The sequence below is a fragment of the Asterias amurensis genome, chromosome 8, assembly GCF_032118995.1.
Source record: "Asterias amurensis chromosome 8, ASM3211899v1".
Classification (NCBI taxonomy): Eukaryota; Metazoa; Echinodermata; class Asteroidea; order Forcipulatida; family Asteriidae; genus Asterias; species Asterias amurensis.
Window position 1 is genome coordinate 3,094,590 of NC_092655.1, and position 72,089 is coordinate 3,166,678.

A 72,089-nucleotide genomic window follows, 5' to 3' on the forward strand; every position below is an offset into this window, starting at 1 on the left:
CTTAACTGTAGATATTGGTGCAAGTTTTATAGAGAAAAGTTAAGACCTCCTTAATTTTAATTTGAAAGTAGAAAGGCAGTCCTGTAATATGTTGTTCAATATGTTTGTGTTTAACTCAATGAGCAATTTAGTCTCGCGATTGTGAATGAAGAAATACGTTCTTGTCAAATAGTTCGCCTTTAAACTTCAGATAAATCTATTCTGATCTGAAATCCAGAGACGATTTGAGTCAGTTGAGATCGTCTAAAATTGTTTTCGTTTTTATTTTGTGCGTGCTTTTTTGTTGCTCCCCTCTAGCACCTCGGGCAAAAAAACCCGCTCACCTTTACCCAAACTGCTAAACTTTCAGATTAGATAAAAAACAAAGCCATTGAAAAACAAATCTGTCCAGTTGTAAACGGGTAATTATACGAAGGTGTATCCCATACCTTTAATGAAATATGCATGAGACCAGCTAAGTGCAGTGGCATTGGCGATGTGTTTATGCTGTCAAGCTCTGGGCTCGAGTAGAGAAGAGAGAAGAGAGGATAAGACCTGAGAGCAGATGCTTATACGTGAAGGTGTTTACTGTTCCAAGTGTCGTCACCTCAGTATATTAAAGTATTGTTTGACACTGTTAGGTATTCTGAGACACCATTTACCGCCATTGACCCAACTGCCGGCGAGTGGTCCCCCCTCGGTTGGCCCAGATTGCTTGTTGTTTTAGGACTGTAAACTCTACGTGCACACATTGTACATTTTTTATGAAGCCATGTGTCAATGGATGATTTGAAAAATAAAGGGACAAGACAAGTTTGGGTATAAGAGCTGGCTGAGGTTATTTTCCTTAACAGAGTGGTGTCGGTCAGGTTTATTCGCTGGAAACCTGCATTCTTCAAAAACAACAAAATAATGCGCTCATTTAAAAAGAAAACGCTGCTCATTCTTAAAATTGCGCTTATTCAGGGAGAGGAGGCCGGTGAAAGCACGGAAAGGATGCCGTCCTTTCCACCACAAACCCCCGGGCAACATGGCTGTAACTTGCAGGACCATTTTTGTGTGATACTGTGTGAACATATAAAAGGCAGGCAACGAAGGCGATTGCCCCATGCCCTTGGTCATTGTCTCGGTGCCCTTGAAACAGTAGAAATTTGAAATTTCCTTTACAAGGGGAAAATGCCTTGGTGCCATTGCCCTTTCAAAAACGGAGCATACATGCCTGACAGGTGTATATTCACTTATTATGATCTCTTTTGTAAACACAATATGTACGAAACAAATGCCCCCTTTCGTTTGGATTTGACTCGAGATGACGAATACATCGTGCAGTTCAAGTGAACTTTAAATAGCATTAATTTGTCAACACGCCGACCCTACACGTAAATAAAGTGCATAGATAAAATAGTTGCAAGTCGCCAGTGAAATCCAGCCTGGGTCGGGTTGTATTTCGAATCAATCATTTCCATTTGTCCAGCAGCACGGATTAAAAAAAAAAATATGGTTTTTATTTCCGAAGGGAGTCTTTTGGATATACACAAAAATAAATTTGATCTGTAGTGTAAGTTGTCCACCGATGAAATTATCCCAAAATACTATCAATACGTCATAGCTATGAAACTGATCGAAGTCTTTCTACCTGATTTCTTTTTTAAGGTATACATTTTTTTTTTTTTAACATTTTTTTTTACTGAGAACTGTAGGGATAGTTGGAGCACCCTTGGCAGACAAGACAGAGCGAAAATATTGAAAATCGAAAATTTTCCATTTTTTTACCACGGAGAAGGGATCTGTTTCGAGTCCAAGAGTCTTAAAGGTTAAAAGAGAGTTGTGTGTTAATTATGTGAAATCGGAGGGGCCTAGGACGCCCTCTTTCGGCCGTCTTAAAGGAGATTTGAAAAACCTGAATTTGCAAAGCTCCCTCGAGTAATTGTATTCAAGAATAATTATGCAGATTAATTGTTTGTTCTTTGATTGATTAGATGATCTTTCCAACAAGGGTATACTCGGCAAGACTTCTATCATAAACACCAACGTTGGCAACAGCCAATCTCTCTCATCATAAACATTGGTGTAATGTGTATGGTTATGAATTGCATAAATCAAGAATTGGTGAATCAATAACAATAGACTACAGTGAAATCAGTGTTTACCTAGGTAGGATTCGAACCCCCAACCTTGTAATAGCAAGATTGATCGCATTCACCTATGTACCTTTGTACCTTCCGGAAAGGTACTATTCAGTTGCCCTGAAATGATTTTGCGATTTGTTGATTTTCGGCATTCGCACTTGCCAAATACAATGCAGAGCAAATAAATGGAAAAAAAGTTAATCTTATATCTGTTAACTTCGTTTTCTATTCTACTGGCTTATACAAAAACAGTGAGAGTAATTAAAAATATACTATTTTATATACAAGAGATAAATGTGGAATAATTACAGACCTAAATGTTAAATCCAGATCCTGAAATAAAACCGACGGCTGTTCAACCGTGAGTGGATTTCATGAGTCGTACTGTCAAATCACTAACACAGACTCGTTCTGACAATTTAAAGAAACTCAGAATTTCTGGTCAGCTTTACGCATCAGATAAAATTGAGCCTAATTTTCTGACACCACACACACAAAAACGGTGAAAATGCAAATCACCCGGTCGAATAAACTGTTTCCCCACCCACGCCATTCAAGTATAGACATTGGACATTGTGACCTCGCCTAATTGAAATCACCATTCGTCAAAAACGCTTGCAGTGTGATAGGCTCCGTTAAACAATTATCAATAAGCCGGGGAGAACTCCTTCAAAAAAGAGAGTGTTCCTGTGGATTCTGACTAATTTGCCGCAATCATTAAGAAACGGGAGTGAACAAGTGAGAGGGGTAGCTCCACTCCACTGCATCTTGAGTCTTCCGCTGTTCAGCGCTTCGCTTATTTTGCCGAACAAATTGATTAGAAATCACATCTACTACTACTAGCCCTTTGAACTCCACACATTCAAACACGAATCCGGCGGATGTTTCATGTCACTAATTTATTGTTTAATCATATGCAACGAACATGAAAGATGTGCCGAGTTCGGAACATTTTAGGAGTGCAGTTTGTGTCAATGATGATAATACTTACTGTTATAGTGAATGTTATTTTGGATATTATTTAAGTTGTCATGACTTATATAAGCCCTATATATGTAATTGAAAGCGTCCATTTGAGTGCTGTGAGTTGCTTATCAGTAATCAACAGTGACATCGTTTCTCAGTTCTTGTCTCGGGAAAAAAGCTTAGCTTGAGGGGCTATCGGAGCGGGTAGTAATGCCGTACACGTACGGGCTGACGCTGCTGCCCCCAAGCAACAATATCCTTCACCTTGGCCGCCACTTCCAATTAATATATTTAAATTGATGTTATTATGAAATTAGTGAGCCACCTTCACTTATTGCCCCGCCAAACATAATTACCAGCGAATTAGCTGACTTGGGTCCTCGGCTACCCCTGCGAGACCGAGGAGGCAGTGTTGTTAATCAAAGCAAAGAATCGGGCGGTTCGTTCCCCCTGCAACCCGGCGGGCGATATCGTTGCCCACTGCCCGTTCACCCATCCACCGTGTAATAACACGTTTGCTCAATTACATTCTGTAATTCAGTTCCACGTTGACATTTGTGATTTTCTTCTTCTTCTTCTTCCTTCACCCTCTTCTTCATTTCCTCCCCCTCTTCGTCATTACAACTGGACTCCAAGCAAGCGGGGATAACTTCATTGGGCATGCAGCGGCTTTTCAACGGCCCCAATCTAGGCTCTCAAGCATGGTCCCGGGCAGCCACTGTGGCAGAAATGCTGAAAATCATGCCGTCCCAAAACGCTCTTGTACTCCCTCGTTCCTTTATGTGATTCTCATTCGCAAGTCAATCAGCGGAATCAATCAATAACGAGCGGAGAGCCCCGTGTCATTATCAGGTTTCTCAAATCAAAGCCGATACAAACTATAAAAAGCAAAGTTCCTTGATGCCAACCCTATATATATACGTGCCACAAATAAAGCTATGTTTTTTTTCTCGAAAGGTTTCTGTGAAGTGTTTCCCGCCCATTTCTTGACTTAAAGCGATTGTAAAACAAACGCATTGGCTTTTACGTCAGTCTTAGAATCCATAAGCTTTGTGTGTTCAGTGTGCGAGCAGCGTAAACGAAGCGTTGAGCTGCATCGAGAGCACCATGCAGCCTTGCAACCAGCCGGGGCAAACACTCCCCAAGCCCCCCGTGGAAAACCACTCCAAGATTTCCCTGGGTAAACATTTGTACAAGTACAGAGCGCGGAGTCTGTGACACCGCATCACATCCCGCCAAAATCATTGCTCAAGAACAAAAATGTGAGTGTATAAAGACAGAAGTGAAGTATGTGCACTTTCCCCCTGAGGACCTCACTTCGGTGTAGATGCTTATACTCTTCTTCACTTCTCTTCTATCACTGGCTCACTTTCATCTCCCTCGGTCTTGTTTTTCTCTCTCTCATCCAACGAGAGACTAGGGCACTCGGGGTTGCCGGCGGGTAGAACAGCTATCAGTGAACGGGTCGGCTCCAAGAGCGCGGCGCTAATCGCTCGTTTACCCGGCCTAGGCGATGCTAATTGAGCTGCCATTGTACCTTGCTCCCACCTGGGCCAGGTGACGGCCCTATCGAACACCTATTAATACATAAGAACTGTCATCGTATGCGGGTGCAGGGTCGCGCCAATTGGAAATCAAGAGACTCTCCTGACGAAATTGTAGACATGAGCTTGGCAAAATGACGACAAGCCGCGGGTTGGTTTGTCGAAGAAGGCGCCCATAGCCCCCTGGGGATTATAAACTTGCACGGAGAGAGTAGAAATAGAGGAGACACAAGTAGGAATTATAGGGCAGTTAAATATCAACAATGAATGCTTATTCACAGTTGGTGAATTTATTCCAATCCCGGTTTCAATAATGGGTCTTTATCAATCTGTCGTCGCCTTGCTTATTGTTTATATGAATAATGATTGTTACTGAGTACCATTAATTTGGTCACAATGTGGGGTTAGACATTTATCTCCTTCTAGCCTCGGTCTGGTTACAATTGAATGGTCTCTTAGTAGGAGGGTTGACTGTCGACTGTGCAAATGCAATCGCCACATATGACGCAGGCTAGCATAGTTTGTAATCATTCAAATATTCATGGCAATACTAACTTTTGGTTACATCAGCTTTTGATAATATAAAGCATTTTGAGAAACATTTCACTTCGAGTTGTTGTGGTTATGGAAAAAAATATCACTTTTTATCCCTCAAAATTTGAGTGAGTCCAAAGTGTAACTGCCAGTAACCTTTTTCATAAAGTGTACTCCCATGGGATTATTCTTCCTGCGTGAACGTAATATTCGCGCAGGATTTTCGGCGATATCCAAAAAAACGCAACCTCCTTTTGAAATCATGTTATTTATTTATTTATTTATTTATTTATTTATTGTTTACCTGGGAAATCCATTCAGTAAAAAAAACTCAGAGCTAATAACAATCTACAGAATGCACTTAAGATAAAAGATAAAAAATTTACACGGAAAAACATTGCACATTCATTAGTTTTGTTACAGCCTCAAAGTTCGTTATCAATTAACATGAGATTGACATTCACTGTTGGAAAGTAAAAGTACAAATAAAAATTAAAGTATAAGTTGAAATTTTGATAAAAAGATTGAAACTTTTCTTACTATGGATCAAGGCCCCAAGTGCACGGAAGTAGGTCCACTAAACCACAGCCTTATCCTTAACCCTTAATCATAATAAGAGATCAATCGAGAGCGATTTATTCTGTTTCGCCACAATGCTGTACTAGGCCTACCTCTTCACTCATTATGACACTGTAATAATTCCATTTCCCCAACACTTTGTGGCGCCCTGCTCCCAGCTTTTTATCCGAAAAGTTGAATTAGAAAGTCAGATAAACAAGAGTTGAACTTCAGTATCAGAACCTGAATTAATTCTCGTTCTGGGTCTAGCTATAGTTGACCCCAAAATGGGTTAGATAGTATTCGTCTGACCTAAAATTCAAGGGGGGAGGGACTGAAAACATGGATTTAAAACCCCATACAAACTCAGCCGAAAAAAATAAAGAGGGTACGATTTAAAATGAATGTGATGTGGTTGAGATGAAATTATTGTTCAATGTATCTTGCCATTTATGATATTCTATTGTTTTCATTGTTGTATCATAATTTTAAAGTCTACAATCTCAAGATAGGGCCTAATTTCAAAGTAAATAAGCATACAAAAATTACGCTCACCAAAATAAGGTTACCAGCCGAACTACCACTACCACGTCCAAGTACAAGTTGTGACTGGTATCCTGCTCATTTCTAATGAGCAGCAAATTCTAAGCAGTTTTCTGCTTAAGTAGCTCAATAAAATCTGGCCGTGTTCAGTTACATTAGCAGTATTAGTCTTTAACTTTGCACCAAGACTGTTTAATAACCACGTCGGCCTTTCCTATCGATATCGCGAAAGTTTCAATAACTTAATTTTCCAATGGGGAATACAAAATGATTACAGGGGTGAACCTACCACAAAGTATTACGATTTTTTAAATTATTTCTAAGCCCGGTCTTACTTCTTTTGGTCTTTCTTTCTTTATTTTGTTTACCAATAATCTAACACCCAATTGGTGAGTGGATTTAGCAGAGGCCAAGCTAGCAGGCTGTAGCCTGGAGGCACTATCCTAGACTAATGGACAGACAGGCAAGCCAATCTCGATGAGCGAGGAGCAGAAAATGTATCCTGAACCAGGAGTCTAGATTCAGTAGCGAGTCCAGTCGACTAGACGAAGCAGCCGTAGCGGCCTTGTATTACACGCCAAGCGTCGTGCCGTATAAGTATCGCTGTGACTATCGTTATCGACAAGCCGTCCACGGCGAGCGCTGCACCTTGTTTCTACTGTAACTGAAGCCGGCAGGAGGAGACCGGCATATCGGATTTTTCGAGGGCAATTTCCATTCCCCACAACTTTTGACGGACGTGAGTCGATACGGAAAGCTGTGTCTGTGGTTTTGTCTTGTCGCTGATTTTTTCCCTCTCTCCTCTCCCCCACTTCTCCAAGTGTCTTTCTGGCGCACGAGTTGTGGTAATTATTTATCGGTGGTTTTGACCGGGGTCCCGTGGTATATGACAGACACCTGGGTTTTTTATCTTCCTACTTTACAAATTTAATCAGTCGGCAATTAATCCTTTCTTCCATTCAACCCCCCTCGTATCTATTTGCAGATTCAGTGGAAGAGCCCACACATATTAAACGCCTGCAAATCAATTAGAACTGCCCCCGTAACCCTCTCATACTTTCTTGAAAAATGCTCAGATTTAATGACAAGAACCCAGCTAAACCCTGAGCACGTAAGCAAATGTAGAAAGTTTAGTTGTTAAACTGGAAACCCAAAATCTAAAAAAAATTCAAGGGAGTAACGAGTAAATTGATTGGTATGCATTTTACCTTCTCTATCATATTGACCATTTTGTCACCCCTTCGCTGCTACGCCCCTCATGGATCATACAATGAAACTGCTGGCATTTTCGAAACCTCGGCTTTGACTCCGGCTCTGGCTTGGGCTCCGTTATCATTTTGGAGCAGTGTACTTTTTGCACGGTGTTTTTACCATCATTCGAAGCCCGTAGTACGTTCAAGGCGCAACTCAAAATCAAAATTTCATTCGAAAAGGAGAGCTAACTCTCTTATGACCAAACGAAAAATAAGAAAGAGATGTCAAAACAAAATCGAGCTTGCAGCACCATGCTGTAGATCTACTGCAAAAGTTGCCATTTTGAACAGCATTTGAACTAGGCCCAATCACTTTATAACTAAGGACGCTGAAATCACATTGACGTTTGACTTGTTATCAAGATTTTCTTTTGGTACAAAATTCATTTTCAATGGAAGATTGATACCATTATCAACTAACCCAATAAATTGTTTCATTCAAATTTTGACAATATTCATATTTCCCCTAAACCCTTATCTTAAAAAAATTGTTACCACAATGTTTCAAAAATTCAAAAGCTCTCGGTTTGAACCGGGGGAAAATGTCGGGCACCTTGATTGAAAACCGTTCAGTTTCAAAAGAAAAACATCGACTTAATCTTTTGTGAAAAAAAAAATACCACCGAAATGGCTGGCGTTTTTCTAAGGCAATGTATGCGTAATGTGATGCTGAGTGTAAATGAATGATCACTAAACCCGGTCCACCCTTCCATTGAGCTTGGAAAACCGCTGAGCCTGTTATTTTCTCTCCCAGTCTCTTTCAACCCATAGCTCCCAGCGCCAAATCAATCTTTTAATTGCAGCAAAAGGGATCGCCCAACAGTCCATTTGACTTCAATAATAATTGAGGCATACTTTGATTAATATTGTAGTCGTGGGGGCCGGGGTTGGTCTTTATTGTACAGCTAAACGTGTAGATAAGCCTGGCGCTGCAGGGAGATGACAACTTTTATTTGCGTGTCACGGACTGATATGGAGAGCCGCTGGCCGGATGGTTGCCGTCACCAAAGCCCACAAGCCCGCTATGGTGTGTTGGTTGTGTGGTGTGGTGCAGCAACGGAACTCATATTCTACGGCCAGCCTCACCACATTGTGCAAGTGAAATATAATATCAAGAAATTCAATTTATCTTTCCGGCCTCTTCCTCTTTTCCCTTTTTTTAATTTCAAATCTATTCTTGCTTTTGAAAAAAAAAACGAACGCTCATAGTGTCGGCTTCCTTTTTCCTTTTATTGATGAATATAATACTTGGCGATATCAGTATATCTAGTAGGGATGGACTAATAATGTTATTGTATACTAATTTTCATCCGTCCATTTACATAAATCAACGTTGTGAAGAACGGCCCTATAAGGCATTTTGGGTATACGATAACAAATATCGTATGTGTTTGAAAGTGAGACGGGCAGGGGTGGTCTGGAGTCCTGTCCATGTACACTGAGTATAGCACCATAAACATTGGTTTGCGATAAGGGATGCTGATCATTATGGTGTGTAAGCATTGTTTTGTTTTGATTGTACCACAAGCCATCCCAATCAAGAGTCTATATCTTTTATAAGAATCGGTTCTTTGTTGTGGTTGTTGTTGTTGTTGTTGTTGTTGTTGTTGTTGTTGTTGTTGTTGTTGTTGTTGTTGTTGTTGTTGTTGTTGTTGTTGTTGTTGTTTTCGTCGTCGTTGTTGTTGTATGCTGCTTCTGTTGTTTTACTGTCATACTTTTACTGTCGATGATAGTGCTGTTACTGCTGTTGCTGTTGTTGTTGTTATTGCTGCGGTTGTTGGTTGTCATTTGTTGAGCTGTATGTCTCTTGTTGTTTAACACTTAAGATTTTCATAATCTATACTGGTCACACTAAAAGACAAATGAGAAAGTTGTGGTGAGATTTCGACTACATAAAACAGCCGTCCAAATGAGTCATCTTTTTTACTTCACGGATGGGCAAATCACGAACTATCCAATGGTGCATTATCAGCAGCAGCAGCAGCAGACAGAGAGGGAGAGAAAGAGGGAAGGGAAAAAGGGGCAAGAAAAAACCCTCAGTGACGTGTCATAATTGGAGTTGTTTAGAAGGCAGTTTTATCATTATGATGACAATAATTGCAGGTTTTGTGTCAACACGGGCCACTATGCAGAGGCAGGGTGCGTAACAGATTTGACTTGTACCAGAGGAATGGCTGACTGCAAACTCTATACATGTATACGTGATGGTCGGCCCAACCATGCAGATATTCATTTTAATTTAAGTTGATTGAATGATTATTAAAGAAAGGGCCAGGTGCATTGCAATTTCACATTTTTTTCTGTGTGAAGTTAACGGTTATTGATGAATTATTATATAGAGGGAGGGTCTGTACCTGACCCCCTTACCCCCGCTCCGGAATTATCATACAAATAATTCACGAGTTTAGGGGTGCCTATCTTCCATATTGAAATGATTACCGTAATCACTTTTACTCATGCCCCCAGCGTAGTTTAAGGACAGATCTCATACTTTTATAGTGCATGGTGATTTCTCAGCTGCTTGCGGCACAATGCGTTATGTGCTCGGCAAGTGAAATCGACCCCAGATACATTTTGGTATAATTGTCTTTGTGATGATGAACGGAGATTGGGGCGAAAATACTATTGAACCCTTGCAAATTATTTTTAAACAGTAATTTGTGTGAACTTTAAAAACTGTATTCTTTAATTTGTGTATCCCAAAACAGAAGAGATCAGACTTGATCTTTGTTTCATAAACCCTATTTCTCCAGATACAGTTTTCAATCAAACACGTGGGTGATGTCTATATCCCATCTCGTGTTGGCACCAACATGGAATCCAACACCTTATACTAACTGGCACAAATAGCTATTAAGTGGACACCCACTTAAGAGAAATCTCATCCGAATAATCAGTTTCTCTCCTAAACCCGTTGTTCCCCAAACCGAAACTTATTTAGAAGATAATTTACAAATCATTGTGACATTGGTTGTAAACATGACGGTTTAGAAGTGCGTATTCCATAACAATCACCAGGGACTTCTGTGTTATTGTCTCGCTATCCATGAGTGCTTCCCACTCCTTTCTTCCACCATCGAGATGGGAGATATTGGTCAAATTTATCGCTCGTCAAGATGCATAAAGACGGCCATTTGTACTTCCTTTTGTCGACATGTTACAAACAGATTACCTCGTAATTTTGTAGAGTAAATTGAAACTGTCAGTGAAATGTTTCGGTTTGGAGAGGGGGGGGGGGGGTGCTGGGGAATGTTTTGGATGGGTAGATGATTGTTAATGGATTGCAGGGTGAAACGTGCTCCCGATGGCCCGGGCAAACAGATATCAACATATCATGAATTGATATTTCTAGAATTAGTGACTTAATGGGTGTTTAATCCCTTGGGTGTGGATTCACGTAGAGATCCTTAAGGACGGTGGCTCTACTCGGGACGAACTCATAACTTATGTAATTTATAGGCAAAACATTTTCATTGGTGTTAAAAGAGAAACAAGTATAACTTCGAAGCAACATCCTTAGAGAACTTGTTCTTATAGGCACTGGACTCCTTTAGTAAGTTGTCAAAGATCAGTCTTCTCACTTGGTGTATCCCAACATATGCATAAAATAACAAACCTGTGAAAATTTGATTCAATTTGTCGTCGAAGATGCGAGAGAACAATGGAGAAAAAAAAAACACCCCTGTCGCACAAGTTGTGTGCTTGGTTTCGTGACCTCAGCTGAGGTCTCTTTTTTAATTAAAATATTGTTTATTGAGAAATTACATTTTTCTCAAAAAACTACGTTATTTCAAAACACATTCAACAGCTCTCCATTGCTCGTTACCAAGTAAGTGTTTATGCTAACACTTATATTTAATAATATCCAAAAGTGTCCAGTGGGCGCTTTAAGTTTTTTTCTTCTCTTTCACCTACTCCTTCATATACATTCGAAATTCCCTTTTACGAAAATGAACCCACCAAATGAACCAGGAAAAATTGATAAGAGCAGATTGCGGTCAGTTTCCCTTGTGGTTTATTATTTTGATATCTAAAATAAAGTTGGTCACAAACTTGATTAAGCTTGAACGTGAAACAATGACGATTGTGCAACAAGGTTAACATAAAAACATTATTGTCAACCATCTAGTTGAATACACCTTTTTGAACTCCTTCAAAGAACAACATAAATTGACAGTCTTATAGTTTAAAAACTGTTACCCTCGGACTGCCTCGGACTTTGAATCATTCAGGCTGAAGTAAAAGATGACCCACGAACTTCTAGACCATTTGAGATTTTGAAAACATAACTCACTCCTAAATCCCACCATTGCTACTAGTCCGTTTTATTTTATAGGCTTTCACAAAATGTTCTACTACTCTCTCCTTGCCTTCTAAACATTTTCCTTTTACATTAACCCGTTTGACAATCTGTATCCATCTAGTTCACGTGACAGATTAAAAGATAACAGCTAATCCAAAAGCGTCCCCTGATTTTTTTGACAACTTAATGCAAAGAGAAATGGGACATTGATGCATGGATTCATTATTAGACATCAAAAAAACATAGCTGCAATAAAGCATATCACCATCCATAACCACTCTACCCATTGGCATAGACGCTTCTTATATGCAAATTTGTTGCCTGAACACACACGACCTTATGCCAAGGCAATTACAGTTACTGCAGATTAGAGGCTTCAACTGTAACAATGTTTCCTTTCAGCCTTTGCTGAAAAAGTCGAACTCTTTTAGGTGTATAAACCCCAACTTTCCAGCGTTTTGAACCCATGTTGAATGGATGGGGTAAAGGTTAGTAAATCTATTAGGAAAACAGCCCGGGGTGTGCCTTGTTGTTAGGGAATGTAGAAATCTTTTGATCAAACTAATAGGTTACAAACTCGTGTTAAATGCTGCAGGAACAAGCTTTTTGTATGTAAATCTTTAATTTGTATACTAAAACCTTCCATTGATACAAACAGATGAAAGTAGAACTCAAGAATTTTATTTTTGCAATTTTCAAGACTGTGACTCAGATTGACATCTTGTGTTAAAGGATAAGATTGGAAAGTAGTAATATTTTGCTAATTTTAAGTCCATTAAATCTGTGTTTATCCACAAAAGCTTTCATCGAAGAATTGACGATAATTTTCAGAGTGCTGAACTCGTAATAAAAAGTAATGTTTTTCCGAAATGTCAGTCCTGTTTACACTTGTCAGTAAAATTGATTAAAAAACGATTGCCAAGTGCCCAAAATAAAGCACTGCATAATCGCTAGACCTTTACGCCTTTTGTCATCATAAATTGTCGAGTTTTAAATGCGATTACGACAACAATTGAAGACACAGTTTAAATTACAAAACTATATATGGTCAATTTCAAATCAAATGCCGAGGAAAAGTTCTTACCGCACTAATCTTGCCTTGAGCCTAGCCGTTGACTGCGCGATGTAATTCGATTTGTGGTATAGTCATTGTGTCCTGACCATTGTCTGATTTTCTATACGCGTGCGCACGATTAGACTGCGAAAACCAAAAACGCATTACTGGGACCCAAAAATGCAACAATTTTGTCCTGAAATGGAGCTTATTAAGCCACAAGTATGCCCATTGTTTGATGCAACCCGCTAATACCGACCCAATTTATAGCCCATGCTTTCGTCTGGCTGTTGTTGCTAGCTAGAAATACTAGGTCGGCTAATGTTTTATCTCGCCATTTGCTGGAGACAGGAATATTATTGCTATTATTTTATCTTGCTGCAGTTTTATAACTTGTCATATACATTCTAACTGAAAGGTAATTATGTCTGTATATACATCTACATCTATTCAGCTACTTGTCATAGCCTGCTCAGCATCTACCAAGGGCAAGGCCTTTTCAGCATAATACGACCCGTGTGTACACCAATCAACGAGTCTTGTTGACAACACAAAGTATTCACTTTGGAAGATTTTAATTTTTGATGGCGTATTCATCTTGTCCTCCTGGTTCTGATTGGCTGCATATTGCTCAACAGCACCTCGTAGACCATTACTTGGTGATATGTAAAAGAATTGGTCTCATACTTCAGAACGTAGCTCCACAATAACTTGGCAAGTACTTGAAGTTGAAGCGCTTTGAGTGCCACCGAGTGGCGGATAAGAGCGCTATAGAAGCAACTATTGATTTTAACTGCTTGTATAAAGAATTTGTATCTTTAAGATTTTAAAGTAAGATTGGGTCTTAGAGAATTAGATATCTTGAAAGTTTGGGAGTTCGCTCGGGTGAAATAAACGCTGTCATCTCTTACAGGCAGAGTACACACGTTTGGTAATTGGCAACCAGCATTCTCACTTGGTGTATCACAACATGCATAGAATAGCAAACCTGTGAAATTTGGACTTAAGATTAAAGAAAGAAAAACATCATTGTTGCGTAAATTTATGCGCTTTCAGATGCCGAAAAAAGGCTTCAGGTCCTATGTAGTTAATATTTGAGTGAGAAATTAAAGAAGATGTTTGTTTTTTGAACGTAGATCATTAGCCGCTTGATATTGCTGAAATAGATCATGTATTTGACATATAGAAGGTGTGTTGTTGTTTGTCATTCCTTTTGTTTTGGCTCAGAGGATGTTGAGTTTAGAATTAAACCATGCTGGAAAAAAACCTGTACAAAATAATCTGACGGTATTTTGGCGCGTATTGTTATCACATCATGATGGATGAAGTTCTCCACCATCAATATGCATTTACACACGCAATCGCCATGTTGAGCAAAGTCGACGGGCATTCGGTATTTCCTATCTAAATATAATCAAGTATAATTTACATTCTGAGGCAGGGACCTCTGCCACACTAGTCTACCCTCTCAACCAGGTTTGTCATTTAAATCAACGGTTTGTTATGGGTACTTTGCAGGGCGGGTTAGGACCTTTGGATTCGCACTTAAATCACCCATCGGTGTTGTTTATTTCTGCGGGTTCTCTCGAAGAGCACCGTCCCTTTAGCCCAGATCTTACAACCAGGGACAGGGCCACATTGGTGGTGATATATTACCGATTATTCGGAGACTTTTTTAATGATAAAAGTTCAGAATACTCCAAATGTGAACAACCGCTATTTAACTGGTTGTCTCGCGTTGCTCGACCCTTGTTGAGACGCTGCGGCTATAGTGCTGAATGTTTTATTAGGTAGGAAAGCCAGTTAGAAAAGTTGCTGGAAAAACTTCTAAAATTGAAATAACAAACAAATACCGCTGTGTGTTTATTCCGAGGAGGGTATATTAGCTCGACTGGATGAGATTTAGTGCTGAGGTGCTGGAGCTTTGACGAGGGACTAACTGGTGAATTATGTAAATTTGATTTATTTTAGTGCTTCGGGAACTTCAGGAGAAAGCGGGTTAAAGTAATGAAAGATGGATCCGTGTAGGTATGCAGCAATGCGACTCTCGTGCAAAAAGACAAACCAATTAGTGGAGCAAATCTGATTTGAAAAAAGATCCAACCGTTTCTTCTCAGACCAATTATTTAGCACAAAAACATTTGCTAAGAGTAAAACATTAATGCAGCAGTAGAGAAATCAGCCGAATTCCTAAACACTACTCCGCAAGACAAGTTCTCTAAAGAACATCATTTACCCAAAAGTAGATATACACATGGTGTTACCGCAAACCAAATATATTGATACCTCACCAATGCCTTAAATCCCATAAAACAATCGAGCTGAACGGTTTTACAGCCAAAATACCGAAACATGCGCATTGTTTATGAGGTGTCTCCAACTTGTTTTCCCCATCCACGACAGAAATTTGCAAAACACCTTAGCTGTGAAACTTAGCCCCGATGTAACACCGTTTAAACACAACGCACACGTGTATTTGTTGTTTTAAATTTGCAGCCAAGCCAAAATAAACTGAGACTCAGGATTCAGGGTTTTCTTACATTCCTCGCCGTTGCAGAGAGAAAACACCTTCTTAAGCGCTATTCGCATGACAGAAATAAACAGTGGTCCCATGCTTAACTTTAGCATGTTTTTAAAACGAAGCAATTTTTTGACAAGATTTTACAAGAGACCTTGGACAGTACACAAATTGTCACACGGGGTACATTTTGTAAAATGTTATAACCATGCTAAAATCTCGCAAGGGACCCTTGTTTATTGGCTCTCGTGTGAAAGGGTCTAAAGACAACTAAACTATCATTTCACTTCTTGTGCCAACGCGTATGTCTGTAAGACACAACAATTGAATTTGATGCAGGTTGTATTTTCAACCATTGAGTTGCATGGCACACGATACTGCGACATTGTGGAATTTTCCCTCTCCATGCTGCGACCAACACCCCAAAAGAAAAAAAAACACACACATAAAACCACACGCTACATTCGAAGCCATTTCCAGTCCATGATGTGTTTCTTTCCCTTCAATTCTCTTTGCCGTCTCACAGATTGCGGCTCTAATAAATTGATTGCAGAGTTTGTGATTGCTAAAAAAGAGATAGATAGAAACGAAAAAAAGGACTTAAGAGGTGCTCTCATCGGCCTACACTCTGGCGAATCTCAGCGACAATAAACAAAGCTGCAGATATAACATCAAACAGAAAAGAGCTCGTGGGCCCACGAAGCGTGGCTTGAGTTCGTGTCTATACATGCACATTAGCTTAACCTACAGGGACTGGCAGTGCAGAGTGGATAATGGGTGTGAGTAACACGGGTCTAAATGACCGTGATTGCCCGAGAGTACTGGCCGGTGATGAGCCATAATAGCCGAATTCATCGCTGTTTATTACAAACCAATTCATCCAAATTTATGAAAAGTGGTGACGGATGAATGGCTGAGACATCAGGGCCGCTGGTGGCGAAGAAGGGTGGCGCTTCAAATGATAGAAAGAAAAGAAAGAAAAAAATGGTTTGTATTTCCATTATAGAAGCTGGAAAGGAGATGGATAGAAAAAGAGCATTAAGGTAGCTTCATAAATTCTCATCATTGAAGACGAGGCTGCCGGCGTAGATAGCAAGATTCTAAGAGGTCGGTCTCGGATGGCTCTTTATCTCCAATACCCCCAAGACGTTTGGTCTTTGATACATGGTCGGAAATTAATTGTCGAGAAAGAGTGTGGCGCACCATCTTTGATAACTCACTTCAAAGTTGGTTATGTCTTTCCAAAAACCATTTACCCTATCGGTTGCTTTTGACAGATCAGTGAAGAAGAGTGAAGATGTAAAACATCGCGGTCCCGATGATGTAGTCTCCAATACCAGTCAATTTGCCAATATTTAGCACATCGCAAAAGGCTTTCAGGTCGTAGGTGATGATGTATGGGTAATACTTGCCCACCCATGTAGCCATCCATACAAGCAAGAATGTCGCACCACCACCACACTCTCACTGAGTGTGTGCCATCATCCGTGGTCCCATCATGTTATTTTTCCACACACACATGCAGCATGTGAACGGGTGCAGCAAAATGTTTCTCCCTAAATCGGCAACTTGACTTCTTTTTTTTTTTTCTGAAGAAGAAGAAAACTGGAGCAAGATGAGTGAGAAGTTGTCAACAATTTGTCATCTTTAAATTGTTTGAATTGGTCTTGATGGGGAGGGTGGTTCATTCCTTCTGAATAACTAGATTAGAATGTGTGTTCTGTAGTAGGCCTGCCCAGGTTTTTATCGTGTAAGACAACAAGAATTAAAAGGACAACTTTCAAGATTCTACCATAATTAGAAGTAACTATAAATAGAAACAGTTTTGGGAGGAGTGTTGGCTGTGAGAAGAGCCGGTTTGGTCTCGACGTTTCGAACAGTTATTACTCTACTTGTTTTTATCGTTTATCAAGAACTCGTTTGTTTTTGTATTAGTTTGACTTTGACAACTAAAGGCTGGTCAAGGACGAAGGCTGCGAGATATTGAGTACAATACCGAAATATCATGCATTCATTTAGGTCTAGGCCTATATCCATGATTTACTGTAAAGAACCCCAATATATATCTGATAATGTAGTCTGAGCTAACACGTTGTTGTCAAAAAGAAAATACTAAGTTGACAAAAAGCTGTACTTTCGCTCGCTCTGAGGCAGTTATAGTGTTTTGGATAGGCCCTGTTTCTCTGTACATTACACTTAAACATATTACGGCTATGGGCGTGAACTGCAACCATAATGTTTTCGAATAAAACTTTATCGCGGTGCGGCCGCAGCTACTACCGAACCATTCGAACGACACAGACAGGGGCTCATCAAACCTCGTTCCCAGGGACTAGGTGTAATCGATCTCGCCGCGCCATTTTTACCCAGCATGCATTGTAAGTGATGAGATGTATTAATACGCTGCCCCTGGTAGCGAGGCTTGGGGTCACGATGTTCAAGCGTGCGTTTTGTTGGTCGTTACCTATGCCTGTCTCAGTCAAAAGTAAGTTATTAACCAACGGTTAATTTAACTGAAACAGTCATTAGTTACAACCGCCAAAACGCACCCAAGATAGTCTGTGACACGTCTAGGTATAATCATCGTCTGGGACCCCGTAGTACCAACGTGAAATGGGTACTGACTTTCACACACAGACAACAGGTAAACAGACCATTTTGTCTGTTCCATCGGCGTCACGGTCACCCATGCCCCATCTCCGCTGCTACGGTTGACCCATATCAAAATGAGTATGGTTAAATGTGACGTAATATGAAGCGCCACCACGTGGTTTGTTTGTGTTTGATGAAACAAACAATCAGACACAAGTAGTTATCCCAACTTCTTAAACACAAAATAAAGCTTCATTTTGTGGCGATATTTTTGCTATTTCGAATAGGCCTAATTTAGACATGTTCGGCGTTCACTGGCATGCATGCAAGCCGGTGCACTATTTTTCTGCGGGGCCATTTTCACCAATAGAACCATGCCATTATGGTGTAGTTAATCTTTACAACACTCTCATTCAAACCAATGTGTACTAAACTGAGGCTAGCAGGGGAAATAGTCTGGTACCTGATTGGCATTTTAAAAAAAAAACATTCATTATACTCACCAAAGCATACAGGGAGCACGGCCAAAAATAGCCAATTCTAAAGATTCTTCGAAAAATATCTTCATTTATAAGTCAAATTGTGTTTATTGAAAATACTTTTGACAAACTTATTTTCATCACAATGCAATTTCAGACATGGTTTCCCTCCAATATGAATTCTGTGGATTGATACATCGAAAATGCATTAATCCGAAACTGCCCCATTAAAAATCAACTTTAAAAAGGCAACAATGGTTCCTTTAACACAGTAGGGCAGACTGCCTTCAAATTTAAGTGCTAGTTACCGGTGCAAAACGAACCAACTTTTATAATGAGTAATTTTTGTATTTTCTACTGGTACTGAGCTCTCTCTGTGCACCCCCCCCTGCGATATGACTGAGCCTATCAAGCTTCAACATTTCAAAATGAGCAATCGCTGGCAGGAAAAAGTGCAGCTTAATTGTGTGTTTCTTTCGTGGGGGCGATAGTCAATCAGTTTATAGAAGTGACGTGCATTCTTCATTAGTGCCATAATCATGGGCAATTTAATCGCAGAGATCTTATCACCAGCCTCCCAAAAGCAGCCATTAATTGCTGACCTCGGAGTTGTACACGGACGGCGTGCGCTCTTACGCGTAGTACTGATTGCGATCCCTTAAAGAGGGTCTATCAATGCGTTTTAAAGTTGATGCGAACTGAAAGTTGCTTTCGGTTGTGACGAGACGGACTTGGAAGTTGGTTTTTCAATGTTTGTGTCACACGGTGTTAATGTGTGAGCAGTTTAACCTTGTAAAGTACCGGAGTTCAAAACAGAGGCCTGCAGTAAATAACCTGGTACAATAGCATTTTTTTCTCGTTTGGGTCCCAATGTCAAACCGCCGCTACTCAAAAGTGGGTGGGGGCAAAACAGAATGGCTTAAACGATGAGTATTTTGCTTAAGGGATACAGTCTACCAGCTGAAATGTCATGCGTTGTGGATTGGTTTGGCGGCTGGTACCCTTAATTGCTGCTTACCATAATGGTTGATTGCTGCTTACCATAATGACCTGCTTAACAGATTCTCCTTCGAAACTGAGCTCATGTATTTTACAAATTATTCATTTATACGCTACTTCATCGTACAGAGGCAGAAACCAGACTCTGAAGAATGTCAAGTCAGTTTGTTGCATAGCAAAGTCTGATGAATATTCAGTCAGTAAATTGAATAACCACATTCGATGAATATTTAGTAAGGGAATTGCATAACCCAATTCGATGAATATCTAGTCAACAAATTGAGAAACCAAATTTGATGAATATTCAGTCAGTAAACTGAAAAACCAAATTCGATCATTCAGTCAGTAAATATTCAATCAGGGGAATGAATACCTGATAAATATCCAATGAGGGAGGGGGGAACACACTAACAATAATCAACAAACTTAGTCTATATCAATACTTCTTATATATAAAACTGTAACGTTCTTTAATCAACACAAGTACTGCATCATGGTTTAATTTCATTTACAAATAATCTACTTAGTATTTATTTAACGTTTATATAAATGTGACTTTCATGTCTATGTTTTGTAATACAGGGCTTTTAGAACATCTTATCATTTTATTTGGACCATTAAGCAAACAATTTACTTGGTACAAATATTACAGCCACACGATATAGTGTTCGTAAAATTCACAGTTAAACTGCAATTACACTGGGTTTTTTCGGTTAGCTGCCTCTTGAAATGTTCAAATTCAAGTTTACATTCCCTTTATAAGGCTGTTTTTTTATCAAGAAAATTCCGTTAACCCTTACACGAGAGCCGTATCAGAACCCAAATTCACAGGGCCGCTTAGACACAACATGTAGCTAAGCACAACATAATTATTCTTACCACAATAAGGTTACCAACCAAACTTTCATGTCACATGTACAACTTGTGACAGGTATCCTGCTCATAACAGATAATTGTTGAGCAATATTTTCTGCCACTCTTAGTGAAATTGGGTCCAGGACTGCGCAAGCTAAAAATATTTCAAGAAGTCTAAGAGAATTTTCCGAACCGCATGTCTGAACCCGAAGGAGGGATACTTTTTTTCAATTACGACGACTTTAAGAAAAGTACTATGACTCCCGTCATCGGACGCACTGTTATGATCTAGGTCATTGTTTACCAAAAGCCCCTTTCACACGGGTGCAATTTAGCAAGGCTCCCTTGCTAAATTGTTAAAGATGTACAATGTGTACGTCGAGTAAAAAGATTTTGTTGTGTGTGTCCAAGGTCCCTTGTAAAATCTTGTCCACATTGCTAGTATGTGTCGGAGATCCTGACCTAAGTCTCGACCAAGGATGAGTGCGAAACTTTTGTGTGAAGAGAGCTCAAGAGCTCACCTAACACGCCTGCCGCCGATTTCACAAAACTCTTCCTAACTTAAGATTAATCTTAGGACTTTGGACGAGTCCCAACCCTGCACTGTATCATGCAAACCTTAAGATTAATCCTAAGTTAGGAAGAGTTACTCGTCCTAACTCGAGATAAGACGAGTCCTAACTCTTTGTGAAATCGGCTGCTGGAATTACACGGTCTGGAATTGCCACTGTATATGTTGACTTGGCCCTGGTGCCCTTCAGATTCTCGTAAAGGTTCCCATTATATAGACTTTTCCCAATGGAAGCTTGCCCTTTAAAAAATTAAAAAGACCTTGCCCTCTCAAAGATGAAATTCAACAGATCAAAGCACTCACATACGGTTAGTACAGTAGAGTAGTTTCGCCGAGTGTTATCATACAGCCAGCCAAATTAGCATGCCCGTGGATTAAACCCATTGTAATTTATGCTCAACAAATAATTGTATACAAACAATATGTTTAAACGTCTCCATGACATTGTACCCAGATGTCAGCAGGAACATAATGTAAAATCAAGAATCAATTAAATGGCTTCAACCTTCAGCACTGTGTTACATTAACGTACAGCTAGCATATCGTTAACTGTTATTCATAGTCTATTTTAATACGTTGGACCGATGCGCCTCTTTGGCTAAAATGCTACATTTTACAAATCTATAACAGCCAGCGCTAATATGTGTAAAGTAAGAAAGTTTTCAACTATTGGGGGGGTTGAGTTATTTCAACTTGGCCCCGCTTCAATTTAGGGCCAGTTGTAAAGAGCTCAAATAAATATTTGCCGATAAAACGCGAGGAATTCGAGATTACCAGAAGCAATCTCATATCAGAGGGTGCGATATAGAAAGGTTTCAAGTTGTTGCATTGTGCGTGGAAAACAAAACAAATTTGTCAAATTGTTTGATCGTATAGCTCTCTTAACCTGGACCCGTGTGCTTGCTGACAAATAAGTTTGAAGATGCAGTTTTAAACAAAATAAAGGATACAGCATGAAAGTAAAGTAACTTCCTTAATATTTATCTTATATTTTAGCAGTGGCTAATATGGTAATTTTTTTCAGTTTCCTGACAGAAATTCCTGACAGAAAAAGGGTCAAATGACGAAATGTCAGGTGCTTATTTTACCCTGTTTTATACTCTTGTGAATTGGTTTTCCTTTATCATGCCCCTTACCCTCCCAAAACATTGTGGACAAGTTGACGACAAATGTTTGTGCACCACTTAAACCTAAAAAACTTTACTCATTTTCTCTAAAACTGGCAGCATGAACGTAAAGTGGAGCAGCTGCTCGCAACCCCAATTGTTTATGTTTAATATTAAGTAAAATGTTTAGATGTGAATTGATGTGGGCCAATATTCCGAGTGATGCATTTAAGTAAACGAAATTTATAAAGAATGGTGTCCGATGAAGTACATACATGAAAAATAAAATGTTTACCAGTGTTTGATACAGACCCTCTTGACATCACAGTGTTTCGGATAAAAAACATTACCCTTATATATATCCTTGTAAACAACTACTTTCCAATTAAGACAATTTTAAATCGGCAAGTGACATTTAACTAAAATGTCTCTTATTTGTTCCATAGAAAATATTGACACATGACATTTAAAAATATATAATCACATTGTTTGACTAAATAGTTGTGCACAAAATGACAAATATTATTATCACCCCACACTTCATATTATTTTACTTTTCACGGATTAAGGTTTCAGGAAACTGGCCGGCCCATTTCCGAAGTCAAACACAAATAAATAAATAAATATACTTTTGGTTTGCGCTTATAACAAGAACAGTACGATGTGAATATCTGGTAGAAAATGTCAAAGGGTCAGTGAATCTTTTATCCTATCCTTCCGAGAACTTAAACGTTTAATTCAAAAGTCTTTTTTCGTACCAATTTATTTATCAATTTGTTTACGGTTTAATAATAGTCTTTATACATTAACATTATACACGTATATTTCCCAAAATCGAAGGAGATTTTAGAGTTCATATATAAATATAAATCACAAATTTCTTAACTCGGCAATTTCTTCCCTCCAAAATGTTTGAATCATCCAACAAAAACCAATGCTGGTGGACTTATAGGTCCATAGGCACACGGCGATCATCGCCTGCACGGGAGCATCGTTTATTAGCGGTCCATTGCACTTCAGCCTGCCCGTGTAAAGAGACTAACAGCCCCGTTCCCACTGGCTGCTATTTACGGCACAACTGCTAAATGAATGAGTCATTTACGGTTCAGGGTAGGGGGGGGGGCCTTCGAAATTATAATAAACAAGAGCCCATGTTAAAGTTAAGATTCTCCATGGTTTCCCCCATCAGAAAGCTTTACAATAAGCTCAATGAATAGCCTCTTTGCAATCGACGATGGTGCCAAGACGAACTTCGGGCCATGCCGTAGGAGTTTTTGTTGTTGTCTTTCTTGCACATTTCTCAACCTCTGACAAAAACTGTCCCCGAAATTGTTGCAAACTCGGTCTCGTGATGCGAGTCGCTTTAGTTTCTGATCATGTATGCCTGGTGGCTGCTTGATGGTGGTAGAGTTCAACTGCTAGAGTTCAGTCAGGTTCCACTTTCCATTGGCTCACAAAATCCTCCCGCCAAAAATGTGTCACAATCAGAGTTTTAGTGTCAGACTATCATAACGAGTTTTGCTGGGTCTCCATTCGCCACCTACTCACGTGGTGAGACCCTTTCTTCTTGGAGTCTTGTTCCCCTTCTTCTTCCGTCTTGATTCGCTTGTATTTCGTTCTCCGATTTTGGAACCAGACTTTGACCTATTGAAAGAAAAAATAATATCAAAGAAATTGAATTAAGTTTAATTATCAATCAAACTGGATTCTATGGTCTGGGACCAACAAAAGAAAACGAACTATTTCTTTCAAATTTTCCATTACTTTTGACACAATATGGGGTATTCGTATGATGGTCTTATTTTCTGCACAAATCATTTCAAAGTCGGCATAGATTAATCAAAGTCCTTAGAGTATTTTGACACAATGTCGTGGAAATGACTTTTTTGTGCAAACACATAAAAAAAGGGAAAGGTTTTGTAATGGAACGGTGTTGCCATTGCCTCGGTGCCGTAAGTGGGGTGAGTAATTACCGCAGAATCGTGCCTGATTTTCTATACTCTCGACAAGTACCTTTATAGTAGTGCCATTTAACTCAGACTTCCCTTTTAAAAAGCATTGCAATTAAAGTCATTTTAAAACGACAATAGATTTGGATTTTATAGGCGAGTAGCAGGGACAGAATTAGTGGTGGATTGCGCGAGGGGAGTTTTCAGTCTAATCGCCCTCGGGCCATCCTGTCTTCCCCAGCGCTGTGGCACGCGGGGAACCGTGCTGGAATCACGGCGTAGGGAACGGCTAAATTGCGCTGGCCGACCATCCATCACGGGGGCCTGTTGGCGGCATATACCGGGCTCTACAGGTATACAGGCTTCTCGATCTCTCAATCCCAGGCAACGTTATGAGACATGCTTTTCTTCTGTACCGCTCTACTGACAACGGAAGTCACAGCTTCCTCCTAAATTTAAAAGCACTTCACTTCATCGTCGCTTGATTACCATTGAGCTTGCTCCAAAGTCTTCTTTCTTAACTCATAGTCCGGAACGTCTGCGTGTGAGACGGGACTGTAATAATAATACTACAACAGGACTCTTGCCAGGCGTGTGGCGCGAAAACTAAAATAATGACATTGACTGTGGGACTGTCTGATTCTCTTGCTCATTTCCTTATATGGACCCGAGAATATTATCAACATTTCTGAGGTGATAAAGAGAGTGCTCCAACACTTTCAAAATTATCTTCTTTTTAAAAGGAATGCTGAACTGTAGAATTTAGTCCAAGTTGACATTATCGACAACATTATCACAACCCACTCAAAACACATTCGGTTGCTGTCCACGTATAAGATACACTCAATTTGGTGTCATTTTTTTTTTGTTATACTGTTTTTATACGCGACTGCATTGCACACATTTTGTATTTAACTGTTTTTCGTATGACTGGGACTAAATTCAATCTTGTACCTTGATCTCATTAAATAAAAAGAGGGTAAATCAATTGAAACAAAATTATGGACAATCGTGATTTGAATTCGATTGCTTCTTGTAGTTGGCACAATAAACATTTATTTTGTGTAACTTTCCCCAAAAGATAATTGGTGCAGGTTCAGTTTTTTTTTTTGCCGATAAGGGATTAAAGGTTGCCGCACAGCTCGTTCCCATTATGATTTCTCCACGTCGAGGAATTGTTGAAGAAGAAACAACCCAGTTAAAGCGAGGCCAGCCTTACAACTTATCATCGTACCTGTTAAGTCAAGAAAAATCATCGTCTGACTCAGGGCCAATGAATCGATAAACTCAGATTGAATGTAACGTGCCGTAAAGAAGAGGGGGAAAACACAAATCATTGGGAGCGACGCTCCTGAAAAGTCACGCCGACAATAGTCGCGGCAGCCCCCGTGACATTCTAGGAGTCTGTGGGAAAACATTTCTCAACGAGGTAATAGCCATTCAATTGAGTAGTATCGCACCCTACCACAAGGCCCTTGAACACATTGTCAAAAATAATATCAGATACAATGCCAAATTGACACGTTGGTTCCAACCATGTAATTCTGCTTATCTTCATCGCAGAGTTGTGTAAATAGTATTTCTTTGGCGATGAATCACACCTAGGGACGAATCTCTTTATTTTCTTAGGTCTTCCCAAGTTGTAATGAGTGTCACTACCCAAAGTTAAAAACAACATTACGGCACAACTGTATTATGTCAATAGCTAGCTCCATGTTATTCACCCATTCAATGTTAGTGAAGTCGAGTGTGAGAAAATAGGCCTGAGAAAATACATGAAACCAACTAGTCCCCTTTTTTTCTTCAGAAAAGCCTGACACAATTGGGTGTCGTGCGTTTCTGAATTTCACGCGTGGTTTGTGCCTGGACCAACTTTCCGCCCAAGCAGCTTTGTTGGTTTGATGATCATTTTTTGAAATCATATTGTTCTCATCAAAAGAGTGACTGTCCCTTTTAACACCTTCATGTTCAGATAGTTTTTTTTAACTGCATCAGTACACGTAGATGATTGACAAGGAACCGCCCACGATTTCACCGAATGAACTTTTACAAAATGGATAATGTTTTTCCAATTTCTTGAATGAGAACCAGAGGGTGTTTCCCAGAAGTGTTTTCGAGCAGTATCATCCCTCGACACTCCCCTGTCACCAGGTCCTAGTCTTTGTTCACCATTGTTTCCCTCGTGTGAGCCTGCCACACCCGAGTGGGTTCACATCCCCACAAGGTCGCCAATCTAGGGCTCCCCACCCCTGATGTATTATTTTTGTAAAAATATGTTTCATACCAGATAACGCTTATTGAAAACAAATATTTTGTTATAATAATGCAAACATTTTTATGATACAGACTTTCTATGGTGGGTGTGTGGTTCTGATGAGTAACAGTTATTGAAAAACAACAAAAACATTATTGTTTGTTGTTGTTTCTAAAAAGTTGTTTGCAACCTCGTTTTCCCTACAACAAACTGTGGTGCACAAAACCTTAGTCGCGAGGCTCACACCTCCATCGGGTAGCACCATTGATTTATGGCGGGAATACTTATCACTAGTTTAGTAAGCAGTATCTATTTTTATTTTCTACTAGTTTGTATTTTTGTAAAGGTTTTAGCAACTTTTTTGTTTCTTAACAAGGGCAGTTTAAGATAAAAACCATCATTTTACAATTTTAGTCAGAAAATCTTACTGATTATACTAAAACCAATAAATCTTTTTTTCTGTAAAATATTTCCCACTGAAATGATTTCGAGAAGACTGTTATTGAAAACCTTTTTAAAAAGGCAACACGTGACTTTGGTTGTTGCAACCAAAATTTAGGACAAATTGTGTTATATGGATATTCGGAAATTGTGCATGTTTTTTCACTTTCTTTCGAATTAAACAATGGATAGGGCCCACATGTTTACATGAATGTTATTTCATGTATATGGTTGATCACATAAAACATGATCAACGTCTGCGACTATTTTTGTCAGCTCTACATTAATAATAATAATAATGAATCTTATAAAGTGCTGGTATCTAGAAAAACTATTCACTGCGCTAAAATATGACCTAGGGAAAAATTAATGGTAGGCTTGACTGAAGAGGTAAGTTTTGAGATTGGATTTGAATGAAGAAATGTCAGGTTGTGATCTAAGGGTGAGAGGCAAGTCGTTCCACACAAGGCGGGGAACCGTTCACAGTGTCAAGCTCCAAAACCCCACCCCAGCTCTGAACACCTGGAGACCGGGCTTGTCGTTAGCTTATCAAACGCCATATCGTATCACCCAATGGTACCCATCAAATCATAGCTCTTTGATACAAAAAGAAAAACAAAAACCAGTAATGGAAACTCATAGAATGTTGAGACTTGCTCACTATCGACAAATACCCTGATTAATATAACGTAACTGACTCCAGTCTTATCATTTCTACATCAAGTAACGATTAAATGAACGAAGACCTGAATTAAATCTCTACATGATATGGCGAACGAGAATGTAAAATATTTCATTACGTAAATAAACTTTTTTACAAAAAGAAATTATCTTACAAAAATAATTTGTTTCGTTTTACCCCGTTGAAATGTTTTCAAACATTAATGAGACGTTTCATAGGCAAGTTCCCCATTTTCAGGATGGCTAACGCATAATATTGTGTGACAGTTGTCTCGAACTGGTGAGTTAATACAAATAAAAAAATCCGACGTGTAGCCTTTATTTTCATGCACCCAAACAGAAACTTGAGCATGGGGAGTCTGGTGCCCTTATTCCGATGAGCGTTGGCATTTATTACTGTCAGTTGTACACAGGGAACAAGGCAGAATGGCCGCATTGTGACAAATTTGCAACAAAAACAAGTTTTTAATATCGCTCCATCTGACTGGAAAACGATAGTTTTTAGCACTAAGAAATAAGACAAACTTTATCCAACAAACGCAAGTTGTGGTTTCGTTCGAAGTGACGTCATGTGACATTTTGCACTTTGTCTGAGTGGATATGATTATGCAATGCCTCAAATGCATGAAGCAAAATCAGGTTTATAGCCTTACAGTGAGAACGATGTTCTGTATAATAGCAAACGAATTTAGTCTTGTTTAAATTCGGAACTTAATCATTTTGTCATTGACCATCAAACGCAGCTCGAACCATGCTCGGACCAATCAGAAACAAACGCTGTTGAATTCTGAAATATAGCGCCCTCTTCGGAGATACTGAGTTGGACTCCCATTGTGGGTCACAAGGGGACACCGAAGTGTTTCAGCGAGGTGGTGTGTAGCGTAAATCAATGGCAATGAAATGTTTATAGGACCTTTCGATCCCAGCATTTTGACATCCTGACTTCAAACCACACGCACCCCATTGGGTCACTCTGCACTATTTTCTTTCGAAGGGAGGGAGAGAAGGGGGGGGGGGGCATATCTGATCAGACGTTCACCAGAATGTGTAAAGATGGCTCAGCAATTGCCTTGTTAAGATAAAATAAAACAAAATCATACCCAACCGCGTTCTTTTACGAGAACGCCCGTTGCGAAGATATATTCTCGAGTTTTCTCGTCATTTTTTTTAACCCAAACACGAAGGATAATCAAATACAATCACCCCCGCCATCTACCTGTAACACACTAAAAAATATGCTGCACATCAAAAGCGAACTTTGTGTACACTAAAAAAAGCTACACACTTTAGTATTTATTTTACAACCAATCCTCAACGATACGAAACTGTGATTGATGTTTCACATTGTGACCGATTAAGAAAAATGGTCCACACAAAAAACAGCAAACCACTTCAAATCGAAAGGACAAGTTACTCATTAGCTTTTCTATCTCTGCCAAAATCAAATCGTTGCTTTCACTTTTCTGTTATTTCAACGCGGGCCGCGATTTTGAAAGTTGACACATCTGTTTCTTTGAGCTTGAAGCATCCATTAGGACTGCATTTGGTTAATAGTCGGTTTAATAGTTTACGGGAATAGTACTTTGTTTATTATTTCCATTGTTGTGAACCTTTTATTTTGTATTAAAAGGAAAGTAAAACATTAGCTTGATTTGGTTTTCTTTTCACCGTATACTGCTCTGAAGATCCGTGTTATATCGAAACAAGTTGATCATGAAATCAAAACATTTGAATGTTTCGAAACTTGACGCGGTTTTAATTTGAACCTTTGACCAGTATTCTCCATACACTGCAAAACCCTGGGTTTTATAAATTGCCACTAATACAGAAGAGAGAAAGGAGTATTATTTTGATTTTATTTTGGTAAATACATGTAACAAATTATACCCCTTTCCACACACCCAGGTTTATGCAGGGTTCCGTGCTTTGAACGACAACAAAAATAAGAAGTTAAATGTCAAATTTTCTCAACAAACACATCCTTACTAATATTAATTCCAGGCTTCAGCTCCCCTTAATTATTTTCATCAATAAATGTTATCTTTTTGTATAGCCCTTAATAGCAAGAGTAGCTTTAAGACTTGTTTGTGGCAACCTGCACATCCTATAAACGTATCCATTAAATTTGATCTCAAAATAGTGCAATGGCCATGAACTGGTTGTCATTGCCCGTAATATTCACCGTTTTGTCATTTCGCACTGTCGTGTGTGTGCATTCATTAATAGGACTGCATCCATTTTAGTGAAAATAAATGGCACAACAATAATTATGCTTTTGTGTATGCGCACTCCACCACGAAGCGTTTAGGCATTGAATTACAGCGTTGTTTAATTTGTGTAGCCCCCCCATATCTTAAATAATCCATCGCAAATGCCACATTAAAAGCCTTTGAATTCGATAAAAAAAGCGACAATTTGTCTTTACAGCAATGACTTATAAGTATTCCCAATTGTGTTTATTTTAATTATGCAGAAACCAGCATATGCACATAGACCTATAAGAACAAATCATCACAGCATGATCGTTATAATTAGTATTTTTGTGTGAAAAGTTTGTTTATCAGCCGCCAGCCTGATCGGTCGAGCCCCAGCCTCCCCTGCTTGTTCATAAACACATGATGAATGATCATATACATAGGTACATATCAAAAAACAGTTTATACTTATTTGCGACTTCCAACAAAACAACACATTGCTCTGATCGCTTCTCAAAACCCAGAAAACACTCGCACTTTCTGCTCACTGGATGTTCCGTGAAAAGATTTCATATACGACCGATTCGTTGCACACAATAAAATGTCCGAACCGCCATAAACGCATCTGAATGAAGGTGAAAAGTAAATGGAGAATTTTACAACAGGAAATGAATTGTTTGGCGTACAAATTTGCTTTTATAGTTAACCCGTGGTGCGATATATCATTTTCCACTTGAGGGACGCGCTGGGAAAACATGGGGCTGAAATGAAAGTGCTGTTTTTTTTCCTAAAAGCATTTCATGATTCCTGTTGGACTCTTCCGGAAGGGCAGGATATGAGCGTGCTGACACTGCAAAGTGGCCGTGTATTGTGCCATTTAGACCCACTAAGAGTGTTAACTCTTTCACGGTGAGTTATACAAGGAAGCACCGGGCATTATATCTAGCACAGATGACGCGCCGAAAAGTCAAGAAAAACAGAGCAGAGCACATGAAATAAAAGATTCAACAATCCAGATGAACTTGTTCAGTTATGAGAGCAGAGCAAAGTTTATGCAACAACAAAAAACACGAAAAAACCAGAACTTGTGTGAAATTTAGAAGGAAATATTATCAGTTGACATAGTGAATTGTTCATGATTTATTTATAATGTAGCACCCTAAAATTACCAGAGGGTAAGCCAAATCAGTTAACAGATGTGCCACTCGTTAAATTGAAACAGTATCCAGAATTCTCCTTACCCAATGAAGATACTGGGCGAAATATCTTCGAAGGACTTTGACTTCGAATTAAAAACCATGATTGTCTGATTTGTTTATGATAAAGTTAGATCAAAGAGAGATTTCCTTTAGACTTCATTATATAGTCTGTGCCCATTTGAGGAGAAGAGGGGGGTAGTAAACTCCAAAGAACTGTCTTACGGGGCTGCATACTCCTCAGGAGGTTTCAGAATACCTCTGGCTAATGAACGGGGCTTAGTAATGGTGTAAAGGCGCCTTGCTACTTATAGCTATAAAACAAAAAATGTAAGCCATTAAAATTTGGTTACAAACATGTATAATAAAGGCCATATCCAGGTGTATACGAAACCAAGGTATAACAACAAAATAGAGTTGATCAATGTCACCGTGGGAAAATGTTTGCAATGTTCCGTTTTAAAAAGAGATCGGATGCCAAACTAAATACCATCGTTTTCCGTTTGAAAGCATTCATGTTTCCTTTGTGACAATCAGCAAATCATTCACCGCAAACCTTTATAATAAGAATCAGCTAAATTTCATTTAGTTTGTGTAAAGTACAAACACTAAGAGGGAACATGGACAATGTAGTGTTGGGTATATTTAAATTCAGAAGTATGCATTATACCCAGCAGATGGCTGAGAGTCACGACATTTTGTTCAGTATTTATCATGAAAATAATCATGTGTTCTTGTTAAGGGGTTTGAGCTAGCATTGATCAGGCGTAGCACTTGCATGATAACATAGTCGGGACGATTTTTATACGAGTAAACTACCAGCAAAAATGTTCTTTCTAATGTGATTTAGTTTAGTCAAATTTGTGCAAATTTTATGCAAAATTTTTCCAACGATTGGCTGAGTGAAAGAGAACGAAGAAGCTATTCCCACCTGAAAAAATATCGCTCTGAGAAACCGCTGAGATTGTTTTCTTGAAATGATGTTCTTACTGCTTTGTTTTATATAACCCATAAATGCGCTGACTCACTTGGATTCAAACACGCTACCGTTTCCTTTTGCTAACAATGTTTTCTCTTGCTGTGTTAGGCTATTTATTTCAGCGTGTGTGCGCTGCCTTCACACATAAAGGAAAAAAACAACAAAATCTTAAGAAAAAGCCATCGGAATCTTCTCTTAATGCTCAAATCAAAACCACATTACACAAGACGTATCGCTTTAAATAAAGCTTAATGTACCCCGGCGGGTTCTGGGCTGGCTGACGGTTCTGCGGCCCAGCTCTAATAGAATAATCGAGAGCAAATCTGGGCCCCAAATTAAGTTTTGTCGGCACGAAGCGAGGATCTGAGGGGAGTTGTTGTTATTACACGTTGCACTCAATACTGGAAATGGTGCGAGATGGGGCTACATGACAAACAAAATGCATAGCGAATGTACACAATGCCCGAAGCGATAAGGTGTTTTATGTGGGGAAATTACAATGCAACTGTATATTTTCAGTGTGTAGATTGTCTAGTTTTACTTGGCATGGGGAGGGCCCGTGCCAGGGCTCTCAATCAAGGATGGGATCTAACTTGTGTATTGACGATGCCAGGCCGTTGTTTCAGTTGTCATAATATTTTCATCCCGCGATCCAATTCGCCCACACCTCCTGAACATTTATTTTTTTCCAAAACTCGGCAATTGAAAGTGTGCATTACCCAAACCGATGCATAATTGCTTAACTATACAAACAGAGACCTATACAGTCAGATGTGGCGGGGAAAATACAACAAACGCTAACAGAGTACAAATATGTTTGATACAAAACATATTACTGAAATTGCTATTAGTTCCCGTCACGCAAACATAACCGTGAAAATATTGAATTCATTTCAGAACCTTTTTCCACCCAACCATTAAACCATGCACTCAAGGTCAACGCTAAATTAGAATCACGTTCAACGTGGTTTCCCCTCTAAATAATGTTAGTTAATAAATAAACAAACAAAGAAACAAACAAGGAGCCTTGTTCAAACCAGAGAGTTTCGGTTCTACGGAGAACTACTTTTCCCCACGGCCGTTTGTGTTACAAAGCAAAGTTTTTTACTCAGGCCCCAAAGACGTGTGTTTAACGTGCATGCTCTCATTTCATTAGCGAAGCCATTTTTAACATTGATCGCCATTTTACACACTATCGTAAATACTCGGTGCGCATGCGTTAACCTTGGAATGAGGTGCATGCTGGTCTAGTTAGCGACCAAACTTTGTAGCTAACTAGTAACTATAAGGCCCAGAATGCACTTCGTTCTGCGGCAAACGCTCGCGTGCACAGTAGTTAGGAAATGTGGTGTTAGAATGTCGAGCCTTTTCTATCGCGTAATAGCAAGTCCGTGGCTTCATGCGTTGCTACGACTAAAGTCATTATAAGAACAAAAGAAAAGAAAGGCAAAACCGGCCTGTAAAGTTTCTTTGAGCAATGATTAAAGTGGGCGTGTTTTACATTATGCCCATCATACCACCGTCCGATAAGAATCTATATATTTTTGGTTTGCGGTAACACCATGTGTGTATCTACTTGCCAGGTACATTTTGTTCTTTATAGGGAACTGTCTTGCATAACATTGTACATTTCCTTTAAGAAAGTGTTGTTCTTTAAGAAAAGTGACTGACCTGAGTTTCAGTGAGGTTAAGATTGGCAGCTAGTTGTTTTCTCTCGGCTCCTACGACGTAATGGTTCTTCTCGAAGGCTTGCTCAAGACGCAGAAGCTGGGTCGGCGAGAAGGCCGTTCGGATTCTCTTCGGTTTGCGGAAAGGATGTTGGAGGAAAAAACCGCCGTTCGCGAGATCTCCACCTGTGATAAAAAAATATGAAAAAATGAAATGTAATGCTTGAAATTACATCAAAAAAGGGTGGGCCTCGGCAACCTCGATCTCAAACCTCTATCCCCATCCACAATCTCACTTTCAATGACCAACATAAATGGAAAAGGACACAAATTGTGCCTCGTGTTGAATACCCTTCAGGTCGTTTTTGAAGTGATCCTAAAACATTTTGATATTGTGGCATCCTCTGACTATCTCTTGAGTTTAGTCCGCTCGTCAGCTCGATCGACCAGCCATGAGATATGATACGGTGGTCATTGCATATCAACCATTGAATAAAAGCCCGGGAAATCGTTGCTGTAAAGGGCCACTTAACGGCCAATTTGACGGTCGATGGACGCCCCCGGGTCCTACACGGTTAATCTATAAAAAACGCGCATTTTTGTAGGGATCATTTTGTCGTCTGCACACTGGATAAGAATGGCCGTGCATTCACGGATAAAGCCAGCTGCCGCGCCGTATGAAATCTGATTTTGGCCCGGGAAATTCGACCAGATTCTTGGCAGATAATGGTCGAAGATTTTCAGGGATGAATAGAGATGTCTAAAATTTAAGAGGAGTTGCTTTACAAAGACACGGATGGAACTCATTGGCCTCTTGGTTTGCGTGTAGAGATAATATAATTACATACTTGAGAAAACAGATTTTTCTTAAAGGTTTGAAGTGATAATTATAGATAAATTTCCAACACTGGAAATGCAGTGAACCGAGTTTAAGGAACTACATTATAACACGTCATTGACGAAGGTAATCAGTCATTTTGAGATAACGGTTCGTACTGGGATTGCACTTTTGTGTATTAAGACAAAATTACTCAAACCATATAGCAGTGTCATAAGTATGAAAACCATATCTCAGAATGTCTACTTGAGGTGTAGAACTGTCCAAAACATGAAACCTCGCAACCTCATCACTCGTGTATACAGTTTGTGACACTGCGCTATGTTCTTCTGCAATGACTTGAAGTGAACAAATTAATTTGAACACTCTACTACAGTTTCAATTCTCACAAATTCCAATGCCTCCACGATTCCAAACATTACCCGTGGGCATATTTCAATAAATGGCATACCGAAATCACAACTTCGCCCCCAGCCCGCAATCGCGAAACGGTTCATCTTGAGAGCCGAACGAAAGAGACAACTTGGATATTATGATTATAACAGCTTGCCTGGTTTGTGTTATTTTGTTTTAGTCCGGCCAGGCTTGGTGGTATTAACACTCTATCTATACGAGGTTTACATATTGTAATAAGAGATCTTTGACTGTCTTACCGCTGTCTGTTTGGGGGTAGTTTAGGCCTTCAAAGTGGGCCGCGGGTAGCCCCCAGCCAGCCCACACCGGCGATGTATAAAGCCATGCAATCGTCGCTTAACAAGGACAAACAGATCGGTTTTGTTTTTAATTGCTTTGCCATTCTTATCAGGGTAAGTGATGTTAGATAGGGAGCGGTTCCTCTATAGTCTTTTATCGAAAGGGAAGATGTGCGACAAGTGTAACGCGACCAAGAGTCAATTTGTTTATAAGATCAGATCTGGAATTATTAATTAATAAACACCTCAAATAAACACTGTTATAGAGACCAAGCCTGTGTTTTTAAACTCACCGAAGATGTTTTGCAGTGTTGTTAACATCACTAGATACAAAGTAGTTTGCAGTTGTTGGCGTGCTCGAGTTTTAAAAGGCGCTGGACATGTTTTCTCCAGTTTATATGAATAAAAAAAAACTGTGAAAATTTGGGCTCAATTGGTCATCGAATTTGCAAGAGAATAATGACAGAAAAAACACCCTTGTTGTATTACTTTGTGTGCTTACAGATACCTAATAAAAGGCTTCAGCTGAAGTCTTTCAATATTTCTCAAAAACTACGTTCTTCCGAGGTAGCCGTTTCTCACAATATTTATACTAACAGCAGCTCCAACTCTCAATTGCTCGTTACTAAGTAATTTTTTGTATGCAAACAATTATTTTGAGTAATTACCACTAGTGTCTAGTACTTGTAATGTAAGTTTTTGTACGGATGGCAAAGCTCTTGGGCGTAGGCCTACTGCGAATAACAGCCCTCATTAAAGAACAACTTATAACTTTTAAAACCCTTTTCTCACCCTCAAGATCAGTGACTCATTATCAAAGTTTACATCTGCCTTGAACCTCAATGGCTCAGACGATGCCATAACCACGCCCTCTAAATTCCGTATTATGAAATAACAGCTCTACTCAGGTTTCACTTTAATTTGCTAACATTAAAGGAGTATCTTTTGCTTTATCATGAAGCATTCCTTAGGCAGAACCCGATGAGGGGAAAAATACCCCTCCCACCCCCCCCCCCCCCCAAAAAAAAAAAAAAAAAAACAGATAACATGTTGGTTCTTATAACCATTAGAAAATCGTCTACGAACTTTTTGGTATGTAACAAAAGATAATGTCACAACATCATTAACCACCCAGAAATGTATTCCGGGTTTCAAAAAGCCAATATAGATAAAGCTTGAAAGAGTATTTGAGAAACTTTAGTAATAATGATTTTTTTCAATGAATCTCAGTTACAAGTATTTAGATAAAATATTACATACTTTGCGAGTTTGTTTTTGATCAAATGGAACTAAGACACATACGAAGGTATCGTGCCGTAAAATGAGGTGACTTTTGCAGATTTGTGTATAAATGGTGCAGCAATATTTTGTCCGTGGTCGAAGCTGAACATATATTTAATCTTCCTTGTGACATTTGGGTAACCCTTTACCTTGACAGATCATGAAAACGAATAACTTTTACCCAGGGATTTGGCAGCTTGGGCCAGCCCTATATCTTTTTATTTTATTACTGAAAAACAAAAGGCTCAATAACTATTTTATTTCTATACATTGATGCCAAAAACACTGATAACAAATAAGCCAGCATCGTTCAAAATGATTTGTTAACACCGAACTTGGGTTGTGTTCACGTGTATTGATTCTCCGACAAAAAATACAGTGATTATTGCACTATATAACTGGATATAAGTTATAACTACATATGTATATCTCTGCCTGGATATGAATGCTGAACTAGTGGATTATTGATTGCACTTAAAAACATAAACTTTAAAATACAGAGATCTATACTCTAAAGAGCCCGTCAGATAGCAATCAAATGAGCAACACTGTGACCCTTTTCGAATCCACGGTTTTGGCTTTGGATTCGGCTTCAGGTTCCATCCTCTCTCGTCTAGAGCCCCGAGCGCGTACACGCAAACACGCCATTTGTCAAAACAACCGCGGGGCCAAGCTTTAGCCTGAGCCGAATCTGAAGCCGAAGCCGTGGTTTCGAAAAGGATCTAAATTACCGGGAGTTGACTGAAGTCTAGTTACCGACTCGTTGTGACAACTAACAACGGCCTCGGCATTATGATTCAAAATGGCTAATTAATTCATGCACAGGTCCCGTACACGAAACAAACGTTTGTACGAGTAATTACGGTAGAGCGTATACCGTTTACAAAGCTATAAAAACTAATCAGGTACTTACTAATAATTGGATTGCCAACTGCCAGGAAAAACTTGAAGCAAAGGGTCGTTTGGATTAATTGGCAATCCATTGCCATATTATTGGGTTTTGGCCTGTTAGGATAATTGGTTGGCATTATACCTGTTGCTTTGAAATTGATTATTATTTGTTCATAGTATTAATTTAGATTGACGTTTGTTTTATCATCTGTGATTCCTGTTGGGCACATCGATTTGGGTGGTTTTTGATGATGATTGTAACAATACAATGGTTTCCTATAATGACTTTATTTGGAAAAACAATATATATATAACTCGAGTAGGACCTTTTTTTTTATAGTTTAGAGGCATACAAATATTTATCTGTATTGGCGACCTGACTTTTTTATCAAACCTTTGACAATAAGGGGCGACATTAGTGTCAATACTTGAAGACCCTCATCCTAAAAAAATGATTTTCAATTGAAAACAAAAGTTATCTAAAAACAGTTTAAGTTGTGTGAGCCAAATAAGGACAAAATAATGTCAGACAAGAAGCCTGGACACCAGACATGAAAAGCCCCAGCCTCTGTAACTGTGTTACCTGTAACCTCTAAGCTTGCATAAAACCCCTCAGCTTATATACTTAGAGAAATGCGAGAGAACTACTGTTTAGGATTCAGGTTTGCGATTTCAACCATTGAGGAGTTTAAAATCATACAATGGAACTATTAACATTATATTCGTTCATAAGTTTATTGCGGGGAAGACGGTAAGTGTTGCACACAATATTTAGACTAAAGCCAATGTCTTTGAATTATGATAACATCAATAACACCGCTTCTCAAAACTGTTTCAATGTTACACTTTAGTTAAACACAAAATCAATGAAAACGGTTTTCATATAATCATTTGTTATGATATAATTTGTAATTAGAATAACATTATATAGTTCGATGGATGTCCTATCGATCACTACTTTATGACTAGTTTTTCCCGATATTTGAGAGGGAAAACGTTCCTTTCACTTTAGAGTAATTTCATATAACTGTATATACGTTTAATTTAAAGGGATTAAAAACGGCAATTTGCCACTGGGTGTGTGTAGGGGATATTTCTACCCGCAGTGGCTGAACGATACGATCGATGGTGTATAAAAACCCATGTCAATACCGCACTGAGCAGTCCGCTAAACCCCTTACTATTTTTGTGAATGGCGTAAAGTCAAGCCGTTAACATGTGCAAACTCTATTGTGCTTTGTAATGCTTAGTGTTTAGAGGCCTCCGTCCCCTATGGGGTTATCGGGAGGATTTGGCCCCCGTAATAACACTGCTTGCTTCCCCTGCATAAATCAACGCCATGGTCTCGGAGTCTTAAGGCCGGCCATGAACGGCCCTCGCGTGGCGCGCAATTCGTGAAGCGATCGTCAAAACTGACGGTACCGTACACAATGCCCGGCTGAAAAGCAACTTAAACTTGAGCATTCATGGGATCGATTTTGAGCAAAAGCTATATTTGGAAATCGTAATCATGCTCTTCTTGATGCAACTTATTATTCGGTATTATTAAAGAAGTGTATTGCAATTTTGTGAACGTATCACAGGAGAAACTGTAAATCAAAGGGTTAAATACATTCACCATTTGTTGGATAACACCGAAAATGGTTAAACATTTTAACTAGATCGAGAATAAAATCATCGCCCAATAAGTGGGTAATTGATAATTATTAAATACCCAGAAAATGGGTAAACAAAAAATTACCCATCTGTTGGTTACCAAAATATACCCAACTATTGATGATGAAATATTACCCAATTATTTGGCAATCAGAGCGCCCAACTTTGATGGGTAATACTTTGCCCAAAAGTTGGAGGAGTTCACTATTCGCCCTTAAATGGGTAAAAAGTTGGGCATTTCTTTACCCAATTTTTTTACAGTGCATAGAGCTTATTTCGCATTGTAGACGGTGATGAAGTCTGAAATTAAATTTAGTTTTGTAGAATAACAATACATAGTGGATAATTCAATGGACAACAGTTTATAGTGGTACTGTGGAGCTGATCTCAAGAGCTAAAGGGTGTACAACATCATCATTACAAAGCAAAGTGTGATGGAACAAAACAAATCAATATGGTGCTAAGATGATGATGAATCTTAATGCTTTTTAAATTCGAGCCCAGCGTACACTTCAAGTACAACTTGAACTGAGGGACCAGTCTTTGGAGAATGATAGATCTGTAATCAATGTTAAGTTCTGTGTTAACTAAATTTCCTTTGAGGCAGAAATGCAAGAATAACAAACTCTCTTCCTCTAAGAGGTTGATTATTTCAATCAAATCCAATCAATCAGGTGATCGTGTGAAGTTGCAAATAGTTGAAAATGAACTTTCATTTTGGCTGGTTAAAGCTTTCCAAGGACTTCTTCACCATGAGATGAAGGGTGATCAAGTTTTTAGGACAAACAACTTTATGATGTTATTTTGTTTACATGATCTGACATTGTAATTTACACCACAAACACGCTGTATTTTTTGCTTGATTTTAAAGAGCTTGGTACACAAACGTGTGATCAAAGCAGTAGGGTTGCCGTGAACTATTTCGTGGATGTTACATTGAACAACTGTTTTGAATTGACACGAAGAGATAGCTGTCAAAAAGAGAACGAAAAGCAAAGCTGTCTGAAACAATCCTATTTATGGTGTACTTTCGTGCTTTTTAAATTAAAATTGTGGTGAGTTTCCGTCATTGCTTGCTAGTTGTTTCTTTGCTCTATTCTACAAAGTGAATTAGAGTAAATTTAATGGACGCTTATGAGTGACTTAAAAAAAGATAATTTAGTGAAACCTATTTAATTATAAGTACACAACATGATTCGATACTCGGTTTCAGCCCACACAACAAGCGGTTAATCTGTTGTTATGAACCTTGAACTTCAACTTCGTTACGGTAATAACACAAATACTGTCAAATCAACACTTCGAAAACAGTAAAACTAATATGTTTTTGTTTGCGCTTTTATTTTCATGAGAGGCAGCTATGTAACCGGATGAGAGACCAAGTGTTATGTGGGATTAGACAATACTCTATGACGAGACCCTGTAAGGGGCTCTTTACTATTTTTTTAAACACAAATGTTGACACTTTGCTTGTTCGTACTACACACCCCCAGTTACTGGGTCTAATGTTGGATACAGGTCGTGATGGGTCTGTATAAAGAGAAAACTTACCTGGAAAACCTCTGTGCCCGAATAACCTATTCCGTGCCAGAAACCAAGGGTACAGTCCGAACGGCTCTCGCCGTGGCGGTGAGCCGAATACCCCGGCCAGGGCTGACGGGTGATGCGGTGATGGGAAGCCGTGTGGCGGCGGCATGCCGAACGGCTGCGGTACGGGAAAGCCAGGGTGGGCTGCCGGGGCGCTTTCTGACGGGTAGCCCAGCTCAGACGGGTACAGTCCTTTAATCGAATGCGGGAAAGAGCTGATGAAGGGTGACTCTGATGCCGATGTCGGGCTTGGCTTGTGAAGTCTGCTGATGACGATAGGGGTAAAGGGCGTCGGTGAGCCCACCGACTCGGGCGACGATGTGGTGGGGGCAGGGGGAGGATTTGGGGGACTTGACGGCTTCGAGACAAGGGACTCGATGCTGAAGCAACTGGGCTTGGAAGGCGGGGGTGGTTGATAGAGATCTACAGCAGACATGGTGTCAACAGTCAGTGAGTTAATTGTCATGAGAACTCAGTTCAATTTCACGATTTGATCACGATCCTTTATTGCACTCCTTTCGTGAATACACACGAAGTAACTGCTTCACGAACTGTTCTGTTTTGAAGTGAACACAAAATATCACTCTGTAGAAACCAATTACAGCGCGAAATATCAAACCTTATGGATGGTTTCTGACATCATTTTCCGTTAAATACAACCATTGTCAAGAAGTAGGGTCAAGAAAAGATTGCTGTATGGAAATTCCAAAAGAGTGATCAGCTGGACTTTCTGGCCCAAATTGGCTTCAGGCATAGAAGAGTGTTTCCCTGTCCAATGTCCAATGATGACTGCAAAGTACTGTAGCAAGTAGACGCAACAAAATTACGGTCTCACCAATGTGTGGGTGTGCGTAAAAGTAGATTGATAGAAACGCATCTAAACCTGAAGATGACTCTAGTTGGCCTAAAGTGAGAGGCACAATCAGCTGGAGGAGCCCACGGGATTCACTGCACCGTTTAGTCGCGGCGTGACTCTCTGGACTCAGACCCTGTTCCTCGCTGGTTTGTTACCTGTCAACGCCGTGCCATTTGTATCACACTGATGAAACTCCCCCACTTTAGTCAGCTCTTTGCGCAAGATAGCTAGCTACCATACAACGCTACACACAAAACCTATCCAGCGAGCGGCAGTCTAGCCCTAAAATCTGCTAATCGTTCCATTTGCATAGTTACTACTAATTGGGCCATGACAGAGTACGCGGTCTGACACGGCTTGAGAGAGCGTGAAAATGATTGGCTGGCCAGTCACCGTGAGTGGGTGACGTAGTTATTAGGCAGTCCATACACAACACATGCACTGGACCACTTCCAGTGTAGTTTTTCTGCGTGTGTGTGGAATTGGTCCTCTCAGTGATGGGAGTATACGCGTACTGAAGAGTGAATAAATTCAACGGGGCCCAGCGCTGACTTGGACCCCTACAATTGGCACAGCGCCACCGGTGGGATTTCCTGACATCATTGATTGTAGAGAGAGGATACAACTCGGTGTTTCGGTGTAGTGTTGTCACAAACACAAAGCAGCAAGATACTCTTTATTGTCAAACCAAGGGCACAACACATAGGGAGAATAATAGTTTTGAACAATGTTATTTTTGACGCGTTATTCCCCAAAATGTAAATAATGTTTTCCTTTGTTGGCTTTTGTATCCTTTTTACTGGTGGTTGATTATGTTTTCATTTTGCGGAAGAGGGGAAAATATCCGATGAGCGAGAGGGTAGAAGACAAACGGTGTTAAATCGGTTGTAGTATAGCTATAAGGTCTAGTACCAACCATTTTTTAATCACAGAATTATTTATTAAAACAATTAATAATAAACAGTAGCAATCTGCTTTGCGAACCAAAAACTACCTAATTTATCAATGCAAATAGGGTTACGGAAATGACGCCATTTTAAATTTGTCTACTTAAAAAAACGAAAAACACTTGCATAAGAAACTTAGATCCAATGAGCATATCAAAAGAAAAAAGAAACAAACCAAAGAAGAAAAAAAAACAACTAAACAAAACTAAACCGCAAACACACATTTGTTGTATTTAAAAACTAAAAACACCATACCCCAAGCTACGTCATAAAAACCACACTTTTCTTTTCTTTTTTTCTCGTGAATTATCCCCAAAGCGGTAAAAGTGGTTTGACTTGAGTTATTATTGCACAATAGAGATACTTTGATTATTTCGTCCTTACCAATGTTTTGACTTGTCACTAAAGCACGCCGGCCAACATTGGTAATTGTCGAAGAAAAGAATCACTCAACATTGTTCATGAAATTAAACAAACTTGTAAAAGGCAATCAGTCATGAAGAGCGAAATAAGTGAAACGTTACTTTATTCTCATTCAAGCATCGAATGTTGAACTCGCCTTTTCAAAATTTATTGTTTTCCTCATTTTGGAAAAAAAAATATTAATAGCATTTCTGTGAAAACTTTCAGTCAGGTATGTTAGATTGTAATAACTTGGAAGTACAATTAATGTTCACCTGGAAACTATATGATAAATTCTAGAATGACAGTCATTAATAATCTAGTGTATTTAAATTTCCCACACATCATCTTTTGATCATGACCTTTGACCCACACGAATCTTCGCTGCTCACTCATCCCGATTCTCATTTTACCATTGGGTGTATACACTTCATAAATAAATCCATAGCTTATGCACCCCTCTCGGAATACAACATGAATAACCCTCTCGACCAAAATAATTAAATACAGCGACATGCAACTGTAAATATACACAGAGAATTGGTCTCTTCTGACGGCATGCCGAAGCGCGGACCTGAGCTCCCCTCTCGCAAAACTGTCAAGTCGGTACAAACACTCGCCGGTCTCAAAAAGACACAACAAATTACATCGCCATGGTAACACGTCCGTGTAAACGCTGAATACATGAGGGGAAATTAGCACTTTTGGTTAAACATCTCACTTCGGTTTTGTATACAAATGGGGACTTTAATTTTCCTGATTAAAATGCTGTGACAGTGTTTAATGGCAAGGTTTGTGTTACATGGGGAGTGTTGTGCCGGGGGATCGAGGAGCTGTGATTTCGGCACAGGCCATGTACGCTGGTTTGTGATTGATAGCCATGGTGGCCTATTGATAGACATAGTATGAGATTGTGAGTAAGGCATGTCACACTGACAGGCTTAATTACATATAGGCCTAGCTTAGATTAGTATTATGGTTTAAAAATCACTTTTTGACTGCCGAAGGAGAGTGCGTTTCGTAATTTTTTTTTTACTATAGCCGTGCTCTGTGAAGTAACCCACAACACTTATTTGCTCTTCAAATTTTACTTTCTTATTGTGGTTTCAATTACAATAGTGTGTTAGTCCTTGATATTCCTCACTGTGATTGTTTGTTTTGACTCTATGGTCATGATGCAGTCGCCACCTTTTCGCTAACAACACTGGGTCAGCCATTCGTTAAATTGGGATTTGGGGGCAAAACGGACGCGGTTTTGTTCCCCATCTAATCCCTTTTCCTCTTTTTTATCGGGGTATTGAAAAGGAGGGTTGCCCTGTATCCGGTGGATGATATTGAGCTTAATAGTAACACGAAACCTACGGAGCCCGAGAAGTGCCATCCACCTTGTAAAGATCATGCAGGATGACGATATTAGCATCATCGACCGCCATTTTTGATATGAACAAAGGTAAAGTACACCCTTGTCCGCGCAGCGCACAACTCTCAGCCGATGATAGCCTTGCATGTGTGCACGTTTGATCAAAGATGGTGGTCAATGACTTCATGTGTGCGATCTGTCTATTGAGCTTACACGAACCTTACGGAGCCCTAGAACTGCCATCCCCCTTGGTGCGATCCTGAGCTAACTTCAACTGTCGGATGTCGACGTCATGAAATAAAGGTGCCGTCTTCAAGATGTATTTTATCTTGAGTTGTCAACATCATGAAAGTAGGATATTGTCTTCCTTGAGGATGCGTTTCTCTCGGGCTCTCAACAGGTTGGGGATGTTATCAAATCACGAAGAGTTATCTCGGGAAATCGACATCCTAAACGTTCAGGGTTTCGACTTCCTAAGATAAATTAGCTTGGAAAGTCGAGATCTTACTCTTATGATGTCGACATCCTAAGATGACGTATCTGGAAGTCGACATCATGCGTCTAGGGTGACGTCATATCAAGTTATCTCGGGACGTCGTTATCTTTGGATGTCGACATCCTAAGATAAAGTGTATCTGAAAGTCGACATTCTACTTTCAGGATGTCGCCATTCTGAGCTCAGTGAAACATCTTGAGGACAAAATACGTGAAGATGTCGTCACCCCGATATAATTTATATCGGGATGTCGACATCTTAAGTTTATGTTTTTATCATCCCCCAGTGAGTAGCTCAAGATCTCAACAAGTAGGATGGCACTTCCCGAGCTCCGTACAGACCGGTTTGGTTAATGTTTGTTCTGATTTGGCAAAAACCCAGATGGCTCTTTACTGTTTTGCATTATACGAAAAAGGCGATAGCGTAAATTAATGTCTCATCACAGTCGGTATGCGAGGACTCCTGTATAGTTACTTTTTGATTGAACAGTGCGGGTAGATTGCTAAAGACCTACTCCTGAAGAGTGATTCACGAAGACAAACTGTTTGAAGTTTATCCCTGTACAGTTTCAGGCGGTTAGATTGAAATTTAACAAGGCTTGTAAGGTCGGTGGAAATGAAGGAAGTCTAATAGTGTCAGCACTTATTGCATAAACAGACACGGGCCGTATACAATAGCTGACAGTTAGTGGTCACTCGACAATTTTGTGGTCCGGTCAAAGTGCTTCTTTGACCAGGGGACGTTGCGCCATCAGTACGCTACGCTGCCTACCGGACACTGACAAGAGAGGACACCATAATTAACGCTAAAGAAACAGACGGGAGAAAAGACGGGGGGTTTATTTAATCCGGGAACAATTCGAGTAACTTACAATTAGCGAGCTAATCTACCCCTTGTCAATGATCCTATGACACGGCATCCGACTGGCTTGATCTTCCCCTTGTTGCTATTCTATAAAAGGTCCGCTCGCAATCAATCGGGTACCGGGTAATCAATACTCCAGCTACCCTGGGTTTGGACGCGATCTCCCCGGGGAGATCTCTCTCTTAACTCCCCTCCCCGCTCCTGCTTATTTTTCTTCTTTTGAGAGGATGGGGATGGAAGTCAATCCTAACAAACTTAATCCACTCTACCCCCGGTCAATAGACGGGTATCATGCGCTTCATAAACACCGGATCCATTTCTTGTCGGAAACCGTGAAAATGCGATGGACATGTCACCCGCACGTGTGTTGGTAAAAAAAAGCAACCATCAGTCATCAGGACTAACGAAGCTAAAATCTATCGCTCCTGCAGCCGATTTCACAAAGATAGTCCTCACTTTTAGGACTTTTCCAGGCTAGTCCTACGATAAGTCTTGTCCTAACACTTTGTGAAACCCACCCCTGGTCTGTCAAATATTAGTTCTCTGAACTGCCCATTATTTCTTTTCGGAAAAAAGGTCATTAGTATTTATTGCAAAATAAGTTTAATTCATGGGTTCATCTTTGGGTAGTATGACATAATTTTTAGTAAAACTGGAGAAGAGATATCGGTTATTACAAAACATTCAAACTGAATCTGTACGCATTTAAATCAAGGCGCATTATTTCCTGTAGCTATCAGATTTGGTTGTCTAAAGTGAACAATGGATTGTTCTGTTTTACATCTCTAAGATTTTGTCAATAACCATGGCAGATAGAGAAGTTGTTTACAAAGTTGAGGGGAAAACCATAATGTGAAAAACAAGCAAGAGTTGCACTCTTTACATAATATAGCGTAAAGGTTTAGCCATGTCTAACTATTGATTGGCCTGTCTGTCTCACTGGATTGCTGTATTTTACTATGGGTTTTAAGCTATTTCTTTATTAGATACCTTAATTCAGACATGATAACTCATTCTGATCCTTTTATACCATAAAACTTTAAAAACCTTTCTGAATTATAACTTTGTTGGCATCATTTATCCTTAATATGTATAATCCGTTAGTATCTGGATAATCCTAAAGCTGTAAGTCTGGATCAGACTAAGCAGGGATAGGATGGCGTCAGCAAGTTGACTGTAGGGATCTGCATACTGGTGAAAACCAAATTTCAGTTGGGAATATAAACTAGCAATCGGTTCAAGCAAATTCAGATCTGAATCGAGAATTAGCGTTTTATTACGCAGTCACTCATCTTGTCAGAAAAACTCGGTTTTACAAAGTTAAATCTGAGTTGAGTTTGTGGTTTGATGATGCGAAAATGAACGTTGGTTTTAGGCATACATACAAAAAGATCATGAACATTATTTGATTTACAAACCATTGTAATATAAGTCAATTGTTTTTGCTACGGTCGGCTGTATAGGCTAAACTCCTTTTCGTAAACTTTCCATACACGGGCAGTGTCCATTAGACGTAGTCCTTTCGGACGCGGTCATAAATCGGCTGGGAGTGAGCAAAAAAAGTCTGACCCTTCTGGACATTCAGTCTTCACAAATTGTATCACAAAATGGAAACATGACAAACACGATGACAGGCGAGTTTGTTGTACCTTGCGAGTGTGGCGGATCTGGGTTACCACCATCCATAACCACGCCCCATCACAACCATAAAAGAGGGGGAGGGGAGGAGGCAGGAGTGAGAACAAGAATGAGAAAAAGCATAGACAAAAAAGCAACATGATAGGTCTGAACTCTAAAAGAAGATTGAACAAATTGACAGATGTGATTTGACTTAAGGGGAAACCTAAATATTAGGCAACTGTGGAAATGCGACGGGGGCAAAATGGTGATGTGTGAAGTGATCTTTTTACTTCTCTCCAACAGAAACCTATTTTTTTCTTCTTCGCGTAAAATAAAAGTGAAGGAGAGAAATCAAAGATATGTCGATTATTGCGATGGTTACAGGTAGAGCAAATTGAGCGCACATAATGGAATGATTTCAACCAAAGGGTTTTCCCTTTTCCACGATTGAAAACTAAAATGATGGGCGAGAAGGGAGGAGGGGGGCGCAGCCTGTAAACGAAAAGAAAAAATTAGCACGTTAATTTGTTGGCTGTTTCATAAAGTGCATCGTAGCAAATTTCTGACGATAAAGGTTCAAGGTGTTTGAGACATGCACCCATTCAGGCGTTGTATTGTTCCACCCTAGGACAAACAATCAAGGGTTAGGTCGCAGGCATTTAATGTAATTGTTTCGTAATAGTAATGCAAATTCGAATTGATTTGCAGGAAGTATGGAACGCCTGTGGTCTCAACCCGCCCGAGGGGCATGGCCAAGGCGAGAGAAACAGTCCCGCAAATTTCGTTACATTGAAGTAACTTGTGGCCCGCCGCGGGAGTTAATTCCTTCGGCCTGGTTGGAGTTTTTTCCCCTCTCCCTTTTCCCGTCATTTTCCTCAGCGATCACGGTGTATGAATCGCTGGTCCCATGGAGTAATATGCACTGCATGGCTCTGCTGTGTTACGTGAAGCCATTCTAAACTGATTTGGAGGCACCTAGGAAAGAAGGAGGGGGGGGGACACACGGCACACACTTGACGGGGAAAGAGCAAGGCTCGTTACCCAATATGATCAGTGCTCGAGCCTTTCTCAGCGAATCAGTTATACAGGTTGGAAGATTTCATTTGTGACAATCAGTGGTGCGTTCAGTGGCCTTTAAAAAACCTAATCGATTTTATCTGTTCACATTTTGAAGCTGTGAAGCATCCCATCCAGTTTATATACTACTCAAAAATATAGACTTGATTTCTCAGGGTCTCCCCTCTCCTCAGGTTTTTATTTTAATCTATTCTGGTATAAAGTAATCAATAGTTCAGAACTGGAGCGATAAATGCTATTACAGGAAGATGACAGAACACTCAAATTTACCGCAAGCTGTGGTTTAAAAGTAAACTGCTTTTTAAAGTGACTTTGTTGTGTGTGTATGTGTTTGTGTGTGTGTCGTGTATTTGGAAATTGCCAATAATTGAGTGCTCTGATGTTGTCTTGAAGATACAATCTCACTCAACCTAAACTTTTGGTATTGATGTTGTCTTAACCCCTTTTTGAAATTTCAATGTTGGAAAATTTTGATATCCTGCTCTGGAGTTTGATCAGTTTTAGACGTATGCAGATTTCCTTTCTGTATCTGGTTATAGAGTGCACATAAATTAATTAATTGAATTGAATTAAGCTTTTAAACCAAATGATGATCAAGCTTAGTTTGAAACAATTAAGCGCACTAAGTCAGTTTACAAACGGCGAATCGGTTATACACATTTAACTTAGTAAACCTTGTAGTTTTAATTGATGTATATTTAGCCCAATTGACGTCAATAAACACAGTTGACGTAATGTGACCTTATCAAATACTAATTGACAGTTTCAAATTATGTTTGTTTTGCCGGTTCTTCTAAAAAACTAAATTCTTTCGAAGCACAGTTTAAAAATGAAAAGAAATAAAAGAACCAGTCAGTTTATAAATAGTCTGAAACTCTTTAAAAGGGTATCGGTGCCTAAGATCAAAAGATTCGCCACAATCAAAAATGGTCCATGGCCACTGCCTGGCGACGACTAAAACATCGCCAATAAAAAGCCCAAAACCTCACCGTGGGACCGCAGACAACCTCCGAGCGAACAACGTTTGCCAAACGCAGTAATTGTATCGACAACATAATAATGAGACCGTATAACGTTAATAAGACAAGAAAAACCCCATAGACCAGAGGTTAAAGTCGCTATTTTTTGCTATATGACATAATTATTTTAATTTTGCCTTGGACAATGTCGCATTTAACCGTTGCTGTACAGACGCTGACAATGAAATTCAGTTGTAAGGACACCTTTAATGAAATTGTTTTGCGTCATACACAATTTTTTTTTCTTGCTCTTGCAGCGTCTTTTTTCGGAATTGGCCCAAAATAACGAAATCGAACAATAGGTGGAGAATTCTTAAAATTCACACCGGAGTCATTTTTATCTAATTTGCAAAAATTACTGCTATTTTGTCAGCGAAAAATATTTTGCCCAAACACTGAAAAAAGAAAAAACCCAGCGAGAACAAAATAATAAAACACGGCAACTTTTGTTCAGTTTTGCCCACAGTTTCTGATTCTGACCCAATTTCAAGTAAATCATAAAGCAGGAAACATTGCTTAACAAAGTAATCAAGTTGCTAAGTAAAAAACAGTGTCTTTTTTTATTGCTGCATTAATACCGGATACTTAAAAGAAAAACCAAATCTCTAGATCCCGGGAAATTGACAATATTAAGTTGATTGCCGTTTGATTAAATACTTCCCCAAGGGCACTAAATAAATATATAACATTTCTCACGCGTTATGATCTTAAAATCTCACACCATAAGCTTTTCCTGATGAATATGTTTACATAGAATCCATCGCAACGAGCGGATCTCACGTACACCTTTAAAAAAAGACACACTCATAGACGACGCCACTTCTCCTAATATGCTTGTGGTATAAACCAACATTACAAATAGTCCCGAACTATTGAAGCAAGGAGACAAATTATGATATGCCTTTCGCCCCAGTAAGCAACAATCTGTGTATTGTTTGAAGAGTAAATACACTAAACAGTGATTTTAAGCATCATGCCCGGTACATTAACGCACAATAATACCGCAGTAGACACAACTGAATGTAAACACTCCGTAGTCTCAATTCCAGTACGCCCTGGCCTTCGCCTGTAAATGAAGCTCTTACGTCTTTTCACATGGCTAGCCCTCTTTTGTCAGAAACCTGTCAATAGTGTTGAATCGTGTATGAGCTTTGTTTTTTGTTGTCGATTTCCCCTTACGTGGTTTACTTTTGTCCGTCCAAGTCTGGGTTTGATTTCGGTCGAGTAACCCGGCTCGAAGGGCTGATATAGTAACAATGTTGACAGGTGTATTCAGTTTGTCCCGTAGACCAGACGGAAAACATTGAATAATAAAATCACCCCCGCATTTGTGTTTATGGCGATACAATCTCTATTATACACTGATTTAACTAGTTAAACAACAACTCTCACTTTGACAGTATCAGATGTTAATGCAAAGAAGGTCAGGGAGTCTGCGCAGTACAAGGTCAAGGGTAATCGATTGACGTCCCGTCTCCCCCAAAGATCTGTCATCAGTCCCAAAAGCTGGACAAACAAGCCTCATGGTGTGAATAGTAAGTGGTAGATAAATATGTAGAGAAGAAAGCAGCCATGCGCGACTCACGATGACTGTGAATAACTTGATTATTAAAAAAACTCGCGCCAATATGACTTGATAAATCTATGCGCATCTTCTGTATTGACTTTGCGTTGATTACTTGCGTGATGCTTGGACTTCGAGAACAGAAGCACATTAGCATAGGTTTTATTGGCCGAGCCGAAGAAGTCATTGAAGATGAATTCGTATTGGCCACTTGTATCAAACGGATTATGGCTTAATCCTCATATTTGTCTGAAAATCAACTGGCAATTTTGAAAACCACCCAACAATTTTGTGTTATTGGCGCTGCCGAAAAAGTCTTCGAGATGATTATTCGTCTTGGACTACCCGTAAGGAACAACATATGGCTCAATCCCCAGAACTTCAAGTACATGTTCTTAGAAGAGTTTATTTTATCCAATCTCACAACAAAAAATCTTCATAAAAAACAAACATTTTAGGTAAAATAGTCAGCACATAAACTAAATTCAGAGAATTGCGGATAAATGCATTTCTGCTGGCTTATTTACATGTGTAAATCAGTGTATCAATTGGTTTTCAAACACTCCGTATGTGCAAAAACATTTACTTGCAAAAAAGACTAGCATATTAAAGTTCCCGGATGTTCCATCCATGTGACCTCGTTCATGTACATCAAGAACGAGATCATGGGTGATATATTATGTGTAGAATGACATGCATGGCGAAATATAACTCCATTATCAATTACATAATTCCTACAATTACTCAATGTGAAATATGATTTACTGGGCGTAAAAATAATTTCACCCTTTTTAAAACACTCCTCAAGAAATCCCATTTGCAAACTGCATTTTCTTAAAAGGTTTCGTCAACTCCAAGGATGGTGTACCCACATCGCGGAATATGTGATTAAAAAATTAGCGGGGAAAAAACAGAAGGCTTCAATTTGTCCAGATCAAGTTATACATACACCGTTGCTGCTGGGCATGTACTTAGTAACTGTATGACTGCAGTACGTTAGTGATGATCGGGCAAGCGGACCGTCAGAGGAATAGACTGGCAAATGTCACTTCAGAACCTTGTTAACTGCGGCCCGTACATCAAATTTAATTTGTTAATTTGTGCGCCGATAACGAATCCGTGAGTGTCTAAATCATAGCACAGCCATCTGAGATCTCTCTCCCCCTTCTCGTTTCAAGGTCAAACCTCCCTCATGAATATTCAGGAGCATGCTAATTGAATTGCGCAGGAGTTAATTGAAAGTTACGGGACTGCTACTCTGGGGGCCAGCGGGTCGAACCATTTTGGGATTGTTTGAAACGGTTACATGATTACAAGCCAATTGTGGGAAAAGTACAGAACAATTAAATGCAATAGACTGTACTGATGAAGAAAGAAAAACATGACAACAGCGCCCTTGAACCTGATCCATACTCAAGGTGCGAAAATAATGGCCAGTTGGTTGGTACTCTGTACTGGGCCCAATGTCTTAGAACTGCTTTAGCAGAAAAAATAGCTAAGCACAACACAATTATGCTTACCAGAATAAGGATACCAGCCAAACTACCAATCCACATGTACAATATAAGGCTGAACTGGTCTGGTGTTCTGCTCATTTCTGCTTAGCAGCAGTGTTAAGCACTATTCTACTTAAGCAACGCTATGAAGTTGGACCCTGGTCACACAGTGCTTCGTGTTGGGGCAATGTACATGTACATAAAAGTATACATGCAATGCAGCTTGAAAGCCGAATTCAGTTTTTTTTAATAGATCAAGCTGCCAAGATGGCCGTAAGCAGAAGTTCAACATGTATATCTGAAACTATACCAGTCTTTATTGCAGTGCTTACTCCATTGCTTCAAAATCAGCGCACCATGATGATTGCTGCTGTTCTCTGGACTCAGATTTCACCCAGAATCCTTTGCGCACCGAGCATGCGTATTGAGACATGTGTATGTCTCATTTTTCATGTTTGGGCCGCTATATCCTTTCTTACGAAGTAATAGTTTTAACGAATTCAGAAAATGCATTTTTCATGTGCATCTTTTTGATTTGAATTTGTTCGTTTGCGTTTTGTACAAGTAGTTCGGTTTGAAAGGTTCTTTGGGAAGCGCTTGAACTTTTAGGATAAAACTGGACTTCACAAAACCTTTAATGAACCGTCTCCTTTGCCGGTAGTTCACTTTGATGATTGTAAAGATAATTATTATTTACAAGGGCTGTCATGGCATGTTTTATGCAAAAATTAGTTAATCTAATATCCACTGTGTTGCTTTGTATGCAGTTCAAATGACGCTAATTCCCTTCCCATATATGAGATGTTTAGAAAGAAAAATACATAAATTTTACCATGAATTTCAAAATCGACGTCTTTTGCGGCTCGTGGATCAGTGATTTAATTGTATTAATAGTAAAGTCCAGCAGGTAAAGCTAGTTGCATGGATCCCCTGCTGTTTATACAAGATTGGTTGTAAAATCATACAAATAGCGAAAATTAAAAATGGAAATTGATCAAACGCATAAATATTTAAAGGGCTTCATCGAGTCCCGTGGATGATGAATATTGACGAGTCGTCGCTGTTTGATTTCCCCCTTAAATACACAATTGACATTCATTTGGAATTTCGTATTAGTATTTCTAGTAATATGAATCAGTATACACAACGCTATCACCATCAACCGCATGCAATAAAAAACGGGGGAACAATTTGTGTGCGCTGTATCTATACTCCAAACAATTACATTTGCCCCGTGCTTAAATCAACAACGAAATGAGTAGCGGAGGATCCAGCCGACGATCCTGGACCACGATCCCGCGCGGATCCCGGACAAATTGCTGAGCATGATTTGATTAGTTGGGTCCCCTGTTACCGAAGCAAATTAACGAATTTAGCAAGTCCTGATGATGCATTAATTGGTGGTTATACACCAGGGACTCGGGACCCGACCGAGTATCATAAACGCATAAACAAAATATATGATTGTGATTAAAGATGAGGATCGCATGAACACAAAAAAAAAAACGTAAGTGAAAACTCGGTTGTTATTGGGTTGGAACACGTATTCAATATCGGCAGTCTGTGGGCCAATGTTACGTTGTGGATTTCACTAAGTGGGACAAATTACTTAGCCCAAACTTAGTATTCTTTACTTAGTTCCTTTCATAATGACGTTTAATTAACATGAAGTTCATAGTTAAAGAGAGAAACACATTTTGAAACAATTTGTCAAAGATACATGAACTTTTACCGGTATGACTGTGCAGTTGATCGTAGTGGCTTAATAAAAGAAATCTTCATACAGTATTTCAGACTGCATTTGGGCATTTTGCTATAGGGCGGGAAAAAAACACACAACCGCAAAAACATAAAAACTATACCCACGATGAATTGTACTTTCATTTTATTATCATGTCATGAACAATGAAGAGTAAAACCGTTCTTGAATAACTTGAAGAATTCTTCATAAAGCGTGTTGTTCATGTTACTTTCAAATGAGAAGAAGTTACGCCCAAATGAACGAAGATTGCAGGGGGGGTAGGCTCTTCCATTTATCTTTCTCACAGAAATCGCGGCCAGAGTATAATTTGAAGTTAATAGGAAAGTTTCCCACTTTAGAGTGACAACTTGTGGGCTGTACGTAACACCTTGTAAAGAGCGCCGTTTCATCGGCGCCTTCTCGGAGCTGAACTAATTTAATCAAATCTGCAAGTTTGTCACCTCGAAGCGCCCACTTATAAGGTTTGTATACGATTGGCTGGTGCAATTAATTGGGACAAGCCTAGCCAATCTTAACACCTTGCCAGTCAGTTTAAACCACACGCAATTTAAACCGTAAAGGAATTCCCCTCAAACCACATCTCAAGCTCGGGAAGCTCGCCATTGTCGAACATGCAAAAATTACGTATAAAGAGTTTTTTAATTTGAAAAGGCAATTTTTTCTTCTTCTGAGGAGGGCAAGGTTAGCCTTGCTGCTCGCCGAAGGCAAGTTTGCGGAGTGGTTGGATGCTGTGCGCACGTGCGGGGTACAGACCCAGGCAGTATAGCTCGCCACACTACACAAATGGCGCATATGTCAGATGGCCCCGTCCCTCCGTAGATAATAAGCAGTATGATCACTGCGTGAAGTCCTCTGTCCAAATATTGCGCTATCGACATCTACATTAGGAAAATAGTCTTTAATTTGGAGTAATTGCAAAACACTCATCTCCAATATCAGTTTATTTGGAGCCGGTGGCAGATATTACACAGAACCATCATCCACACCTATTATTACGTTGGCGGCTCCATACTCAGCTGTTCCTACAAGGTGAAGCAGATATTTCTCCCGTACGGGGGTCGTTAGTTTGGGTTCGCTATGCTTGTAACAACACCGAGCCAACCGCTGTCTAATCGATGCTTTAATAATCACACAGGGAGAAAAAAAACCTTAAAGTGCCTGTCTCTTCTTCGGAACTGTGCTGCTGGGAGAAAAGAAGCAAACGACCTCGGTCGTATAAAGGCCTGTCTGATTTGAATCTTGAATAGTGAGCTGTGCGTCCTTATCTAGCAAGCATCTCGGCAGCTAGTGCTCACCCACTACATGATTTTGCAATGAAACAGTTGCATGTAGTCAAACGAATCATGTCAGATTAATGAGGCCAGGCCCACCAATTAAGCCACAATTTTGTGTGTTATTTGGTGAGAGCAGAAGGAGTGGGTGGGCTCAAACAGTGTCTGTTGGTTTACAATGGTCCAATCGAAGGTTTATAGCGTCTTTTTCGGTGATTTTGAAGCATTCTTTTAGAATCTGTGTTTTCTTGTGATTCAGTGCTTGAATTTTTCTTAGTGTAGCTAGCTGTCCTTAATTTTCAATGTGCGTTTTAAACATATTCTAGGTCTATGATTTCGCCCAAAGGTTGCTCGACATAAATTATTTATTTATTTAATTTTCGTGGCGAGTCTTTCTGTTAATTGTTCATTGTAATGTATTATCCTTTCATTTTTTAGCCTTTATATTTTCTTGTCAAAACTTGTTTGTGTCAACCTTTTATTTAAATTTGTTTTAAATTGCTCGTTCGTTTCGGCATGACTTTCGCACTATCTCATTTAAGGACTCATTTAAGAAACATTCTGACGAGTGGATAATGAATTACCCACTACCTGTATTTTACCTTTAAGTGATATTAGCGACAATCATACAAACTGTATAGACGTTCTCGTCACAATTGAAGGAGCGTCGCTTGGCTCGATCGTCTAATCATCGATCGCCATTTTTTTTTTCTACAAGCAAGGTTACACGAGCAGATGAAGTGACGTTGTAATTGGTATAATAACCGGTAATCGCATATCAACAAATCCCTACCGCTACATTTACATATTATCACCAAAATCAACTCTTGAATTTCCTCAGCAATCGAAGGCTGCTGCATGCTGAGATTGGGAAATTATTTATCTGTGTCAGCAATGCCCGCCCACATTTTGAAGGATGCGGGTAGGGGTAGGGGGAACGAACTTGGGTTCTGATAGCCGTTGGTTATTGATGCGACCGCTATGGGCAGGAGTGATTGAAAACAATGTTCTTTATTGTTGCCATTCTTTCAGAGTCCTTTCGCATTTAATCGAGTTTAAGGAAGAAACTGTTGCCTCTGACAATGATCATGGTTTGTTCACGACGTTTCAACTTCAGTGTGCTGTGGTGTTCATTAGAAACCATTCACAACGTGATAAAGCTACTGTTTGGTTGTCTGTTTATCTGTTTCGTTACTCGATCCTCTTGTTTCAAACACATAATTATGCAAACAAAAAAAGCAAGCTTACAACAACAAAAACATTTTAAATATTATTTCGTACAATTTGTTCGGTATACTGTTTATGTCTCGGTTTTGCAAGACAGTGCTCATCTTTTGTTGATGTTTATCTTTTAAAACATTTGCGATACCACCACCACCTTGGACGGTCGCGGATGAGAAATTGCAATTTACCTATTTGTTTGTTTCTAGATTAACCGAGCAAATCCATGTAAACGGTTGATGTTTGGCCACAGTTCGCTCATACATCAAATATTATGCAGGTATTGACGAATGAATAATACGAAAGCTAACGTAGTAATTTCGGCATAGACCCAAAACATACTGCAAAGAGAATATTACAATGTCATCTATAAGGCAAATGGGCACGTCAATGTCACTAGACACATTCTCTAACTCTATGACACATGATGTTGTGTATAAAGAGACCCAGTAAAGATGTCAAATTCATGTACGACAACATGAACGGTTGATGGACATTGGCGGGAACCTAGCGCAGCGTTGACGAAGACAACCACCAATATTTACCCACCGCCAGCAGAAACCGCACTCGCTAATCAAGCGTATGGTTATTTTGTTGTTAACTTAATTGCAAAAGAACACCAGGCCGTCTGCCGATTGGTAATTTCACAGGAGAAACGGCAATTGCACGGGAAATTGCACACGTAATTTGGGAAGAAGTCACTAAAAAGTTTGCCTAATTCAATGACGGGGGAGAGAACGTTCATTTATTTCTCCGTTCTTAACAGAAGACGTAATTTTCAACTCGGCGTGGGGTTGCTCTTTCGTTTTTTGCTCATCAGTGCCAAATGAAATGCACATTTTGCCGAAGTTCCACAGAGCGTGTCTGATGAGCGATGAAAATTGTTACCACGCAAAGTACAATTGAAAATCATGGTTTTTTTTCTTTCGTCAAAAGAAGGCCACACCACAAACTCTTGACAATTTCAAATTGATTTTGTATTGATGGGGAAAAGGAAAATCATGCTTGACTTCTTTGACAGTAACAGCTTCCCGTGTATTGAAGAACTATTGACTCAACTCTCAAATAATTACCACTGTGACGAAAAAGTACACGTGTAGATCGCGATGCAGCCCGGCCCATTGAAACATTTTTAATAACGTGGAGTCGCTGATACAGCTTTGGGTCAAATAGAGCTTCCACCTGTACACGAACACAATAATCCCGCGAGCACTGCCAGTTCTTCCCTTTTTACCGAGGAGGTATTTTTTTCGAGTGCGAGAAGAGCCGAGGCACAGCCGGGGCCACCAATCCAATTATGCCCGTAGCTTCTGCCAGACGCGCACGCTTGATAGAATTAACGAAGAAGCGAGCCTCTGCTGCTTTCCTAGATAAACAAAACAAATTGCATTAAGAATCCCGCGGAAATAGAACAGCTACACAGGGCCCCAAATCAAGTAATTAAGGGTATATTTCTCATCATTGCCAGCAAATTTGATGTGCTCAGGTTTTTTTGAGATGGTTCTCGTGTCAGAATTATGCCCGTAGGTAGAAACTTATTTATCACTTAAACTTAAATTTCGGCCTCCTGGTTTTTTCTTCCTCCCTGTGTATAGTGAATGCCTTGAGTATGCTAGTCATTGAGTCCTACACTAATCAGAAATGAAATCGGTATATATAATTTAAAAGGCTATAGGCATGTAGAGGGGTGCGAAAAATTGTCGGGTATTGTAATCTGTGTATACGATTATCATGGCTAATGTTTGAACAAGGCCTATGTTCAAACTGTGATGTGGTTTTATCTGGAAATTAACGAACGATTTTAACCCTTTCGGTCAGACTCAGGTAATGGCACCATTTATCATGAGAATGTTTTACCTTTGTGGGATAAAGTCAATGTTTATCTCCGGTGAGGTTTACAGTAGCAATATGTGAACATCTCATTTGACTAGTGTTGGTTGTGAGAAGAACTGGTGGTTTGCAACTCGACGTTTCAATCAGTATGCTCTAATCGTCATCAGGAAGATGTTGTTTTTTTTCATAAAGAGAAATGAGCAAAGGCACTATCTACAATTTGTGTACAGTATAATACTCAACAGCGTGATCAACCAATGGTTTATTTAAGAAACACAATCATATGCCCACACTGCAAAGCCGAGCGAAAGAAGTTCCTTCTCGTTTCATTTCAAGTAGCCATTGTTACAGGTGTTTCGAAACTATGCACGGTTGTCTTTTGCATCATGCGATGGAGATAGGCTGGTACCTCATCCCCCACTTTTAAAAGCTTAGAATATCAATATAGACGCTAGACACTGTTTGTGATGACCACCCCCTAGCCTAGATTCGGCTGTACTCTATTCCAGGGATCCCTGCACCCCAAGGTCCTAATACACACATACTCCCCCATACAACCACCTACAACTCTTAAGTAATGTCACCAATAAACTCAAGACGACAGAATGATCTTGTTACGTTGATATGATTCGACTTAAGGAGCTTTGGTAATAACAGCATTAATGTGGCAGAGAGATTTGCGTCATATGGGACGGGGACATCCTATAGGAAAATACACACAGAGGGAGCTATGCGATTATTTACCCATCTACCCCTGATTAGCCCGTGATATCCAACGGCGCTTACTGGCGTTGGTTTCTTCGTACTCCTCCATCTTCCAAATCGGCTTTAGACCAAACTATCCAGTTTTGTGGGAGTAATTTTGATCTCATTTGTCGGATAATGCCAGTCATTTGTGACAGATTGTTGGTCAGGAGAGGAGATTTGGGGGCAATTCCACATTGGGACAAGCCTTTAATGGGGTTTCCTAGACAGTTAGACACGTTCTACTTGCCACGGGATTGACATGACAGTTATACCATTACTAGTTGATAAAGGTCTGCGTTGCAGCTTTCTTTCTGGCTGGAAATGTGCATTGTACTTTTGTGCACTTCTTATATAGATGAATTTACTCCTTGATCTGCAGAGACAATATTATGGAGACTGATGGTGATGTAGTTCACTTGATTTGTTCATAGAGTAAGACTCTATGATTTGTTCTTGTTCATCATCTTAAAGTTTCCATGGCACATTCGACCTCATAGGAAATGCATGAGTTTCATACGGGCAATCATTTGTACCGGTCTTTGTTCAGTAAAGACAAATCTAACTGCACGTGAGTTTGCTTGGCCAATTGCTCTGCTCCTCAAAAGAGCCAAGCCACACGAGACCATTTACCGGCAAACAGTTCCAGGTAATCTTCAAGAAGACAAACATTCACACATTCCTCGTTCTAATTTTCTTGGAAGACAGTTTTCATAAAAAAACATTACTCCTCTGTTTCAGACGTATTTCCTTTTTGCATGTGCAGTGCGGTCAAATCTGTATATTGAGAAAGCTGCGACATCGAGGGACCAGTTTTCTTTTGTTGCAAGACTGCTGGACGACATATACGATCCAGTTATCGCACAACCCAATGGGCAGACACCCTATATTCGCCCGTGTTTTTTGTTTATTTTTCGACAAAAAGGCTTCTATATCGCAAGTTGCCGAAACCTCTGAGTGCGGTTATTTTGCGGCACGTTTTCCGTTAATGTTTGTCCAGTGCGACAAGGCCCTTGGTAGCAGAAATAATTCTTGCATGAATTCTGGCAGGTAACCCGTTGCTGCCTTTAGTCCGAGTGCAACACTATTGTGTAGTCACAATATATAACTATTGTTTATACATGACTTAAACATGCCTATATGACCGAAGCCTTTAAATTTAGTGAATTTGTCAAAATTGTGCAACGCCATTTCGATCGTTGATTTTATCAATAGTTTTCACCCCGTACAAAACAATTGTGGATCCATAATATATTAACTCAGTGCTTAGCAGAACTTTTATAAATTAACTAAGTTTGCGCGTAATTCATGTTTTTAAAGAGAAGTTTTCCACAAAAGCCCGCGACAGAACATCTATAGATAAAGGTTGAATAGACATTACGTTAGAGGGGGGAGAATAATTTGAACATTAGGCGTAAATTCGCCAGTTCGGTTGAAAACGGGCATTGTGCACAAATCAATCGCACATCGAAAATTCCAACCGGCGTTTCATTTCATTTGCTTTAAGAAAAAATGAGCGAACGGGCGATAAAGGGAAATTACAATCGCTGAAAAATGACAGCAAACAATGCGTTCTACCCGGCTTTGTTTCCCTGATTCAATTTAGTCCTTATTGATCAGAGTTAATGATATTATATTTATTTTTTTCAAAATGTGTCTGCCTTTCTATATAGAGCCTCAACACAGGCAAGGTTTTGTAGTTGCTTGTAACATAAAGGAGCGCTGCCAACAATAATACAATAATATCTTACACCAAAAGAACAAATTTTCTCATTTTCTATATATAAAAAACGGGCAACAAAAAAAGACCCTAGGCAATTTGAGAAATCAATTACAGCTATTCCGGCCCATTCCAGTGCCAATTTCAACAGGAGCGACAAAAGGAGGCATTCGCTAAAATAAGTAAATTTCCCTAACCACAACCTTGAATTTTTAGCTCTTACTCACCTATGAGCGTCAGAGTACAGAATATGCAATTTAAATTGACAAACTTGATCGCGTTGTCGCAAATTAGTGCGTAACTGGCCTTGGCTTGAGAGACTGATACCACATCGGTTGGCACTCTCTGACCCAATAGGTACAAAGAAACCTGTCATTTCAACTTAGCTTTCATAATGTTACACACAACTGTACTTAAGTGTCGGCAAAAGTTCATTTCCAAAACTGTATGGGACAGTTTTAAACTCAAAGCCATAACACTCACTCAACGTCTCACCGGTGTTGCAGTATTTCCAGAGGTCCATTTCACGAAGAACTTAGGACTAGTCCTAGGAGATATAACAACTTAAGGTTATAGTCCTAAGTAAGTCGAGATAAGACTAGTCTTAACTCTTTGTGAAACATTTGTATTTGTCCAATTATTTCTCACCACTTTATTTCATGATAGGCATTTAGGCCTAATCTGGTCCCCTTCCTCATATCGGCTGCCAATATGTTCACCCGGGATAGAATATGTCTGGATTCAAGTCAGCAACCAGACCATTTTCTGGGGTCAACCTGAGCCAAAACTTACAGTTCGACTCGTTACTAGTAACCATGTATGTTAAGGCCAATGGTCACTAGACTGGACGACCAACAATGCATTGATATGCAGTGATTGGTTCTTCACAAATATAAATGGTTTATGATATTATTTTGTTTTATCGTATAACGTGTCGTCTTGTTCCCCTTTCACGCGTACCTTTTCTGGCACCCCGTCCCCCTCTTGTGTTTCTAACCGAGTGCTTGAAATCACAATGAGAATTTTAAGGGTCACTTGAGTATGTTCAATTGAGAAAATAAAAAGGAAACATTAAGGATACCCTTCTGCCGTCATATCGGGCATGGTACACTGTTGTCGAAGGTGTACGTGCGTTTGAACATCACAAACTATACATGGGGATACCAATTGCATCTAAACTCACACTCTTATTCAATTTGACTTTTGATAACAAAATGAAGAGCAATTAAATTTTTTTTACAACAACAATATGAATTTTTCTTTGATTTAGCAGACATATCCGGTCTGCTGGTACCTACGTTTTGCCGAACTGATACAATGCTATACAATGAAGTATAGACCAGACCAACCCCCCCCCCCCCCCACCACCACCACCACCACCAGCAGCAGAAACAAAATTGAGTGAAAAGAACGTGTGACGAGACTGGGTTATATTTACAACACCTTGGGACTAAAGCCTAGACTAGCCAGACGTCTATCTCTAACCATTGTTATTTTGTAGAGTACGGTTTATAAAGCCGCCCACCTCTTTTTTGTTACCGACAACAACAAATGGGTAATGGGTTCACGAGTTACTGGGTTAGATGTAATTTTTTGTAACAGAGGTTCCAATAGAATGTGGTATTCGATAAGTTATCCATATTTCAAGCATGCGCAGCTGCAGGGTGTCTTTCAAACCACGGTCACCGGTCACTACTTGATGGAGGAGTTTGTTTTATCTTACCCCCCCTTCTTGTTTGATCCTACCCCCCCCCCGCCCCTTGCAGAGTAGACATGGTTATTTATGTTCAACACAAAAACAACATTGGGTTTTGATGTATGGTTTTGATGGGAGACAGTCATTGAAAAACATTCGAACAAATAATATTTATGTCTTCATCTATGTATTTTTTTTTCTTTTTTTCTGCCGAAAAATCTTTAGAAATGTTGACATAAACTTGAGATGAAAAATGCGGTATGTCGATCCACTTGGTGGAATGTTACATGCACTGATTGGGTGCTGAATTAGACATTTTGCCAGAGCTAAGCCTCATTCGTACTTTTTAAAACAGTTTAAATTTTTACATTTAATGAAATACAAAATATAATTCCAATCAACATCAGCATCAGCAGCAGCAACAGCAGCAACACCACCACGTCCACAATTACCACTTCAACAACAACAGTTTAACAACATACAAATCAAAACTAAACACAACAGTAGGAATTATGTGCTCTCGGTTTATGAAAATAGTGCCTTTGAGGGAGAGATAAAATCAGAAACCTTTCCCCTCGAACCTTCGAGATAATTTTTTAATTTGGTTCAGATATTCCTCCCATTACCTTGAAATTTTCATTCCCACGACCTGCCTGCCCAAAAAAGTATACGAGTGCGAAGGTCACGAAGGTCGCGAAGGTCGCCGGGCAGAATGAGTGTGCGGAAACTACGTCTTCCTAGATCCTCTGTTACGAGTCAGTAGTCAGTTTGAAGATGAACATTGAGCAATTAATATCAACTGTAGGGAAACAAAGGAATAGTTACACACCTCACGGCTCACGGATCCCCAAAGAACCACAAAATAACAAATAACCACTTTGGATTCCTTCTACGGTTCATCGGATCGTTTGATGACCACGGAAATGACAATAATTTGCCTCATTGATTAAACTCAGAGAGCGAAATCAAAGTGGTGTTCAAGATGTCCTTGAGTAGATGTTTGTAACCTCTTTAATTTCAAGTATATTTTGACAGATTTTAAAAACACTACACCTATTTGTAATCAGCATGGGCGAGTCACGAGGCGTGAAGGGGCTGCACAAACAACAGTCAAAGTCAGGTGCTGATTATAGAGGTGGACGCAGCGGGCGCACGCCCCGTGCACCCCGCCCTAGTATTTTCAGCGAGTGACAAGCAAAATGACTAGAACAGCAAGTGAAGTGAATTCCTAATGAAAGCTCTTAATTTTTTTCACAGGCGACCATTGGGTCTGGATCCCACGCTTAAGATACGCATTTGCCCCCCCCCCCCCGTGACAAATCTTGATCCGCCCCTGAAAGTGGTCTTTAACTCAAAGAAGCTCATCTGCCGTCGTATCGTTACCGCGTTTGTACGATGTATGTTCGATCTTTGGCAACCATAATTGTACTGGAGCTTTTCGCAGATTCAAGTGATATTAATAATAATAATAATAATAGTGGCCTCTTATAAAGCGCTCAGGTCCGTCAGGCATGACGCTCATGGCGCTGTACAAGCAAAAATTTACACAAATACAAAACAGAATAAAGTACAAGCAAAATTGTTGTTGAAAATTGATCCCTTTCTTTACAGTACTATAAAGGGGGTTGTTTCTGACACTGTGTTAAACAACAGCTCTTTGGATAATCATTAATTTTGGAGTAAATTTAGGTATAGCTTCACTTTGACAACTAAACATTTCTAGTTTATATAGAATGCAAGCAGTATTCTCTAAATAATTAATTTGACATCTTTCGGTATACTCATGTCACTTCGTGCTCCTGGGCGGTTGAATTTCTTGAGTGTCATCCACAAAGCTAGTGGATTATAACGGTTAAATAATGGTTTCAATTGGGTATAATGGTATACAGTAAGCAGAGACTGAGATCATTGTGGGGATAAATCGACGATACTGCTGCGCCTCGCATAAGGCTCAGTAAAAACAAAACTTGTTTAGCGTCCTGCCTTTTTGAAAACAGGAAGGAGGCGTTTTGTTTTTCTTTTTGTTCACAAAATCGCCGATCGTACATTTTACAAGACAACCGACTTGGCTGTTTAAAAGAAAATCGTTTGAGATCATTAGTGTATCCTTTTTTCGTAAAAAAAAAGAAAAAGAAAAAGAAGAAAAAGAAGCGGCCTCTAAAAAGGAAGCAGGCGGGTAGCTAAAACACAATTTCTTTTGGGGGCCTAATGCGCTAAAACCAACAGGGAGGGAAACAGCCCCTTAAACGGCTTCTCTTGCAGACATCAATCCCTTCCTCGATCCCTCGCCTCGGATCGTACCCTAATCCCAAATCCTTCAAGATGTTTTCTTAAAGATTATAGCGGCATTTTGAATGAGATCCAATTAGAGACACGGCTGGGCGTTTTGGGCTACCGGGGAACTGTAGCGGAGTCCAGGGGAAGGGATGGGGCGTGGAACCTCCTAATTGGCCTCAATATGCTCTAGTAATCGTGCTACGATTTTGTGAAACCATCTTTTAAGTTGTATGTGAATAGAACTTTGCCTCTAAAGGATAAATTTGTATTGAGTTTGGACTAATGGTTGTATGCTATGTTAAACCGTTTCTGGAATGTTAAGAACAAATGGAAAGTAGGCAAAAGTACACATTCATACAGTGTGGGGAACATAAAGTAACTCGAATGTTTCAATGTTGTTGTTTTTAAGCCTGTTTTGTTCCCATATTTTCTTCTTCTCAAACTCTGATACACCGGTGCACTGTTACAGGAGTGCACCACACTAGAAAGGAGAACACAGACTGTCAGCTTCATTGATATTTTGTTGGCCCTCAAAACATTCGATTAGATTTGAGAGCACAGGAAAATGTATAAGCCTAATACTGTGTAAAAAGGTTGCCCAATTGTGACATGGGGGCTGTTGACTTCCCTCTTGAGGTAATTTGGACGACAAAGACTCTCTTATTTGGCGGGAGGTGTATAGGGGCATATTTAAGAATTGACGCTCAGACGTTTGGAATATTTTACACCCGTGTTTGAGGGTGTTTTATTTGGGGAGTGAATAACTCGACGGACCATGGGACTCCCAATATCAACTCTGATATTATTTAATAATGGGGGTGCACCCACCGTGATGTAAGTCTGTATGTTCAACCATGATGGTTCAACGCAGCCGGTTGTAGGTAGTTGAAATTAGCCTCCATTGTATTCCTGCAGTAATCCCCCTTATTACTGTAGCTCCACAGGTCTTGAGGATCCCGAAGCCCTTGATGCTCAGGAGTCAAAAGACCAGACCGCTGCCTCCAAACTCCCTTGGGTATATCACATGTCAGCTTGGAGAAGTTTCGCCTCAGCGATGTTCATTAAAAGGGGGAAGTCCTGTTTGGGACCATTTAAGCAGATTGGGGGTAAACTAGACAATAGGTCGTTAACAGATCGACGAGAGAGGGAAAAATAATAAAGGGGGAAATGATTAACATGAAGACATTGGCGGATTACCTCCAGCTCCCTTGTCGAACACACACACACACTATAGGGTGAGATGAGTTGCGCTCAAAGAGCACGCGAGCTTTCCCGAGTGTTTGGACATCCGGGCACCTTGCAGAACAGCTACTGTGTTTATTTTGTTTGCAGTATCTTTTTTGTTTGCTTTTCCATTTAACAACCTGCAATAACAACTTAATACAAATAATTATTTAATAATAAAAAACTGCGTAATAGCTTCCATCATTGAACTATGTTTGAATAAACAAAAGCTTGATTCACACATTGTGGAATTGTAGACAACTTTCTCTTCGCTGGAAGCATAAAATGCCATGCAACAAAAGGTGATCGTCGTGATCCTTGACGTACACACATACTTACTCGAGCATACTGCTACTAAGGTACCAGCTTCGGCTTTGGATTTGGCTTCAGGCTCCGTTCTCTCGTCTGAAGCCCTGAGTGCATTCGCAAAGCACGCGCAAATTGTGTCGAAACAACCGCGGGGCCATGCTAGCCTGAGCCGGTTCTGGAGCCGAAGCCGTGGTTTCGAAAAGGGCCTAAAATTCGCACAAAATTCTGTAAGTTTTTAAACGCCACTAAGAGTGTCAAAACTCTGCATTCACACTGGTAACAACAGAGTGAAAATTATCCCAACCGGGTTGAGATTCTTATATTGAGACTAAGTTTGACAGTGACATCTGCTCTTCTTCAAACAATTCATTTTCCCACGGTTAATTTACCAGTAAATCATTTCGTTCTTGTAGCCCTATTTCAATAATAAAAGTTCTTGTAGAATTGATAGTTAGTTTCCAAAATGGACACAATCAAACTTGCCTAAATCCAGGCAAGTTAACAAAGAAATTAAAGAGTATGAGGGAGAGCTGTCAATAGTTTTTTTTCACATAAGTTTAGATTGTAAAGAGAAAGGCATGCATTTTGACTAAAAAAGAGGGAGGGAGGGGAACATTTGTGTGTGTGTGTGTGTACACAACATTCATGTTATCTTTAATACATTGTGCTGGCAAGCGCTTACCCCCCCCCCCCGCCACCACCCCCCCCCCCCCAATTAGCCCTACAAGGCCGGCCTTTTCAAATGTTCCTCTGTATATTCTCAAAATGACCAATCATTAAAAGATGGAAGTCTTAATCTAATTAATGCTGTCCTATTCTTCAGCGAAGAATACACGTTAGGCTTTTAGCCGAGAATTAAGCTTGTTCAACTGCCTTGCGTGAGGGACGTCTTAACCCAGAAACATTTCTCTCTCGCAAGGACAGATACGTTGTTAATTGGTGGTAACACCTCTTGGATGGTCGTAATAACAAATAAATATTCTCTCGCTGCTTTGCGGAGAACATAAAAGTGTAACGTTCTGACAAGTTCGGGATACATTCGAATGGGGGAACAATGGGTGAGGAGACTTAAAGACGAGACTGGGGAGGGATGGGAAGGAAGATAACAAAGGACTTGCAGACAAATCGATGAGTCTGGACACCCCTTTCTTATTTATGTATTAAAAATAAAATGACAGATAAGGCGATGGAAATAATTAGGATTGCGATTGGATTTTAACAAGTCTGGTTAACGAAAATAAGATTTTGTTCTCTGTAGTCTATGGTACAATGCTGCAAGAATAATTTATTATAGGCTCGCAATCCATAAGTGGTAATATTGATTAAATTTCGACGAGTATAAGACTGAGTTCCGGATCTTGCTGCAATTGGCACAAAATACTTAAAATAATTCTCCTTTATAAGGACAAATATAATATGTCAAAAAAACTTAAAGACCAAAGATTAAAGCACTACTACCAAGGGCCTAATACATACATAAAAGCTCCTTGCATTGAAGGGCAACGTTTCAACGCATAAGAAAAATAATCACGTGACCCTTATATGAACGGCCGTTTTATCCAGGTCTTTGAGCTTTGAAAAGTGTGACTTTTCAGCAGTCAAAGTGACTTTTGCAACGAATGTCAAATATCGGCAAGCACTTTTTCATTTTAACATAAAACACATGCATCAGAGGAAATGTTTATTTTTAACTGCTTGCAACCTGTGTTATAAAATGATTGATGTGTTTGATGTTGGTTTTGTTTTTTGTGTTGTTCTTTTAACTGTTTTGGGGGAGGAGCACAAATTGTGATTAGTCCTTTTACACAGCAAAAACATTATGTTCGTGTCATGCTAGATCAATGTGTCGCATGAATAACTTTTTCTTTCAGCTGAAGTCATCTTAACTCAGCATAGGGGAAAACGAGTAATTGTCAATGTTTAGCTGCCGTTTTGTTCGTTGTTATAATTTTTTTCTGACATTGTAAAGATTGTAATTATTATTCCAGATTGCTCGTGGGGTAAAACTGCTGCAGGTGTGATATTGAATAATAGAGTATTGCTGGAAAGCGTGGTACGTGTAGTATACTAATACCATAACATAATTGACACGGTTCCGGTATTTGCCCACAAATCAAATTGTTAAATAAATACCAACAACGCGCTTGTTGAGCTAAAATTATCCAGACACAAACAGGAACACCTACGCCTATTTGATACTTGTTTGTTTATTACACTTTGTGCTAAACTATTTTTGCCAAGTTTAGGGTTAGAACGAACAAACAACAACCAATTGACCCTTTTAACAAATATAAAAAAAGCTAATATTTATCCCTTGCTGTAACGTATTTACAAGCGGTACCGTTTGTCATTGAAAATCGTAATCGAAGTGAATCTACGTTGTTAATGTGACTATATTATGACCTTCCTCATCACGAAGACATTTTACGAATATAAGTAACTTTCAAATCTGACTGCGTTGCCTGTGCACACAGTCATCAAAAGCAACCACACTTCGACAGGTTTTAATGAACATGGTTTAACGCACACACAATAACTCCGTTTCCCCTCTCTCTTGGATAAAACACTTCAAACGTGTTTTAATTGTCTCTTCTTTTTTCTCGGAAAAAAAACGAAAAAAAAACAAAACAAAAAACACCAGCCCGTCATTTCCTCGCCGTGAAACGCTCCATCATTTCGTGGGTGGCTGCGCAGCGCTGGCCAAGGCCAATCTGTTGTCCAAATGAAGGCCGAAACGTGGGCACTGTATACCTCTTCCTAACAAGAAACTACATTTCTCACACAATGCAATCACAAATTGATTGGGAAAATCACACGTTCTAGAAACGCTCAATCAAAGTCAATTTGGGACCTCTCAAATAATTCGTTTATGAACCATTCAGCGTCAATGAAGGTTCTCTTGATTTCTAAAAGAGAGTGCAATAAAAAGGGAAAACTTTTGCACTTATTTAGTTTACAAGAATATATACATTTGCTTGGGTGTTAATTGTGCTCCAATGAACTGAACTAAAGGGAACAAATAGATATATAATTGAAATGTTCAATCAAACCGAAGGGGAACAATATAATAAGGAGTTACTTCTATATTGATCATGGTAAATCATGCCTTATTAAAAAAGTTACCTCGGTCCATGGATTCGGGTGAGGGCGCCCTTGAAAATTTATATCTTCAAAATTAATTATTTTTTGGATGTAACAACCGAAATCAGCTGTTGCATTTTTTTGGTTTAATTTGTTGCAGATACGTTTTTCTCGATTATAACTTGATTTCAGAGGGCAGTACTTCACAGGAAAAATGGTTCTAGTGTAAAAATTATAACCAGTAAGCTTTCAGACTAATTAAACAATGGTGTTTTCATACTAAACAATACAGTGAAACACATTGACACAATTTAACCCAATAAGAAAATGTACACTCAGTCTTGCTTTGTGTTTACTATGGAGTTTCTGTCCAGCGCATTGATTTTTAGAGTATTAGTTTGACATGTTCAGTGCAGTGGCGCAGCTATTTATCGACTCAAATCTCCAAAGAGGTTTCAGAGAAATTAGGTTCCAGTGAATAGGAGTGCTATCTATGGTACACACAGGGGTGTTCTTAGCAGTTATATAGTCATGACTGTTAGCTTCATATTGTGTGTCTGGACAACGGGTTTTAATACCTATCGGGACATATCGATCAGAAGTTGATTGGCACTTTAGCAAACTTTTATTACCGAACGAAAGGGATAATCAAACGGAGATGGGTGTGTCTGTAAAATCTCAAGAGTGTTGAATGTCGATGATGGGGGTCAATGTACTATCGGTCACAGGGTTCGAGCCACCAGCGACCAGCTTTACAGCCCCCCCCCCCCCCCCCCCCCTCTCTAACCCACTGGCCAACGACCTTTTGGGTATTGTACGGGGGTCCAGTGTTGTTAGCGCAGAAGTCAGGCTCTATCCTACATTATGGTAACCTAGTCTCAAAATGCACTGCCCACTTAAAAAGTTACGGGGGTCCAGTGTTGTTAGCGCAGAAGTCAGGCTCTATCCTTCATTATGGTAACCAAGTCTCAATATGCATTGCCCACTTAAAAAGTTCTTCAGTTGGAAGAGTTTGTGATGTTGATTGTAAAAATGATTTCGAGGAGTTTGGAGAGGGGGGGGGGGGGGGGTACTGGTTGTTTACACTTAATTCCCTCTACCTACGCTAATAAGCGTAACTTAATTTGTTTACTTCGTTTTTACAGGCATGATGCATAAGTGGTATCGCAATATAGTAAGTTTTTATGAAATGGAATGTTTTAAAGGGAAAATATACCCTGGTCTATGGAACCGTTCGATTGGTTTGATCCTTTATAATTTGTAGACATATACAATAAATCCAACCTCAGTGAACATTTCATTTAAAGGGAGAGCACGTTTGGTAATTGTCAAAGACCAGTCTTCTCACTTGGTGTGTCCCAACGTATGCCTAAAATAACAAACCTGTGAAAATATGAGCTAAATTGGTCGTCGAAGTTGCGAGAAAATGATGAGAGAAAAAACACCCTTGTTGGACGAGTTTGTGTCCAGTGCCACATAGGCCTATATCAAATAGAAATCAAAGAGAACCAGGATATGTTGAGTGTTTTTGTTCGTGCATATTTATATGGCTACACTTTACTCCCTCGCCAACATCACTCCTGAAGAACCTTTCAAATTGTCTCCGAAGTTTTACGAAGTTTGGATTTTCTCATGTTTCGCACGGGCAGGTAGGGATTAACATCTGGGGTCTCATTCTGCCAGTGTCACTCACCCCCATGCCGCAATTAACACGGTAATGGCAAGGGTCTAATTAGTGAGTTCACTGTGGGTCATTACGCAAGACGGATCATTGACCACTTGCCGCACTTTTCTCGTGCGAACGTCTTATGGCTACCAGTCCCCCCCCCCCCCTAAGCTTGTATATCGATTACTCTCCCCATCGCTGAAGATTAAGTTAACTTAAAGAGTTCTTAAGTCATCTTCCAAACAATGACATCTGTGTGGAAGATACTCTTTTTTGTGTCCATCTCATTGGATTAATTAATGGAGCGTTTCTTTTTGAGCGGTTGATTTGGTGCTGGTCAATGGTGTGTTCTGTAGATGCACTACAAGAGATTCGTACTGACAATATTGGTTTTTGTTAGGATCATGTACTCGGATGTGGAGTGGGCTAGAATTTGTTTAGTAATCCACACAGGGAGCCATAAATAACGGGGCACTGGGTCTTATACCAACTGGAATCCCATCAACACATGATAATTATGATTATTGCACTTTCGAGAAAGATTTGGGAGGGAGGAAACGTCAGCCACTGACTATTTTGTTTGCATTTTAAACCATAGGTCATTTTGGTTGGTTACTAGTTTGCAACAGCTAGTTTAATTTTCTCTTCTTAAGTATAATATACTAAAGTTACAACAGGTTTCTGTGTCTATAGGCAATATCATTCTTATACCTTTGTAATACTTTTTCCAATTACTCCAAAAGTTAATCATCATAAAAACCAACTTGATAAGAAGTACTGCAGCTTTGTAAAACAATTGAGAAACGATTTCCTTCCCTTCTCATAGTGTGGTTTAAGAGAGAAAGAGATTCAAAAGCATTTCGATCTGAGAAACGTTTTGCATGAAACGTTTCTCAAATTGTGTTATTCTATTTTATAGAGTATTCTACATATTAGTTAGGTTAGTTTTATTGCATATTCCTGCATTTGTATAGGCTAAAACCAACTGAACTTAAAACAAATCAAATGATATACTTTGCCTTTACCGAAGTTTGAAGGACCTATATAGGCCTACTCCCTATCACAAATTCAATAAGAGTTGCGCATTATCCGATATAACCTGATTTGTGCGGCAATGATTTTATATTGTAGTACACTGAATACAGTGCTGGAATGTTTGCAAACTTCCGGAGCCCAAAGTAGTCCAAAGTACAGGTTTAACTTTCCCAATCAATATCAAGACAGGAAACTGGGATCTTGCCAGCCATTCTTAGAAAGACTAATCAGATCATAATGATGTAAACGAACCGTAAAA

At 39.6% G+C, this 72,089-nt stretch overlaps 1 protein-coding gene across 1 annotated transcript; it reads right to left on the bottom strand.

Moving 5' to 3' along the window:
- Positions 1 to 19,949: 19,949 nt before the first annotated feature.
- Positions 19,950 to 41,576, bottom strand: LOC139941031 (homeobox protein EMX1-like). The gene is made up of 3 exons (XM_071937446.1): positions 40,255 to 41,576; positions 33,350 to 33,531; positions 19,950 to 23,627 (listed from the first exon to the last, which is right to left on the bottom strand). The coding sequence occupies exons 1-3, from the start codon at positions 40,754 to 40,756 to the stop codon at positions 23,490 to 23,492; spliced, it is 822 nt and encodes a 273-aa protein (XP_071793547.1). The 5' UTR covers positions 40,757 to 41,576; the 3' UTR covers positions 19,950 to 23,489.
- Positions 41,577 to 72,089: the final 30,513 nt, after the last annotated feature.

Bases quoted from the DNA above. Each gene is read 5' to 3' on its own strand.
- LOC139941031 (XM_071937446.1), bottom strand. From the start codon at position 40,756: ATGACAATTAACTCACTGACTGTTGACACCATGTCTGCTGTAGATCTC. The intron at 33,532-40,254 runs GTAAGTTTTCTC...TTTTTATCACAG, and splicing joins CGGGCACAGAGGTTTTCCAG to GTGGAGATCTCGCGAACGGC. The intron at 23,628-33,349 runs GTCAGTCACTTT...TTCTTTCAATAG, and splicing joins TTAACCTCACTGAAACTCAG to GTCAAAGTCTGGTTCCAAAA.